Raw genomic sequence first — 72,089 nt, 5'->3', positions numbered from 1 at the left:
GACCTGAAAACACACCTTTGGGTTGGGCTTTATCTTGGGCCAACCGTTGGCTTAAATTATTAACGGTTGTAGAAGCTGTTAGTTAGATTGAGCCATGGTTTGGAAAAAGTTTTGGCTCACTTGTATGAAGGTGTCAAGGCGATCGGTTATTATGGGTGTGTAGTGGTCACGGGTGGTGTGATTTGGAACTATCTCGTGAATTATTTATGGGCGGATTTTGATAGTTATTATTTACCTAACGATACCTCTATTAGCATTATAATTATTATAACTACCTTGACCTTGTGCTTGACCTTGTCGAGGTTGCACTTGGTTGTTATAATTATTATAATTACCCCGACTCTGTCCTTGTCGTGGTGGAGCTTGGATAAAAATGCGTGGTTGGCCAAACATATTGATTATTGTACCACGGAGGTGTGGCGTGTTGGTTATTTCTCCAACCGAAGTTGGGATTTTGTCTCCAGGGCATTAGGTTCACTATTAATGGAACAAGCCTGTTCATAGGCTATAGGACGATGGAAGTCGGGATGCTCGGGGCTCCAAATGAAACTACATGAATTTGAATTTACATTCATGACGGGGATAGGCTTTTGTTGAGCGAAATGGCCTCTACCTTTTTAGTGAGTGATTTGATTAGAGTTTTAAGCTCGGGATCGTGTTTAATTTCAAACATACTGGCAGCCTTAACTGTATTAGAAGAACTAGCGGAGTGGTGGATATCGTCACTACCCCCCATTGTTATTTAAACTTAGTTTGATCCTCTAAAAATGTATAAGCCTCCGAGGCTCCTTTGCTTAAGAAACTACCCCCATTCATTATGTCAAGGACTTCTTTATGATGGTGTAGAAGTCCTTTGAAAAAGGCACAAACTAACGTGTCTTTCGCTAGGTTATGATGTGGACACTCTATAAGGAGATCGGTGAAACGATTCCAAGCCTCTGAAAATGATTCTTGAGGATTTTGTCGAAAGAAATGAATCTTGGAAAGCATCTCATCCGTCTTTAGGGGTGGGTAAAATGTTCCATAAACAGCTGAACAAGTTTAGCCCACGAGTCCACACAAATTAAGGCGCTTGGGTAGTTAACCAAGGCGCGCCTTATCGGCTAAGGTGAAAGGGAATACCCTCCGGTTTAATTTGTTCGCACCAACCGTAGGATGATGGAATGTTGTAAGGACTTATTCAATCCTACGCGTATGCGATAAGGTTTTTCATGGTCTAAACCATGAAAAAAGCGGGTAACAAATTAAAATATTTAGGGGATTCGAAATCCCAATCGGATCTGCTAGAACGATGCAAGATTTGGGGCTATCGCTCAAAGCTTTATAAAAGTCCGAGAGAGGAGTCTCTCCTTCGTCGGGCATTGTGTCAGGTAGAGTATATGGAATAGTAGCTAGAGGTGCAATGAGTGGTATACTAGATAGGCGTGCTTGTTGATGTTGCTGTGTAATTATGCTCGGTGTTTTTGTTCGACCAGACCTTAATCTCATACAAGGCTAAGACCAAACTTAGCTAATTACGTTAACACTCCAAACAATCCTAATATACTAGTATAAATCTCTAACAAGAGATGCGAGGTGTGGAAGAAAGGAATACCTGATTGCGTCCTTGCTTCGCTTATGAATAGCGTCTTGTTTACGCGTGTTCAGTGTATATAACAAGTTAGAACACTGAAAAACTTGAAAAATCAACGTTCGAATCAAACCTGTGGAAATCCGGCAAAATTCAGCTCAGGGCGCGGGTGCGCTCACTTTGGGCACGGGTCGAGCTCAACTTAAACTTCGAGAGTTACGATGTTTGAGCCGAGTTCTTTCGGTTTGAAGTTTGGTGGTCGTCGGCTCGGCTCCAATACTTTAAGCGCAGGTCGCGCTCCTTTTGCGCGTTCCATGCATATTTTATTTTTTTTTTTTTTTTTTTTTCGAGGAAGTTTAATGCTGAAAAAGACAACCACAGTTAGAATCGAACAAGGGTGGGTGGGTGAAATGGGACTTTAAGAAGAGTACTTATACTAAGAAAACAATGCGAAAGTGAAACTAAGATGGCGTGGTATTTTGATAAACGTAAAAATGATAGTTTACCTACGAAATGAACGATGAAACTCAAAACGTAAGTAAACTAAAACTTTTTACGTGCCTAATTTATCAAAGATTTCTACTCTCTATCTATTTAACAGATATAGTGGAGTAGGAAGTTCGTTCCACTCCTAGTCCTTCCGCATGCTGTGTTTTCTACGTATAAATAATCTACTCTAAAGTCTAATGAGAGCTTTACGAAATGATAACTAGACTACGATGCAACTACCCACAAGATGCAACTAGTCGACTATTTGAACAACTATGAGAATACTATGTCGATTCTATGATAAGGAGTTAGAGGGGGATTGATTCCACCTTAGCTCAACTCAATCCACTAACGACGAATCATCGTAATCCGAATTGAACTGCTTCGCAGAACAATCTGCTACTCCTAATCCCTAATTACACATGGCATTTCTACCAATTCATAACTAGCATGTGAACGATTACACCTATTCTCATGGTGAACTAATCATTTCTAGAGTGGAAAGGAAATTACGACGACTCTACGATAATCGGAATCAAGCTTTCATCAAGGCTTCTCAACCCCCTCTAATGGAGGTTTAGCCGAGAATCATCACGCTATCATTCCTAATGGAATTCGAACAAGACATGATATAAAGATTTGAACCTTACTTGTTTAAACTCAATTCAAAACTACTCATGCAATAATTGAATTAAACTAATAATGATAATTAAGTAAATCTAAGGATTTAAGCCAATAAATAAATGAAAATGAAACTAGATTATGGAGAACTAATTAACTTTATTTATCTAATGAATAGCAAGAACAATAGTTTAATACTGAATTTAAGGCAAGAATACAAACTAATTAATTAATCTAAAACTAGATCTAGAACTAAGGTTTAATGGCTAATTTTCTTATCCTAACCTAATTTATTTTCTAACCTAACTATCTACCATTAACAAAGAGTCAAGCTCTTGTTTTTATACTTTCATATCCAAAAATCGTGCATGGGCTTGGAGCCATATTTTGGGCTAGAGAATCAGGCCCAAAACCCAATTCCTTCAGTCCAAAAAGGCCTCTTCAGCTGCAGTTGGCTTCAATAAACTTTTTGTCCACTTCTGCTCCTCTGATTGGGTCAAAGCTTATACCATTGGAAAGCTCTTTCTGATCCGGTCGTTTTGACATAAGGTAGGCCCAATTCCGAGGTCTGAGTCCAAAGATACGGCCTTCGAAAGTTCTGCTGACTTGTGTGCTGTTTCTGCCCGCGTCGACTTTCAACTTTTGACCAGGCTTTAGGAAGGCTTTATCTTCTTGAATCTTGGCCTTTAATCACAGAACTCCTTAACAACCGACCTTTGCTCTTTTATCTCGCTAAAGTGGCACATTTCTGCACATAATGGACTTTGAAGCCTGAAATGCATAAAAACACGTAATCAGTATTAATTCTTAATTATTACTCACATAATTGGTCTAAAGTATGATGGTTAAGGGGTTAAAACTACAGTTTTGGGCTCTTATCAACTCCCATGTGATCCTTAATGCTCCGAATTGCTCCGTTTTACCCTTTTTTCTCTAATATTCTACAAAACTCTCTTTTTCACCTGTAGAATCTTAAACATAACTTACAAACACTATTAGTCCACTAAGATGGCTAAACAAGAGGCATAATCGAGGGTTAAATAGCACTTTTTGAGCACTTATCGCGTGCATCTCACTAGGGATCTATACTCGACGCCATCTTGGGTTTGTCTATGAACTCAAGATGGATTAGAGCTATAGTAATGTGGTATTATAACTGTTGAAACTGATCTTGCATGAGTACGGTTAACCTTTCCCTATTTATTTACGTAGAAATCAATCGTTATTATTTTACGTTACTTGCATTGTCGTTAATTTCTCTAAACCTAAGAAATAACCTAAAATCCTACTCACTAGAAGTTGTAAATCAAGTTGTGAACATTGCCGAGCCCTAAGGTATAGACGATCCCTTACTCGACCTATCCTACCAACTAACGTGAGTAAGGTAACTTGACTAAACGGACGTTTACGGACTTTGGACTTTGGACTTTGGACTGCGGACTTCGGACTTAAAGAACAAACCATAAATTACCGTTTATCAAATGGCGTCGCTGCACGCCTAAGGACTCTAGACATTTAACGTAACAACTGGAATACATCATTGAAAAAAAAAAAAACCCCCCACTCCTACCCCTCATCTTTTTTATTTTCATTTGTTTTGCGATACTAACGTATTACGTACCTGTTTGCCCCAATTTTTCTTTTTCTACTAACAAATATCTATGAATCAGATCTTGTTTATCATTATTAGCACAGTCTAAGTATTCCGTAGGAAGTTGAAGTACTGAATTGATATTACAGTCTCGAATGAGACTATAATAGTAGCGCGCGAGATTAACCTGGAGTATCAACACTCCATTTTTCATGTATAAGCCACTTTCCTTCTTTGTACTATTTTGGACTCTCTAGACCTGTTTATCCACCATCCAGTAAATTCACGAGCTCAGGAGTTATTTCGATCGTTATACGAGGAATCGTGGGACGCCATGTTTCGAATTCTTAAACTCCTCAAACTTTGTTGAGGATATTATTTGGTTGATTGCTATAACCTGTTTTACATCGCAAATTCGTATGTTGGCATGAGATCTTGTTACATATATAGAATTTTTTCTGAGTTTGTGTAGTTCGTCATTGCATATTAATATGGTTAATATGATTCGAATATATTTAGATGATTGCGTAATTTCATACCACCTGCTTAGATTATTTTTGTATATGTATATTACATCCATTCACGTACACGGTATTACTTTGCATGAGTTCGTTCTCGACATTCCCCTAGCTCGCATCTAGTTGCACGTATTTTTAGCTATATATTATTGCATGCGTAGGTAATGTTTCTATTCACGTATAGTTAATATAGAGTTGCCATGTGTAGACTTCTTGTGTACAACTATCATGTGTTAATTGTAAGATTAGTCATCTATTTTGGCATCTCCTGTCTTTAATTGCATGTTTCGTAATCATGTCTCCATAATACAATAATTACGTAAACTAAACAAAAAAATTAAAAAATTAAAAAATTAAAAATAAATAAATAAATCCTAATAATAAAAATTTCAACAGTCATATTAATAATAATTGCATAATACACAATAATAAATCATCATCCTATTCCATCAGTATCTAGCAAATGTGAAAGATTGAGGTTACCTAATTAAAGAACGTACTAGCATGGACAACCTCCCTCAATTCTCTCATGTGACCTGGCTGTTGGAATATTCACACATTATCCTAGCTTACCTGCTCATGTTAGAAACAGCTCAGGAAGATGTGGTTCACCTCCCTCCTTCCATAATTATTAATCCTCCTGTCATAATTCGTTCTTTATGAGCCTTGAATTAAAATTTGTGTTTGTATGAGACTACGGTTTGGTCAACATAAGGAATTATAACTTACATATCGTCGTCGGAAATACGATAAACAACTGCATAAGTTATCCCCTAGACATAGTTCTTCATCCAAAAACCAACCTCGTCAAGTATCTCCGTTGCCATTATCTCCTATAGTTATGGCCCAGGAAAATCCCACAGTCGAGAAACCCCTTTCGGACTTATATACTGCCTTACAAGAAGGACATACTTCCTGCATTAAACTCGATGAGATTGCAAGTGATTTTCGCATTCCGCCAAACATTTTTGGTTTGTTACCTGTTTACCATGGTGATAAGAGCCCAAAACTGTAGTTTTAACCCCTTAACCATCATACTTTTAGACTAATTATGTGAGTAAAAGTTGATACTGATTACGTGTTTTTATGCATTTCAGGCTTCAAACTCCATTATGTGCAGAAATGCGCCACTTTAGCGAGATAAAGGAGCAAAGGTCAGTTGCTAAGGAGTTCTGTGAATAAAGGCCAAGATTCAAGGAGACAAAGCCTTTGTAAAGCCCGGTCAAAAAAGTCAAAAAGTCAACACGGAAAACAACAAGTCAAGTCGAGAACTTCCAAAGGCTGTATCTTTGGACTCGGACCCTGGAATTGGGCCTACCTTACGTCAAAACGACCGCTCGGAAAGAGCTTTTCAATGGTCTAAGCCTTGACCCAATCAGAGGAGCAGAAGTGGACGAAATGTTTGTCGAAGCCCACTACAACCCAAGAGCCCATTTTGGACTAAAGAAATTGGGTTTTGGGGTCCGATTTTCCGCCCAAAACATGGCTCCAAGCCCATGCACGATTTTTGGATCTGAAAGTATAAAAACAAAAGCTTGACTCTTTGTTAATGGCAGTTAGGTTAGGAAGCTAATGTTAATGGAGTTTAGGGTTAGAAAAAGATAGTTAGATCTAGATTAGTTAATTACTTAGTTTTCATTCCATTAATTAGTTTCATTCTTTGTTTTAGATTAGTTATTTAAATCATTGAATATCATTCATTAGATAAATAAAATAGTTGTTATTCATTCAATCATATCTTGTTCTTATTGTTCTATTAGATAAATAAAGTTAATTAGTTATCCATAATCTAGTTTCATTTTCATTTATTTATTAGCTTAAATCCTTAGATTTACTTATTTGTCATTATTAGTTTAATTTAATTATTGCATGAGTAGTTTCGAATTGAGTTTAAACAAATAAAGTTCAAATCTTTATATTATGTCTTGTTTAGATTCAATTGTTGGGAATGGTAGAATAGAAATTTCACATCAAATCATTACTCTCACCATTGTTCCTTTTGGGTTTGAGTAGTTGAATTCTATTTAGTCTTGATAGATTGAGAGTGGAACGAATCCTTACTCTATATATTGCATGATTATGTTTTGAGAGTAAGAGATTTTGATTTAAACGTAAGAACGGTAGGATTACGTATTAGTGTTGTTAACATTGATATTTAGGATTCTATTCAATTTTATGTTTTATCAAATGGCGCCGCTGCCGGGGATGAATCCTGACTCTCTAATATTACTTCACTATTGAGAGTAGGAATATTGATATAAACACGTATTTACGTAATTTGATTATTTGTGTTTACGCATAGATAGTTCAAATACGTAAAATTACTTTTATCAAATGGCGCCGCTGCCATCTTAATCTCGTTCAAGACAAGAATTCAATTGCTTGAATCCAAGGGGCAATCCCCCATTCTCTACCCACCCACCCTTTTAATTTTTCATTCTTGTTTCTTGAATTTTCGAACTGCTTCACCGCTTCAGCATAGGGTCATGGATTCACTGAGAAAACACTGAGGTGAAGGTATTTCTAAATTTTCGAAAATTCTGAAAATTTTCATACATATTATATAATGTGTTTTTGATTTACTGGAATATTTTCAGATTTTTCAAAGTTGGTTTACCTTGTGAAAAAAATACGATCTTTACAGTGCTGCATTTCAGTTTTCACACCGTATGTTCTTGAAAAACAGACGAGTAAGGTTACTTAAATAGTTCTAAAAATTCTATAATTTTTACAGGAGTATCTATCCTAAGTCAGGAGTCTCCAGTAAAAATTTGGAAATTTTTGGATTTGTTTTGATGGGTTAACCATTCGGTTGTTTGTATTGTATCCGAAAACTGATCCGCAAACTTTGCAGGGCAGTAGAGGGACTTTCATAGGTCCGATTGATCTGAAATTTTACAGGCTACTTGATAGACGTCTTAGAAAATTACTGTAAAATTTTCAAATTTTTTGGAGTACGATAAAAGGCCTTACACTTGAAAACCCTGGAGCGCGACCCGCGCCAAACCGAAGCGCGCGACGCCCAAAACACCGACATTCGAAAACCTTGAGCCAAACCGAAGGCGACCCACGCCAAACACTGGACATTCATTAAAACCTTGAGCCCGATCATTTCAAAGAGAGCTTGCCCTAATTTGCCGGATTTTCACAGCTTTGATTCAAATTTTCAATTTTCAAGTTTTTCGTTGTTCTAACTTGTTAAATACACTAACACGCCATTACAAGACGCTATTCAAACGCCAGTAGTAAAGGAGGCATTCAGGTACTCCTTCTTCCACTCCTTTCTGTCGAGGGAGTTTTAATTCTAGTATAATCAGGCTTGTTTTTCATAGAAATAAATACAACACGCCTATCTAGAATTTCACACACTACACTTGCATCAATGGCTAAAGAACAAGAGACTCCTCTCTCTGATTTTTATAAAGCCCTAAACGATGGCCCTAAGTCGTGCATCATTCTTGCAGACCTAGTGGGGGATTTTCGAATCCCCCCTAATATATTTAACTTGTTACCGGTTTTTCATGATTTGGACCACGAAGCCTTTTACCAAAGACACGCGTAGGATAGACCAAGTTCTCACTACATTCCATCATCCTAGCATAAGTCCAGATCAAGTTAAAGTTAGGTGTTTCCTTTCACTCTAGCCGACAAGGCGGCGTCTTGGTTAACTGCCCAAACACCAAACTCTGTGGACTCATGGGCTCAACTTGTTCAATTGTTCATGGAACAATTTTACCCACCACTAAAGACAGATGAAATGCTTCACAAGATTCATTTCTTCAGCCGTAATCCTCATGAATCCTTTTCGAGGCCTGAATCGCTTCACTCGATCTTCTCATTGAATGCCCGCGATCATAATCTTGCGAAAAGACACGCTTTGTTCGCGGCTTCTTCAAGGGGCTTTTACATCGCCATAAAGAGGTTCTAGATATCATGATCGGGGTAGTTTTCTTAGTAAAGGAGCCTCGAGGCTTATAAATTCTTAGAAGATCAATCTAAGATGAACAACAATTGGGGAGGTAATGATTCCTCCCGCCCTCTCCTTCTTCTTTGAGGTTAAACATGATCCCGAAGCTTAAAACTCTTATCGATGCCCTCACTAAAAAGGTAGATGCCATCTCGCTCAACAACAACCCACTCCACCATGAAACATTAACTCTACTCGTTGTAATGTCTGTTGTAGTCTTGAGCATTCCGACTTCTATTGTCCCCTTGTCTATGCACAACCACCACCACAACCACCACACTTCAACCAGTTAACTCAACATCAAGGACAAGGGAACTTAGGTGACCAGAATAGAGGTTTAGTACCCATAACCCGAACTATCAACATCAAGACATGAACGCCAACAAGCTTTAATTCCAATACAACCATCTACGACAAAGTAGTAGTGACCTTGTTGGAGAAACAAAATCAAATTATGCAACAAAACTCCAACTTGATGAAAGATCGGCATGATCAAAACTCTAATATGATGAAACAAACGATGCAAATGATGCGTCTTTGTGCCAAAAGGTTATTGACATGTCTTCTAACCAAAATAATAACCAAACCGGGCGTGTTTCCAGGTCAAGCAAAGGCCTAATCCTAAGTCAACAAACAAACAAAATAAAAAGTATTCAAAATTCATATAAACCAGTGGGGACTCTTACTACCCTTCGCTCAGGGAGAGTAGTTGATAACCAAGTGACTATGCCTAAAGATTACCCGCAAACTAAAAATGATACCATACCAAATACTATAATAGAAACCGAAGACCCTACAACTATAGAAGTACCAGCTTAAACCACAACCAAAAGGGAAAATATTACAAGACCCAATAATAGAAAGTGAAGACTTACACTGTAGGGTTCCAATATGGAAACCTAGTTCGAAGTGATAAAAGATAAAGCAACGGTTAACAAATATGTTCCCCTCATATTAGGCATAAAGATAAACCACCGTGATCCCGAGAGACTAATTGTGTCTAAAAAAACGAAATTTTGATGAGATTAGAGAAGTGTTTAAAAATCTAACTATCAACCTACCTTTTCTAGATGCTATAAAAAGTCTACCCGACACGCTAAGTTTCTAAAAGAGTTGTGCACCAAGAAGAGGAAAACCAACATACCCCACGAAGCATTCTTAATCAACAATATCCCTCTTTATCCTAACATAACGGAATTGTTAAGTACAAGGACCTCGGTCGCCCCATTTGATAATGCACCTTAGGTGATACCTTTATAACAACCGCTTTATTAGACCGGGGCAGTGTTAACTTACTCCCTTTTTATTTATATAAACAACTAGGTCTAACAAAACTTCAACCAACCAAAATGACTTTGCAGTTAGCCGATCGTTCTATTAAGTATCCCAAGGGTGTAATTGAAAATATTCTCGTTAAAGTTCAGGATTTTTACTATCCAGCCGACTTTGTTATTCTTGACACAGAAGTTGCTCATGATTCCATTCCCATCATCTTAGGGCGCCCTTTCTTGGCAACCGCCAATGCCCAAATCAATTGTCGGATGGCTCAATGACTCTTTCTTTTGGAAATCTTTCGTAGAAGTTAACATGTTTAGACAAAAACAGGGACAACTAGGTTTGCCTAGTAGATGGAAGTGAAGTCCATTGAGAGTTTTGTACCTCACATTAGTGCGGCCGACACTTTAGTCCCCACACTAGTAGATACCCCTCTTATGGAAGAAGACAAGGATCACAATTTCTACTCCCTAGACGTAGATAACATCAAGGAGGATTTCCTTCACTCTTTTGCAACCCTTTTTGTCAAAAACGAAGTTCTCTCCTATCGACATCCATTCATCTCTTGAAAATGACGTAAGAATTTTTCACCCTATATCCCAAAGATTCTTCTTACCCACCTATTGAGGAATGTCTTGCATATCTCAAAGCCTCTGATGATATAGAACTAAGAACACTAGTTGAACACCATTCACCCACCTCACATCCTCATGTCACTCATTCACCTTCCATCACGAATGTTCCTCGCCCTCTACCTTTTCAAAGAACCATTGAGTTTGTACTTGACCTTGGCGTTTCTCCTATGCTTCATAACTATCTAAAACCAACTGGTGAAGAAGTAACACCCAGGGACAAGCCACCTGACACTTTTTCATTTTTTTCATTTTTTCCTTCTAAAAATTATCCACATCCCACGTATCTTCCACAACCATTAATTTTCTCACGTTCATTTACTTGGCATCCCCATCGTAGGAGGACAAAGAAGAAACGGTATACTCGATTAGGGTTTCGATCTATAAGGCTTTGCTCTCATTCCACTAAGCTACGTCATAGGAAATCTTGGTGCTTAATTCTGTTTGATGGTACATTCCATGTTAATTATTTATGGAAAGATCCACAATTGTTTAGATTATTGATATATGGGAAACTGCATGTTAATACATATATATAACTTTAAGTCTAGGGAATCTGACTTTAAAAGACCCAAGTTTTCGTACAATACCAACTTTTTGGAGTATAGGCCAAACAAAAATGTTCAAACTTAAAAAGAGTTTTCCAATTTTATTTGGGGGTGGCGTATTTTGGTATTCATTTCAAATCTTGTTGCCACCCTAAGCCTGTCATGTTTACTCCAATAGAGTTTGTGTTAGTTAGTACGTACCAGTTTCATTGTGCTTCATATTATCATATCATCTTTACAATATTTCTCATTGTGCATGCGCCAATTTTTGCCACGCTTCTATGGTAAATTCTTTCCTTATCTCTTTACACTTTGAGGACAAAGCGCTCGATTGTTTGGGGGTGGGATAGAAACATTTGCAAAAATTAGACACTTTTAGGATGTAAATTACGACTTTTATTTATAAAATGTTAAAAATTATAAAAATTAGTTAGTTACATAATTTAATTGTGCTATTGAATTGTTTCATGAACCCCTTCTCCCAAATTGTTTGGGGTGGTATAGAAACACGATGTAAATGTTAAGCACATATTAGGTTATATATTACGATTATTTGTCTTAAAAATAATAAAAATAAAAAATAAAAATAAAAATAAAAAGTTTATGCTATACACTTAGGAATATTGGTATTGTTTATTTCTCTATGCTCTTAATAATCTAGAAGTCTCACGAAATTAGAATAGTTTTTAGAAACTTAGATTAATATGTAGGTAATAATCTTTGCATCTATCTATAAATATATTACATGAGTATCTATGATTGTTTGGCAAGAAGTTTCAAATCTAGGCTAGAGTACTTATTCTACAAATCCTGTGAGAATATAGCCTAAAGCCTTATATGAGTGAAACATTTGAGAAATGACACAAGGGAGAAGTATATTCGAATAGAGAAATCACACGCCCACTTGCTTGACCACTATACCATGTCCTAAGAGAGAATTTAGGCCCTTTTTGGATCGATATAGCTAGAAATTCTGACCTAAGTATATTTTCCGCTAGTCAGCCTAATCGAGCCTTTCATTAGCCCTTTCATAAACCACAAATCCTTTACCCTGTTACAAAACAAAACAAAATAAAAAAAAAAATAAACCTACCCAATTTAGATAAGTCCGAGAATAGAATGAGGAAGAAAGAAGAAGAGAAAACCGTGTAAAAAAAAAGTTAGTTAATTGCTTAAAAATAAAGAAAAGAAGTTTCCATCCAAAGAAAAGAAAAATAAAAATAGAAATAAAATAAAACTCCAAAAAATAGAATAAAAAGAGTCAAAAGCCAAAGAAAAAAAAAAAAAAATATATATGGCTAAGGATGGAAACAAAGTGTAGAAGCAAAAGTAAATAACAAGGTTTTCTAGTTACATAATATGAAGACTCTATTATCTCAGACTTGTCCTTTTGAATATCCATTTCCTTCCTTCTTAAACCATCTCCTAATCCCCAACACCTAATAAAGACCTCTAGCTCAATTAGGAATAGGTTAGTGGGATAGTAAGTGGCGAGATATGTTTGATCGACTCGCTTTTTGTTTGTCATTGAGATTGTAAGGTAAAGTGTGCCCACCGCACACCGGAGTAGCTTAAACCCGAGCGAAAAATCGAGTGGTTTTGTCTTGACATTCATGTGAGGACCTACTTAAGGACGCTTATTCCGAAGTTTTCAAAACTAACCTCGCTAGGCATTTCATAGTATTACTCATAGTATATATATTTGTATCATAGATGATTGATTATTATGCATATATTAGCTTAGGTTTTGACATGATTATTCTGTATTCATTACTAGTGAGATATATAGATAATTGAGACATAAATAAGGAAACAATAGTTTTATTTCTTAGTCGCCAGTAGTATAGATGAAGTTTGTGAGTACCTTCATTGGAAAACTCTCACGAGGTTATAACTCGGCCCACTAGGGAATTCCTAGTGGTTTAAGGCCTTGTTGATATGGTCAATGCAATCGCACTCAAATAAATGAGAGTAGATAGAACTCTATTTTTGGTCACTTATTCTAATTTCTCATCTTTGCTTGAGGACAAGCAAAATGCTGTTTGGGGTGGTTTGATAAGAGCCCAAAAACTGTAGTTTTAACCCCTTAACCATCATACTTTTTAGACTAATTATGTGAGTAATAGTTAAGAGTTAATACCGACACGTGTTTTATGCATTTCAGGCTTCAAACTCCATTATGTGCATAAATGCGCCACTTTAGCGAGATAAAGGAGCAAAGGTCAGTTGCTAAGGAGTTCTGTGAATAAAGGCCAAGATTCAAGGAGACAAAGCCTTTGTAAAGCCCGGTCAAAAAGCTGAAAAGTCAACACGGGCGTAAACAAATTGCACAAGTCGCAGAACTTCCAAAGGTCAGATCTTTGACTCGGACCTCCGAATTGGGCCTACCTTATGTCAAAACGACCGCTCGAAAGAGCTTTTCAATGGTCTAAGCCTTGACCCAATCAGAGGAGCAGAAGTGGACGAAATGTTTGTCGAAGCCCACTGCAGCTGAAGAGCCCATTTTGGACTAAAGAAATTGGGTTTTGGACCCGATTTTCCGGCCCAAAACATGGCTCCAAGCCCATGCACGATTTTGGATCTGAAAGTATAAAACAAAAGCTTGACTCTTTGTTAATGGCAGTTAGTTAGAAGCTAATGTTAATGGAGTTTAGGGTTAGAAAAAGATAGTTAGATCTAGATTAGTTAATTACTTAGTTTTCATTCCATTAATTAGTTTCATTCTTTGTTTTAGATTAGTTATTTAAATCATTGAATATCATTCATTAGATAAATAAAATAGTTGTTATTCATTCAATCATATCTTGTTCTTATTGTTCTATTAGATAAATAAAGTTAATTAGTTATCCATAATCTAGTTTCATTTTCATTTATTTATTAGCTTAAATCCTTAGATTTACTTATTTGTCATTATTAGTTTAATTTAATTATTGCATGAGTAGTTTCGAATTGAGTTTAAACAAATAAAGTTCAAATCTTTATATTATGTCTTGTTTAGATTCAATTGTTGGGAATGGTAGAATAGAAATTTCACATCAAATCATTACTCTCACCATTGTTCCTTTTGGGTTTGAGTAGTTGAATTCTATTTAGTCTTGATAGATTGAGAGTGGAACGAATCCTTACTCTATATATTGCATGATTATGTTTTGAGAGTAAGAGATTTTGATTTAAACGTAAGAATGGTAGGATTACGTATTAGTGTTGTTAACATTGATATTTAAGATTCTATTCAATTTTATGTTTTATCACATGGTTTAGACCATTAAAAACTATACAATCATCTTCGTCGGATGCAGCAAGTAGCCACCACGTTCCATCATCCGACCATTACCAATGAACAAGTCTTGCTTAGGTTGTTTCCCTTCACCTTAGCTGATAAAGCTTCAGTTTGGCTCGCGGGCGAAGCGCCGCAATCCCTTGACACATGGGCCAAACTTGTACAAGCATTCGTGATAAAGTTCTATACTCAGAAGAAAACTACAGAGATGCTTCAGAAGATTCAATTCTTTCGCCAGCATCCCTAAGAATCCTCTACGGAAGCATGGAGCAGATTTACTGATCTACTTCTCGAATGTCCCCATCATTAACTCGACACCGCTGTCTTAGTCTGTTCATTCTTTAATGGTCTCTCTGACCATCAAAAGGAAACATTAGATATCATGAACGGCGGTTGTTTCATATACAAAGGTGCTACTGAAGCCTACACTTTTCTTGAGAAACAGGCTTCATGAAACACTCATTAGAGAAACACTGATTCTTCCAGATCTTCTAAAGACACTCCTACCAAAGCTACGTCTATGTTCGAGGTCAAACCCGATCCGGAATTAAAAACTCTAATCGAGTCCCTAACAAAAAAGGTCGATGCTCTTGCAGTTCAAGTAAATGATCAAAAACCCAAACAAGTCATGGCTGCCAACGCTTCCCTATGTCTTCTTTGCTTAAGTCCTGAGCACTTCGATTTTTATTGTCTTTTGGCATACGAGTGCCCTCCCCAACCATCTGAAGAGGCTTGTGCTTTTAACATCCCTAATGCACTTTGGCAACAACATCCGAATTTGGCTTAGCGTCCCCCTGCCCAACAACCAACTCCTCCGGGTTTCAACAACGTTCTTATACGACCACCCACGAACTACAATTCCTACTATCAATGAAATCCTCCACAATTCCAGTAAGGGCAAAGTCAATCTCCCAACACTACCAATATAGGGTACCAAAACAACCGCAGCCATGTTCCCGCTAATTAAGGATATGGCTACCAAAATCAACCTGTAAACAATAACCGTGAACTTGTTCCTGCTGCTTCACTGGGACAACCCATTGCCGATAAAACACCTGAAACTTTTCTAACTTACATGAATTAACAATCTCAAATCCTAACATCTATCCAACAGTCTCTTTAGCTATTAACACAGGATAAAAGTCAAAAGAGAGTGTTTCCTGGCCAAGCAGTTCCAAACCCTAAGCCAACAAACACTGCCTTTGAACTTAACAATACACCAAGATCTAGTAATCCCAGCCAGAGTGAGGTAAATGCCATCACCACTCTTCATTTTGGCCGAACCATCGACAATCACATACGTATGCAAGACGTCAAATTAACGAAAGTCGCAGCTGACATCCTTCCAACTCCTACCTCACAACCTATAGCAAACGAAGTTGTTCCTTCCGAATCTACATCCACGTCCCTAGGGAAAGACGCCACTGAACCATATGCGAAATTCCGCCCAAAAGCTCCGTTCCCTGCCCGTTTGGCAAAGAACAAACCTGACGAACATTTCGATGAGATCCAAGAAACCTTCAAAAATTTGACCATAAACCTACCTTTTCTAGATGCACTTAAGCATTTGCCCAAGCATGCCAAGTTTTTGAAAGACATGTGCACCAACAAACGATGAACGAATATTCCTCAACAAGTTTTCCTCACTGAGCAGTTTCCCTCCATTACTACTACCAATGGTGTGGTTAAATACAAAGACCCAGGTAGCTAGACCAACTATACCATGCACGTTGGGCGACAAGTATACCGCTACCGCACTTTAAGACCTAGGCGCCAATGTTAACCTACTTCCCTACTACTTATTTAAGAAGTTAGGTCTCCATGAATTAAAACCTACAAACATGACCCTATAACTCGCGGATCGCTCCATCAAGTACCCAAAGGGCATCGTAGAAAACGTCTTAGTCAAGGTTCAAGATTTTTACTACCCCGTCGATTTTGTAATTCTAGATACCAAAGTTGCATGTGACTCCATTCCTATCATTTTTGGACGTCCATTTCTTGCAATTGCTAACACTCTAATAAATTGTTGGGATGGTTCAATGACAATGTCTTTCAGGAACCTTTCTGTAGAAGTCAATGTATTCAACTTAATGAAACAACTTCCCAATCCTAATATTAAGGGTGAGATTAGCCTGGTTGATAGTCTGGCACAGGAATATTTTAGAAACTCTTTTCCCCCAAACGAGGTACACCAATTTTTTTCTTTTGATAATCATGAGTTTGATGATGACTCGTACATTAAGGATATCCATGCATTATTAAAGTCAGTACCACTATTTGATCCTACTACTGCATTGCCAACTGATTTAGAAGACCCGGACTCACTCTTTTCCATTGAAGAGACGGCCCCTCACGAATCCTTGATCCCCACTCCTCCAACTCCGGATTTAAAACCTTTACCCTCTGATTTGAAGTACGTGCATCTCGATCCCGATGGTAGTCACCCTATAATAATTTCTTCTCACTTGACTATCGACAAAGAAGCATGTTTGATTCGTGTCATTCGTGAACATAGCTCCGCTATTAGATGGTCCTTAGATGATATCAAAGGAATATACCCTAGTGTATGCAAGCATCACATACATCTAGATGACCGCACTAAGACATCGCGAAAACCGTAGCGGCGCCTTAACCCCGCCATGAAAAAGGTGGTGAGGGAGGAAGTTTTACGTTTACTTGGTGCCGATATCATATACCCTATCTCTGATAGTGACTGGGTTAGTCCTGTCCACGTTGTTCCCAAAAAGAGTAGAGTGTGGAATAATTAATTTTTGGAGAGGTAGAGAACGGGATGAGTGACGTAATAGGAGGAGGGTCGATATTTATAGGGGGAGATAGGACCGTTTTTGAAAGCGTGCGGAATAGTAGAGATCATGTGGGCTAAAAATCTCAAGAACGTGACGTGGATCGGGTCGAAATTTTTTTTTGGTCCAAGCCTGGAAAGCATGCAGAACATAGTAGCAATCGCGTGGGCTAAAAAAAACTCAAGTACGGGACTGGATCTCGTCTTTTTATTTTTATTATTATTATTATTATTATTATTAGGAAATATATACAAATATACAAGGGGAGATTAACGTGTTTGCAACACTGGACAACCAGAAGACTCTCCACATAAAATCTTAGGCAACTGTCATGTCGGCTCTAAAGCGAACCCAATCCAACCAGACTGTGGCTTAACCTTTATGTTTTGGGGGCCTAGGGTGCAGGACGGTACCATCCTTGACCATGCTAGGGTCGCAACGGTCTAATAATCTTACCCTTATTACATATGGTATAGCCTCAAACCGCCCCGAAACGAAATCAAATAGCAAACAGCTAGGGGTTGGCCTGGTGGAATCTATTGCCCGTGTCCTAAGTAGGCAACATTCGAGGTTGAACACGAATCTCTTTGTGCACACTAGTAGTGCAAAGGGAAAATGTAAAAGACACGAGTATATACATGTTGAGTCTTTTGACGTTAGATCCTCAAGATGATTGTCAATTGACATGAACACGTCCCCGGCAGTGGCAACCATGAACACGGTTTATTCCTAAATGGGTTCATAATCACAGTTGGAGACACACAACATATTTTCTCTGAGCCAATGATTGCCCTAACTTTGGATCTGCCCTATCACCAGCCAGCCCCGGCAGCGGCGCCAATTGACAGTTGCACTTTTTGCACATTTTAAGATTCAATTCTCAATACACACTCGAGTACATTTATTCAAATATCTCGCTCACATGCACATTCCAATATACTTGGAGTGAGGGTTTCGTTCCGAACCTAAAGGCTAGAACTCAAATTGACAACCAAACAGAAATTTCTCTAGGAGGAACTTATGTGAGCAGGATTTTACAAATATTTTTTTAAACCTATTTTTCTAAGTGACTTAATTTGCAAGTTACTAAAATATGAACCTAATCAATAAATCTATTGGTTGTAAATGGAAATAGAAAAAAGACAATAACTTCTAATTTAGATATAAAGACAATATTGGAACATATAATAAGACATAAAAAAGCTTTGTTCACAACTACACATTAACCAAATTACAAAACTTAAACCTTATATAGAAACTTTTAAACTCCAACTAAAACCTACACTATGGAGCAAAAGTTATTCCTTGCTTATGAAGCCTTCTTTTTATAGGAAATGAGAGTGCTCATTTTCTTTCATCCTACGTAAATTTTCCAACTCTCAACTACATCATTTAATGTCCATTTGATTTTTCTTTCATGCCACCACATCATTTGTCAACTAATTAGGACTTTATTGCCAAAGTTGAATCATTTTCCACCTAATCAAGCCTAAAGCTTAATTTGCATCCACCGAATCAAGCCACCTAATCTAGACTTTGTCTCCAAAATCAACTTTCAAACCACCTCATCAAATTTGATGACTTTTGTGCCAAGTTATGCACAAAAGTCTTTGATTTATTTCAATGCAACTTTACTTGTGCGGAAGCTTAACTTGTAAGCTTGGTCACCAATTTCTATGGGTCTGCGTAGTGGGTCCCTCATACTTCGACCAGTAGCAAGTCCAAAAGTTGATTTTTACAAATTTCCACCTATATGTAGAGCTCATTGCACTGATCATTCTGATGGTTCAATTGTTGCTATTGGAGTATAGGTTTAGCAGATACAGGCTTTGAAAATTTGATGTTTTTTAGGTACTTTGATCCTGTTCTGATTGGGAACTGTCTTATTTGATTCCTTGGCTAATAAGCACAATAAAGTCTTATCCTTCTGCCATGAACAATCATGCGGGGGTTATTTTAGTGGAAAGAAAACTGCCGCCAAAGTTCTTCAATGCGGTTTTTATTGGCCGACCCTCTTTCAAGATGCTCATGCACACTGCAAAACGTGTATTATATGTCAATAATTTGGGCGTATTACTCAACGTAATATGATGCCCCTAAATCCCATTCTTATAGTGGAAATTTTTTATGTCTGGGGTAATGATTTCATGGGTTCGTTTCCCATCTCGCATGGTTTCATTTATATTTTTGTAGCTGTAGACTATGTTTCTAAATGGATTGAAGCCATGGCTTGTCGTAGTAATGACCATAAAATTGTAGTATTATTTATGAAGGAGTATATCTTCTCACGATCGATATCCTAAGCGAGAATTTAGGCCCTTTTTTTATCGATATAGCTAAAAATTCATACCTATAAGTAATTATCCGCTAGTCACCCCACTGAGCCTTTTTCATTAGCATTTTCACAACCACAAATCATTTACCCATGATCTTTTAAACCAATAAAAATAAAAATAAGCCTAACTATCTTGAATGAGTTTGAGAAATAGGATGAGTCAAGAAAATAACGAGAAAGATCCTGGAAAACCAAAATTATTTAGTTGCTTCAGAAAAGAAAAAGAAATAAAATAGAAATAAAACAAAAACTCCAAAAAAAAAATAGAATAAAAGGAGTCAAAAAGCCAAAATAAAAAGGATAAGGATGGAAATTAAGTGTAGAAGCAAAGTAAGAACAAGGTTTTCTCTAGTTACATGTAATTGAAGACCCTATTATCTCATACTTGTTTATTTGAATATCCATTATGTTTTTTCTTAAATCATCACCCCAGCCCCGTATCACCTAATAAAGACATATAGCTCAATTAGGATTAATTTGGTGTGATAGTAAGTGGTAGATGTGATTGATCAACCTCGGCTCCTTTAGACGTCATTGAGATTGTGAGGAAATGTGTGCCCACTGCACACTGGAGTGAGCTAACTTGAGTGGAAAAATCATAGTATTTTTGTCTTGACAAATTGTGAGGACCTACTTAAGAACGATATTCCAAAAGTTTCATAAACGGACCTGCCATTGCATTTCATAACATAGTTCATAACATGCATGTGTATCTTTAGATGATTTGATTATTATTGTGTATTAGCTTAGGTTATTTCAAAATCATTGTTTTTATTATATTGTTATAGAGATGTATAGATATCTAAGATTAATTAGGAAATTTTATTTTTATCTCTTAGTCATTGTAGTATAAATGAAGTTTGTGAGTACCTTCTCTGGAAAACTCTCATGAGCCTATAACTCGTCCACTAGGGAATTTCTAGTGGTTTAAGGCCTTATTGCATATGGTCAATGCAATCGCACTCCGCGAAACGAGATTAGTTGGGACCACATTTTTGCCCACTTATTTGTCTTTATTTCTCATCTTTGCTTGAAGACAAGCAAAATGCTATTTGGGGGTGGTGTGATAAGTACCCAAAAGTGTAGTTTAAACCCCTTAATAGTATTCTACTTATGCCAATTATGTTTATAATAAATAAGAGTTAGTATTGTTTACGTGTTTTTGTGCATTTAAGGACTTGAAGTTGATTAGGTGATTAAAAGCACCACTTTTGCATGAAAAACGAGTCAAGATGATTGCTGAGGAAGTTCTACCTTTAAAGCCCAATAATCATGGAGAAAAGCCTTTTTCAAGCCTAGTCAAAGCTGGGAAGTCAAAGTCAATCCGGGTAGAAAAAGAATATAAAAGTCAATAAAACTTAAATAGGTCGTATCTTTGGACTCGAGCCTCGGAATTGGGCCTACTTTATGTCAAAACGACCAAATCAGAATTATTTTTCCAATGGACCAAACCTTGCCCCAATCAGAGCTATAAAAGTAGATGAAAATGGTATGGAAGTAATTTCCAACAACTATAGCATCTTTAGACTTAACCTAATGGACTTTGAGCTCACATTAGAGGCCCAAAGTCCCCCTTTTTAGCACATGCACGAAAATATAACGGTAACCCTCTCCTATATAAAGAGGGTTAAGATTAAACTTAATACTCCTCTTCTAGCAAACCCTCAGTAGTTTTAGTTTTAATAATAAATTTTCTCAACCTCATAGTTATAATTAGTTTTAGTTTAGTTTAGGGTTAGAATAATTTAGCATTGTAGCCTCCATTAAATCTTAGCAATAAAGCTTCTCAATTCAAGTCAAAGCCTCTTTTCATTATGTCTTGTTATTATTGTTTAGTTAGCATGATTCCTATGACACAAGGGTAAGCCTCCATTAGATGAGGTTTATGAAGCCATGTGAGAATGATTAAGCATTAGTTTAGTATTGTTTTGCCTTAAGAACTTCAAGTTCTTCGTTGTGAGTGTCTAGAGATAGAGCTCATAACGTAGAACTAGAGTTTAGAGCCACCACCAAAGAGATTTGATCCGAGAGGACTTGGTATTCACTAGGGATTAAAACAAACGATTCGATACTAACTAATAGTCAATCGAATTGCGTGGCAGATTAAACCCCTTCTAATATCTTCTCTCATACATTAATTCACTGTTTATCTACTATTTATCTACCATTTTCACATCATATTACTCTCACTAGTAAAAGCATTTAACTAATTTAGATTTGCATTCAAGTAGTGTACGAACTAAAGTGGAACGAACACAGCTACTCTCCTCTTTATCATATGATTTAGAGAGTTTTTATCTTGATAAGTACTGTTTTTCCCCCATATTATCTATTGTTTTCCATCTCTAATCTAATGTCCTTCAATTATATGTAAATTCTTTCTTATCAAACCACAAAATCTTCTTCCCAAATTACCAACAGTCTTTGAGATTACTAAAGGAGATGGCTTTCCACAAAAGCATGAACGATTCGAATTGATAGAGGAGGAGGACATTTTGTAAGTGGTTTTGAGAGTTAGGGTTTTGAAATAGAGGAGAAGAGAGGAAGAAGGTTATACCATTCACTGTAGACCATTTTGACCATTTTAAATTCACAATTTCAAGTTTTCGCATTTTCTAACCTTCAACACAAATCACGTGTGTTCCACATGCACAAATTGTAACGCCCGTATTTAAAATACGTATTTATTTATTTATTTATTTATTAATTTAATTATTTATTTAATATTTGATTAGATTGGATTTGGGATACGCGGGCCTGATTTCTGGGCTCGAGTCTGTATTGGGTTTGGGTTTCAAACCCAAGTATATAATCACATTGTTCTAGAGAATAGGGTTTTTAGAGAATAAAATATAATAAAAATGGAGGCAGAGATAGAAGCGGGATTGCTAGAGCGTTGGAGCGCGACGATTCGGACGACTAGGGTTTCGTCGAGTTGAGTTTTAATACAGGTGAGTAGTTAGTTTTCTACCTCACCGTATCTGTAAACAATTCTGGTCCGATGTTTTCATTCAATTTTACTGTCCATTATTCTTCGCCATGTATCGTTATTATTAAACCGCTAAATATTAGTATATTGTTTTGGTTATCTTTGAAACCGTCCAAACCATTGGAACTTCGAAAAGAAGTCGCCATCGGTCTTGAGACGAGAGAAGTTGTCTCGGTTTGCTGTTTGAACTTTTATTATGTTTTGTATGTGGTGTGTTGGTTGGACGTCGGGATTGAAAATTGAGGGTGGACTGTTGAAGCTCTGAACAGGGGTTAATGGAGGCGCGAGCTCATATTGTTTTCTTTAATTTATCTTTGTTGTTGTTTTGTTGGGTTTGGTGTTGATTAAATTGTGATTAGGGAAGGGGTTGTAATGCCGTCGAGATTAATTGGTGTGGAGATCAGTTGGAGAGGAGTGGGGCAGTTCATGCTTTGCTGAAGCTCTGTAAAAAGTGCTAATGGCGGTTAGAGGAAATCGCACAGTAGATTAGAGTAGGTGAAGTGTTATTGTTTTGGTTGTTGTTGGGAAGTGTCGGGTATGTGTTTTGACGTCGGGAGGAGGGCTGTCGAAGCTTGTAGAAGCTATTAATGGCGGCAAGAAATTTCTAGATCTAGGTTTGATGAAAATGAAGGATTAAGGAGGTGAGGTTTTTGGCTTTGTTAAAGTTGTAGGGGTTGTTATAGGGATTGAAACCGTTAGGTTGAAATGGGCGGAGGAGTAGAGGTTGGGGTGGCCAATTTTGGCAACTGGTGGTGGCTGTGAAGGAGATGACAGAGGGAGAGATCCAGTGCTCCCCATTTCACTAGTACAAGTCTATTTCGGTTGGGCTTTGGGCCTAAACCTTTTGTTTTGGTTGGGCCGGTTCTGATTTCCGTTTTGGGCCTAAACACTAATTAGTGGTTGGGCCGGATTAATTTTGAGTTTTGGACCAGTTTAGTTTAAGTTTGGGCCGGAACTAACTAGTGTTTTCTTTAGGCGGTTTCTAATTTTATGTGGGTTGGTCCTTATGTCCCCAATTGGGTCAGGTTGAATAATAAGTTGGTTTAGACTTTTGGGGTCGGGTTCTAAGGTATGGGTTTGGGCTTGGCTAGTTGGGTCCGAACCATTACCTTAGTCATGAGCCCACGAGCCATGCACCTTTGACCTTAGCCATGAACCATGGCTATGACCCTGAACCTGTTGAACATGGAAATGATGTGTTGACTTTGACTTTGGCCGTTGACCATTGACAGTTGACCGTTGACTGTGGAATGTTGACTTTTTCCAGTTTTTCATATAATTAAGAATATGGACAAATGTAGTAATAAAATATTGTCGAACATTGTATAATCTTGTTTGTCATTATCTAATTAAGATTTGACGTAAGTAGTGTGTAAAGCATATAAATATTGGCACGTAACAAGAGGGGAATTCTGATAATAACACTTAGATATATATGTTTTTATGAGTATTAAACTACATACGGACTTAGATTCATGGACTTTAGATTTTTGGGATTTGATTGTGGACTCTGGACTGTTTAATTGTGCTACGTTTTATGTTGTAAATTGTGTGGACAAATCTAATGCTAAAATGATGTGGAAGCTTGTATAAATTTGGTTGTCATTATCTAAGAAAGATTTGACGTTGATATTGTGTATATTTTGACACGTGATGAGATAGAAACTTTAGGAGATATAATAATTCCTAAAACGCTATAAAAATGTTATGCGATACACTTGAAGTAATTGTGACATTATATAATATGTTGGGATATATATATATAACCGCAATAGTTTTGGAGAAATAAATGTATAAACGCTCCATTATTTTATATGTGAGATGCTACTAGGAGGTAGTAGAGTATTTGTGGATATTTTCCACGGGAGTGTGGCGTAGTGCAATAATATATTGGCACGTGAAAGAATGAAAGTGGTTATGAGATATAATTGAGATATTTCTAAATATTGTGGCTTAGTGCAATAAGGTATTTGACCTGCACGTGATATAGTGGAATTATTATGAGTCATAAATGTATGACACTTGAATAAATTTCGTAATGAAAATCCTAGAACCTAGCTACCACAACTCATGTGATATGATTGGCCCTTCTGGTGTTTTAGTGAATCTGAATGGCCCTTTAGGCGAAAGTAATTTGATTGGCCCTTCTGGCGTTTCAGTAAATCTGAATGGCCCCTCTGGCGTAGCCGAATGGTGGCTTGATTATTCCGTTCACAAAATTAGAACGAGACGCGCGATATTTTATGCCGAATAATGGAAGTACTCACATAATGGCTTTCGTGTGAGGGTTACCTAGTGTTCGGCATCTCGCTCAGGGTAGTTACGCACGGAGTGGTTCATTATGTGAGGGGAGGCATGTGGATGTACATGTTCGGCGTTGGGAAGCGATTGTGGTAGTCAGGGAAACTAGGTAAGACATAGTTACGACGTGATTTTAGGGACACGCAAAGAAAGCCTTAATTAATATAATTATGGTAATATGTTGGTTAATGATGTATCTTTAGATAGATGATTGTATATGGTTTTGCAGAAGTGTGGGTCAAACTAATTACTTGGGCAGAGACAACCCACTCTGTAATTGAGCATGAAATGCTGTAAGTATAGAATATGCTTGGCTGGTTATTAGTTTAGTTAGAACCTAAGGCGCCTCGTGGAAGAACTAAATGCCTTTTTTTTATGCGTATGGTTTGGTTTGTAGTGTGGTTAGTGGGAAGTTAAGGCGCCTCAGTGGAGGAACTACTTGCCTTACTTATTGTACTTAAGGATGTCGTATTAGTTGTTGAAAGTTAAGGCGCCTCGGTGGAGGAACTAACTGCCTTATGGATTGTGTATATATATGTATAAGTATATGTTTTATTTTAGGGCTACTCACACCAGTATTTTTATAATGCTGACCCGATTTGCATGTTTGCTTATCAGGTGTGTTCATTAAATGAACACAGTTGATAAGTCTTGACAGGTTTCATGTTGAAGAAGGTTGGTTGCTGCTTGTGGTTTGCATTAGCGTCGCATTCAGGATATGTTTTGTTTTTCCTTAAGGTGTAATAGATTTTTAGTTGAGACAAATGTTGTTTTATATTTTCAGTTGTATTTAAATAAAGAGTTATTGAAAAGAGATTTGTAACCTAATCTTATTTGTAATTTTTGTAAATGAAGAGGACTTTTGTTTAAGTTAAAATTTTTATTGGTTTTTAATTATCCGCATATTTAAACTGTTTATGGGTTTTTGGGAGTTGAGAGTGTGTCACACCTTGAAGATCGAAGAGTCGGGAACAAATATTGTTTTTTCCGAATTCTGTCGAAATTCGGGGTGTGACACAAATAATGCCACATGTCTAAATGGGCAGACACGTGGTATAGGATGGCGACCACATCAGCACAAAATGACCTGAAATAGTTCCAAGTATCAAAGTGCAAATTTTTTTGATAGTACAATGTAGTTATGTGACTAGGAAATTGTATAGTATCCAAAGTGCAAAACAAGGCATAGTACATTATATACTATGCCAATTAAGTGAACATGTGTATTATAAATGTTAATAATAATGTCAATATCCACACGATACTATGAATTAGCTAATACACTATATATATTAACTAATACACGTGTATGTGCTTGATATATTACACATGTATATATAGGATAATAAATATGTGCAATGCTAACTAACAATATGATTGTGGTAAATGTATTTATTCTATATATGACGTAATACGTATACTATATATAATGTACATGATCAGCTCCCAAATGTGCATTTTATTACCCTTATATTATTGCATTACAGTCTTTCTTATGTTTAATGAAAAGACAACTCTTAGCTTTTATTGTCTTTTTCATGTTACAGAGAATTTCAGACCACTTTTCATAAAAGTTGCGTCTTAGCACCAAAATGAGCCTTAATCATTCTTATTATGAAGACCAGAAGCTGCTATGAAAAAGTCAAAGTTAACGGCCAAAGTCAAATGTCACAGTCAAAGGTCAAAGTCATCAACTCAGAAGACCAGAGATGGATCGGAGGCCCTTATCTAAAAATATGGCATTCTTCAAAACCTATCTTGGTCAAGAAGAAAGCAAAAAACAAAAGCATAAAGTGAAGTGTGATGTGTGATGTGTGATGTGTGATGTGTGATGTGTGATGTGTCTCAAATGTAATGGAGAAGGGCAAATTAGTAAAAGGCATAAAGTAGGGGTATATAATCTAAAAGTTAGGGAGAGAGAAGGTATCCATTGCATTTAGGGTCCAAACCAATTGGTTTGTAGGATTTAATTTCTAGTCTTTACTTTTTTGTTCTTCATTTCTTTCATTTCAATCTTGTTATTTTTGCATATTTCAATCAATCAATCAATCTTATTTTGTTGTTCTTTGTTTCAATATTCATTTCAATACTTTCTTTCAATGTTTTTATGTCATTTCCATCTTACAACTTAAGTTTTCATATTCTTCATTAGCTAAAAAAAACTAAACAAGTTCTAAACTAAGAGTCTACATTCCTTCTTCTTCAACTCCCACATTCAAACTCTAAACAATCGAGGATTAACCACTTTCAAATCAACTTTGAAGATACTTTTATGTACACAACTTCAAATGGCACCGCTGTCGGGGATTGAAGGAGCAAGAGTGCTTGGTTAAGCATCTAAGGAGGAAGCACCATTCTTACATTTTGTTTCGACCCATTTCTCCACTTTATTTTAATTGAAAAGCCCAATTTTTTGTTTAACTTTTGTCTAAGGCTGAACCTTAGCCACATTTCCATTAATGTACGTTAATTTATGTCCGATTCATTTCTTATCAAAGAGATAATTATCGGTTGAAAATTATAGTCTATCACAATTGCTCAAGCTACAAGATTACTTGAGCTACAAGGATTCTCTACTCTACCTATATAAATATCAAACTATTTTTCATTCAAACCACGTTCTTGAGACTTGATCCCACCGATAATTTGGGTAATAAAACCGCCGCAAGGTACTTTTCCCCGATCACCATCATTTTTCTAATTACTTTTCTCACGGATCAACACTTGGTGTTTTGATCATATTTGGTCGAAACACATTTCCATTTCTATTTTTTTTTTAATTTTTTGTTGTTTTATTTCGTTGTTTTTCATTAATAACTTACTTTTTTGCGAATCAGGGTTCAGGATCAACAAGTTGGAGAGGAGTTGAGGCTGGAGAAGAAAACCGACAAACTTTCACCGAACCGGACGGGCGACCGCGAGTCCACGTCAGCACACCAACACCTGATTTTTTCCAGTTCCAGTTGTTTTGAAGTGTTTACCTAAACTACGAACCTGGATTTTGTAATAGAGTAGTGTAAATTAGTGGGACTTGTTTGTAATAGTTAGAGATAAAAAGAAAAATGAAAAAAAAAATAGGAAACATAGTTTTTGATTGATTTTTGTGGATGAACACGAGTTGAACTTGGTTAAAGTTATATGCTTACCAAGGGATTAAAGTTTTCATTGCCTTGGGAAGTTTGAGTGTGTGAGGCAAGTCGTGAATCATCGCTTGTACACTTTGAATCAACTTGGTAATCAACACTCTAAGTCCATTTGACTCTAGTTAATCTAGATAATCAATTTAAAATAGTTAATCTATTATATTAATATAGTATTAGTTTAGTTTTAAATTTTTGATCAAGTGCCAACCGAGGTCGCCTTCTCCTCAAGGCAGCATGTAAGCACGACTTGAGAGGTAAATTCTAAACCTCCTCGAAGCCCAAGTAAAAGGATACCGTGTGTTCAAGCATGCTTACATGATTCAACACTGGCAAGCATCCTTACGTGATTTTGTTTTGTTCTGAAAGATTCGATGCTCCCGGGTGCTAACACGTGTAGAATCAAACTCACTTCACTCGCTAGCCATTTGTTTGAGGTAAGGTATCGAACTTAGTATTACAAAGCTTTACATATTTGATTATTTGTTGGCTTTTTATAATTTTAGGGTTTAGGTTTTATTTTTTTATTTTTGCTTTTAATGGTTTAAGTTACTTGTAATATAGTTTGGTTTATGTTTCAAAATAGATAAATTGGTGATCCCCCAATAACTGAATATATTGATGTTATTGGAGTTATCCCTCACATGAGGAGAGGAGAGAAATTAGTTCAGCTTGTGTGGAAAAGTAAGAGCGCGCCCCGCACCCTCCACAAGCCATTCTGAAGCGCATCCCATGCTAAAGTGTCTGGACATTGTCCAAGGCAAGAGCGCACCCGCGCCCTCCACAAGCCAATTTGAAGCGCGCCACGCGCTCAAGCACCTGGACATCGTCCAAGGCAAGAGCACGCCCCATGCCCATTTCATCACAAGTCCAAGCACGCCCTGCACCCATGCCTAATTTGGCAGGATTCTATTTTTGCGGAACCGCGAGTTTGGCACTATATGTTTGGGTTTTGGCAAAACCAAGCACACGGGAGGCAACACAAAAGTCAGAGAAAATCCAATCTTGAAAGCTATCAAGATTGAGAGATAACCTTTATAGAGATACAACCCTGTAAAGAGAGAGGAGTGATCTAGTAAGGTGAGAGACTGCAATGAGTGATTGTAATCTTCCTTCCCACTTTATAAAAAGACTAGCTTTTGTGGAAGTAGGCACCATTGGCCGAACCACGGTATATCTTTGTGTTGTGGTTTGCTTTTACTGCTTTACATTATTATCTGTTGTTAATAGTTGTTTAGCGAGTTGGGCATGTTAGTTTGGTTGTAGAGAATATTTAGATTGTTGTCTGGAGTTGAATTGAGTTCAAATACGAGTTATCTGTGTAGTGGGGAATTGATTGGTATTGGTATTAACCCCAACAACTGTTGGAGAGTGAGTGTATGATTTATAGAAGGAAAACATTGAGTGATTTTAAAGTGGCCCACCCCGTTTGTTAAACAATTGGCATTCAAACAAGCACAACCTTCAAATATAGATTATAAATCTTGTGTTTCTTGCTTCATTTCCTGGACTGACTATGCGCATTTAATGCCTTCCCTAGACTTTTTTCATTCATTACTAGACCTTGACACACTTTCTCTTTCAGAAGAATGGCATCAGCTACTACTTCAAGTTCTAGCAGTGGATTGACATTCAAGCTTCATCCCACTGGTCATATTGAATATCTCTGATCACTACACTATAATGAAATCATAGTCACAATTTGGACTTGTTGGCAGCACCAATGGTGCATCAGGCTCAGCTCAGCCTCCAACACCAAGGGTTTTTGGGTGTGTCATTGGCATCCAGAAGGGACATACTGTTGAGATCTTTAACAGCTTTGAGCTCCTCTATGACGAGCCCACAAATTCACTTGACCGTCCTTTTCTGGAAAAGATGCAAGAGCTCTATAAGAAGGTTTTCCCAAACTTCTATATTCTTGGTTGGTATTCAACTGGAAGTGATGCACAGGAGTCAAATATGGAAATTCACAAAGCATTAATGGATATCAATGAAAGCCCATTTTATGTTCTTCTCAATCCTGCAATCAATCATGCACACAAAGATCTTCCTCTAACCATTTATGAAAGTAAATTGCATGTCATAAATGGAATCCCACAGCTAAACTTTGTTCGTTCAAGTTACACTATTGAGACTGTAGAGGTAGAACGGATCTCAGGTGATCATGTGGCACATCTTAAACCATCTGATGGAGGCTCAGCTGCAACTCAACTGGTTGCACATCTTACAGGAATACATAGCGCCATCAAGATGCTTAATAGCATAATCGAGTGCTTCACCATTATTTCTTTCGCTATGCAAAAAGGTGATATTCCTTATGAGAACTCATTGGTCAGGCACGTTTCTAGTCTTTAAAGGAGATTGCCAGCTATCGAGTCTGAGAAGTTTCAAGATGATTTCCTAATGGAATACAATGACACACTACTGGTAACTTACCTTGCTATGATCATTAAAGGCAGATATTCTCAAGCCAGTATTGGTTTCGCGTTGAAAATGGTGAATAAATTGGATACAAAGAGATATGGAGGCAGCATCGCGATCAAAGTCGATATTACCCAGGCTTATAATACCATGAGCTGGAATTTCTTATTTGAGGTGTTGAAGAGGTTTGGGTTCTCATATCACTGGAACAAGCTTGTTCATGCACTCCTAAGCTCAGCTAGACTCTTGATTTTGTTCAATGGAGGCCCTATAGGCTATATTACACCAGAGAGAGGCTTGAGGCAGGGTGATCCTTTATCACCGCTCCTTTTTGCCATGGCTGAAGATACTCTCAGTAGATGGTTTAATACTTTGAGGGTAATAGGGTTAACTAAACCTTTAACTGTTGTCAAAGGCATGGCCAGTCCCACCCATCTTCTATATGCTGATGATGTGATCATTTTTAACAAAGGGGATGCAAGGAGTGTGGGAAACATTGCGGACTTATTAGAGAGATACCAAGCATCTTCTGGGTAGTCAATGAACAAGAACAAGAGCAGAATGTTTGTCAGAGGCATGAGTATGGATAGAAGGCAGAACTTACAGCAAATCCTAGGCAATCAAGTGGGTGTTTTTCCTGAAAAATATCTAAGGGTGCCTTTGATTAAGGGTAGGGTAACTATAGCATTCTTTACTCTATTACTTGATAGGATTAAGAAGAGAATTACATGTTGGAGGGGGAAGTTACTTTCTTTTCAAGGAAGAAGAGTTCTCATTAATTCTGTTCTCTCGAGCATCCCAGTTTACAATATGGGCGTTTATAAATGACCAAATAGCATAATTAAAGAGGCAGAATGCATTATGAGAAATTTCTTGTGGACTGGCAACCCTGCCACAAAGAAGCTTGTTACAGTGTCATAGGACAAAGTTTGTAAGCCACAAGAAGAAGGAGGTCTCGGAATTAGAAGACTTAAAGAACTAAACATGGCTCTTTTAATGAAGCTGGCATGGCACATACTTTACAAAGAGGATGACTATGCTAAATTCATGAAGCTAAAGTTTTTTACTAGAGATGGAGAGCTCATTGATTATTATACTAAATCCACAATTTGGTCTGGTGTTAAATGGGTGTTGCCTTAAGTGACTAGTAATTCTAGGTGGCTTCTTGGTACGGGGACAGGTTGATTTATGGAGAGATGTGTGGATTGGAGAGCAGTCAATCAAACAAAAGCTCCAGCTGTTGCCACAACATTGAAAGGGGTGTAGGTCCAAAGTATGTCACATTATCATTAATGGTGAATGGGCAATCCCCTTTAATTTGCGGCAATTAATGTTATATGTAGGGTAGAATATGAATCAACTACCTACCATTGCAGGAGAGGACCATGGTATTTGGAAGCCAGATATGAAAGGGATTTTCTCCATCAAGTTTGCTTTTGAGGCCATTAGAAGGAAAAATGCAACTACATGGTGGAGCAAGAAAGTGTGGTGCAAATGGATTCATCCAAAGATAGCGGGTACTGGCTGGAAACTGGTGAGAAATTGTGCAGCTATTGATGAAAGGCTGCAAAAGAGAGGGTTTATAATTGCTTCAAGGTGTTATAGGGGTTGTGAGGTATCCGAGACCTTATAACATATATTGTGGGAATGCAAGGACTCTAAACTCTTGTGGGAATGGACGGCAAGTCAGTTTGGTATTAATACATCTTTCAACAACATGCCAGATGCTCTTAGAGTGAATAGAAGGAATAGTCCTCTTATAAAGCAATTGTGGGAGGCAGCAGTATTAGTTGGTATGGTGATTAATTGGAATCAGAGAAATAAATGGCTTTTTGAGGGCAAAAAGATCACTCTAACCCAATGCAAATGTCAAATGAGAAGTCATATTCAGAATTCTTTTTGGATGACTACTGGTTACATGAATAGAGGAGCTCATGATTCTCAGATTCTTAAGAAATGGGGGTTACCAGATTGTTGGGGATTATACCAATACCAATCGATTCCCCTACTACACAGATAACTTGTATGAACACAATTCAACTCCAGACTTATTCTAAATATCAACTACAACCTATACTAACATGCCCAACTCGCTAAACAACTATTAACAACAGATAATAATGTAAAGCAATAAAAGCAAACAACAACACAAAGATTTACCTTGGTTCGGCCAATGGTGCCTACTTCCACAAGAGCTAGTTCTTTATAAAATGGGAAGGAAGATTATAATCTCTCCTTTCAGTCTCTCACCTTACTAGATCACTCTTATCTCTTTAATGGGTTGTCTCTCTGTAAAGGTTATCTCTCAATCTTGATAGCTTTCAAGATTAGGTTTTCTCTGACTTTTGTGCTGCCTCTCTTGTGTTTTCTTGGTGTTAGGTTTTGCAAAAACTCTAACTCTTATTGCAAACTCACGGTCCCAAATTTCTTCTGAAAATAGACTTGGGTGCGGGTTGCGCCTCGGGCAAGAACAAACTGAACTTGGGTCGCGCTGAAAGTACTAGAAGTCTTCTACGGCATGGGTGCGGGTCACGCCTTGGTCAAGGCCAATCTGAGCACGAGTCGCGCTCTGACATCTCCACGCAGAATGAACTTCTTTTCTCTCCTCATATGAGGGATAACGCCAACAATCTCCCCTTCCCGAATAGTGAGGGGGGATACCTCCATGCAATTTCCAAATTAACAGGAGGAGTGTGTTGCCATTCCGCAATAGCACAACAAACATCAAACTTACCTTTCGGTAAGACTTTGGTCATCATATCCAACCCTTTCTTGTTAGTATGGATCTTCTCAATACACAAATGCTTGTCTTCAAGTACTTCTCTAATCCAATGATAACGCACGTGTATGCGCTGGGATCTAGAATGAAAACTCGGATTCTTGCTCAAATGGATGGCGCTCTAACTGTCACATAGAACCACAAACTGTTTCTGCTTTAGCCCTAGTTCGTCGAAGAACATCTTCATCCATAGCAACTCTTTGCAACACTCAGTGGCTGCAATATACTCGGCTTCTGTAGTGGAGAGGGCAACACACTTTTGCAACTTTGATTACCAAGAAACTGCTCCCCCTGCAAAAGTAACCATATAACCGGAGGTGGACTTCATCGAGTCAACATCACCTGCCATGTCTGCATCAGTGTATCCTTCAAGTAAGGGCTTACTTCCACCAAAGCACAAACATGATTTGGAAGTGCCCTTGAGATATCTCAATATCCACTCAACACCTTTCCAATGTTCCTTCCATGAATTTGACAGAAAGCGGCTTACAACCCCAACGGGGAAAGTAATATCTGGTCTTATACACACCATTACGTACATCAAGCTGCCCACTACAAATGCATAAGGAATCTTTTCCATCTAACTCTACTCATGCTCACCCTTTGGACACATCTCTTTGGTCATGTAGAACTGGCTACCAAGCAGACAACTGACTGGCTTCACTTAATCCATGTTGAATCTCTTCAACACCTTCTCAATGTAGCTTTCTTGAGAAAACCACAACTTTCCACTCTTTCTGTCACGAGTGATCCGCATCCCAAGTATTTGCTTTGCTTGACCCAAATCTTTCATCTCAAAGGACTTACTCAAGTCTTTCTTCAGTTTGGATATCTTGTTGATGTTTGGGCCAACTATCAACATATCATCCACATACAGCAATAGCACTATGAAATCCCCATCTGGAAATCTCTGGACAAACACACAATGATCGAAAGCAGACTTCTTGTCTCCTTGCTTCGCCATAAAGGAATCAAACTTTATGTACCAATATCTCAGTGCTTGCTTCAACCCATACAAGATCTTTATCAGCTTGCATACTAGGTGCTCCTTGCCTTTGACCTCAAACCCTTCTGGCTGGTCCATGTAGACATCTTCTTCAAGGTCTCCATGAAGAAAAGTTGTATTGACATCTAGCTGTTCAACCTCTAGGTTCATACTTGCGGTCATACCCAATACCACCCGGATAGAAGTCATCTTCACTACAGGAGAAAAAATCTCATCAAAGTTAATCCCTTTCCTTTGACCAAATCCCTTCACAACAAGGCGAGCTTTATGCCTTGGGTGAGGATTGTTCTCCTCATGCTTGACTTTGTATATCCACTTATTCTTGAAAAATTTTCGTCCTTACGGTTTCTCAACTAACTCATAAGTGTGATTCTTATGCAAAGAATCCATCTCGTCATGCATGGCCTTCAACCACTTTTCTTTGTCTGTACCTTCAAGTGCCTCTTGATAGTACATAGGTTCTCCACCATCCGATAGTAGCATGTACGTATGTGGTGGATACCTGGTTGAAGCTAGTCTTTCTCTATCTGACCTCCTTGGCCCATCTGCTGGTGCCTCAGGAGGATGCACTTCTGCTTGCTATGGTGGTGGTTCATGCATCTCATATGCATCTTCTATACCAATAGGTTATATCCCATCATGAGCAATAGGATTCTCATCATGAGCTTCAAACTTATGGTTCTCTGCATTCTCAATGCCTTCTGCACGTTCCACAGTAGGAACAACTTCTGGTTCTGAATCAACAAGATTATTAGTGAAAGCCTGTAGCTTCTCACCCTCCTCAAAGTCTGCTATGGTTTGGTCTTCCAGGAACACAACATCTCGACTTTGGATTACCTTCTTGTTAATCGGATCATAGAGTTTGTTACCAAACTTTTCATCCCCATAACCCAGAAAAATGCACTGCTTAGCTTTGTCATCAAGCTTGGATCTCTCATCCTTCGGAATATGTACAAATGCCCTGCACCCAAATATCCTCAAGTATCCATAATCAACATCTCTGCCTGACCATACTCTCTCTGGATAGTTACTATCCAGAGGCTTTGACGGCGATAGGTTGATCACATGCACGGCTGTACGCATTGCTTCTACCCAGTAGCTTCTAGGTAGCTTAGAGTGAGATAACATGCATCACATCCTTTCTACAATGGTACGGTTTATTCTCTTTGTTATTCCATTCTATTGCGGTGTCTTGGGAACGGTCTGCTCATGATGAATCCCATGACTCTGGCAATACTCTTCAAATGGCCCTATGTACTCACCCCCATTATCTAAGCGAATACACTTCAACAACTTCCCAGTCTCTCTTTCCACCATGCTATGAAATTTCTCAAACACGCCAAGTACTTCATCCTTGATCTTCAGACTATAGGCCCATATCTTTCTTGACGTATCATCAATGAATGTCAAGAAGTATAAAGCTCCCTGGTGGGACTTTACTCTCATAGGACCACATAAATCAGTGTGCACTAGTTCAAGGACATTGTCCTTTCTGTGAGACGGGAATCTTTGGAAAGACACCCTGTGTTGCTTTCCTACCAAACGGTGAGTACATGTATTTAAATGTGTACCTTTAATGTCTGGCATGGCGTTTTGCTTAGCAAGAACTTCCATCCCTTTTATGCCCATATAACACAGTCTCTTGTGCCACAGTTCGGAGGAAGCTTCTTCTTCTACCGCATTCACTTCTGCTTTACACAAACTAGCCTATGTTTTGTAAAGAGAGCAAGTTTTCTTCCCTCTGGCTTCTACAATGGAACCTCTGCTCAGTTTCCATACCCCATTACCAAACAAGTTTACAAAGCCATTGTCATCTAATTTCCCAGCTGAAATTAGACTTAACCGTATGTCAGGGACATGTCTTAGATCCTTGAGTGTCAAGGTGTAGCCGACATTGGTTTCTACATAAACGTCTCCAATGCCTATAATCTTCGAGACGCCACTATTATCCATCCTCACTTCACCATATTCACCATAGTTGTAGGTAGTGAAAAATCCCTTGTGCGGTGTGACGTGATAGGATGCTCCTATATCTATCACCCACTCGATATCCTGACATGAGGTACTAAGACAGCACACACCACAATCTGATACAATTCCCACTAGATCGTTGACTAGTGCAGTAATATCTCTGCCTGTGTTTCCGTTCCTCTGCACCATGTCTTCATGTACACAGTTATTCTTCTCATCCCTCTTCAATGTTCTGCACTCATATCTGAAGTGGCCCTTGGTGGCACAATAGTAACATTGCCTCTCTACCTTAGGAGTTCTAGCTTCACCCCTAGATTTACTTCTGTCACCACCTCTAGAACGAGATGGTTTTCTGTATCTATCTCTCCCCCATTTCTCTATGACAAGGATCTCTGAGTGAGAGGAGCTACCTTTTGAACTCCTTTTAGTCTCCTCATTCAACAAAGACGCGGTAGCCATCTCCATGGTAACTATTCCATCTTTGGCTACTCCGTGTAGAGAGACTGCTAATGTCTCCCAACTTTCGGGTAGAGAGCCTAATAGAAACAAAGCATCTACTTCATCTCCCAAATTAATCTTCATCAAATGCATCTAATTGATGATATTCTGTACTTTGTTAAGATGCTCAAACATTAAAAAACCTTCTTGGTACTTCGTGTCGGCAAACTTCTTAACGACCAGCACTTTGTTTCTCGCCCGACTTCCTCTCGTAGAGGTCTTTGAGTTTCTTCCACAAACTGAAGACTGTAGTCTCTTGGGACACATGGTGAAAGACACTGTCATCAATCCACTGTCGAATGTATCCTATTATTTTTCTGTCAAGCTTTTTCCACTCAGCCTCATCAGTCTTTTCTGGTTTTACTCCTTCATTCTCAATGGGAAGTACCAAGTCCTTGCAGTATAGCAAGTCTTCCATCTTGTCTTTCCAGATGGTGTAGTTCTTCCTATTTAGACTCGTCATGCGAGTGTTCATGGAATAGTCCATTTCTACAAGTTATTTAAACTCAAATCTTCTCTCAGGAGTTTTGTCAAACACCTTCTAACCAAGATTTGGATAACACCCTAGGCTAATCTAACCAAGGCTCTAATACCACTTGTTAGGGATTATACCAATACCAATCGATTCCCCTACTACACAGATAACTTGTATGAACACAATTCAACTCCATACTTATTCTAAATATCAACTACAACCTATACTAACATGCCCAACTCGCTAAATAACTATTCACAATAGATAATAATGTAAAGCAGTAAAAGCAAACCACAACACAAAGATTTACCGTGGTTCGGCCAATGGTGCCTACTTCCATAAGAGCTAGTTATTTATAAAGTGGGAAAGAAGATTACAATCTCTCCTTTCAGTCTCTCACCTTACTAGATCACTCTTATCTCTTTACAGGGTTGTCTCTCTATAAAGGTTATCTCTCAATCTTGATAGCTTTCAAGATTGGGTTTTCTCTGACTTTTGTGCTGCCTCTCTTGTGTTTTCTTGGTGTTAGGTTTTGCCAAAAACTCTAACTCTTATTGCAAACTCGTGATCCCAAATTTCTTCTGAAAATAAACTTGGCGCAAGTCGCGCCTCGGGCAAGAACAAACTGAGCTGCGGGTCGTGCTGAAAGTACTGGAAGTCTTCTACGGCATGGGCGCGGGTCACGCCTTAGTCAAGGCCAATCTGAGAGCGGGTCGCGCTCTGACATCTCCACACAGAATGAACTTCTTTTCTCTCCTCATGTGAGGGATAACGCCAACACGGATAAGCTTGGAAGGGCACCAATATTCAAGGACTGTAAATGGCTTCCCCCGGATGGGGATGTTATTAAAATGAATGTGGATGGTGCTTCTCAAGAAAACCCAGGCCCCTCAAGCTATGGAGTTGTGTTTAGGGATAGTAGGTTTCGCTTTGTTGCTGTGGTATGCAGACACATAGACTTTGCCACAAATTATATAGCTGAATGCTTGGCTATACTTGAAGGTGTAGAATATGCAGTTCAAAGGAATTGGAAGAAGTTATCGGTTGAATCGGATTCGGCGGTTGCAGTCCATGCTTTTGAGAGCTCACAACTTCCATGGGGGATGAAGCAAAGATGGGATAAATGTAAGGAGAAGCTAGAGTACTGCAAGATAACGCCTACATGGAGGGAATGCAACTTCTATAAATAAAGTGGCCAAATATGAGCAGACTTACAGACATAGGAACAACTAGTTTTTTTATGTAAAACCACCATGGATTACCACATGGGAGGTTCCACAACAAGTTTACTTTAGATTTGATTAAAAATCCTAGTAGTGTTACTGTTACAGTGGACTATAGGATACACATGTACCTTCTCCTCTCTTCTGTTTTTACTCTCATCAATACAATATTTGCTTACTTAGAAAAAAAAAAACAATGAATGAACTGGTGGACAAATTCAACACTGCATATGACAGGCATGGCCGGAGGGGAGGGCACTTTGCATTTATTTAAAAGCTTGTTAGAAGGTTTGGGGAGTTCCTGCAGGTGTGTGATATGCTCTAACTGATGCAGCTTCCCCGTTTTCTTTTTTGTTCAGTCTATGCTACTTATGAGGTTTTGTTCAGTCAGTCTTAGATGCTTTTGAGATATATTAGCAAGTGGATCACTGCAATGATTCAACACAACTTTCAAGATTGTTGTAACCAGAGTTTAAGTATTTTAAAGGGAATTGTGATACTTTGATACATTACTTTAGCCTTACAGAATGAATTATCAAACACATTGGTTTTTGGGCAAAGACATCACCAGTCTCGATTGGTTTATTAATATTAGTTTTGCCATCATATGTTTGTGTTCTTAGAAGTATTGCCATGGGGCATAGTAATTTGTTGTTAATAATCTAAGATACTGGAAGCATTTCTTCCCACCCCGGCCTTTCACTTATAACAGATGAAAATATACCTTTCCATGAACTTATTAATTGATGTTTGCAGTTTGGTGTCATGGACGCCACCATGCTATCATGTTTCTCTGATAATTGTATGTATTCACCACCTATGAACACTTGTGGGTAAAATTCCTTGTAGATAGCGCTTGTTGGTAACAATTGAAATCATGCGCTAAAGTTTAGCGCTTGGAAAAATCATGTGCTTGAAGTAGTTTTTGAAACAGAGTTCTCGTGACAGAAAGAGGACAATACCCTCCTCTAGAAAGTGTAGGAAACTTATTCCAAAAATATACTTATTGTTAAGTAAACAAGAAATCAAATTGATATCAACAAACATTTAATATCTACAAACAAATAAACTTTTTAGTTCAACGAATGAACCTAATTTACCAATGATTAAATCCGAGCCTAGTGATGATCACTATGTCCTTAAGACAAATTTTCCCCCTCACGGTGCTTGAAGGTTGATAGGAAACTGTCTCTCAAGATAGAACGGATTTCCTTCTATAGAAAGCTAGCACTTCAATTCTATAAACTCAGCGAACACAACATAGTATTTTACTAAGAACAGAGGGAGAAAAGAAAGATCAGAACTCTGTGTGATCTGGTGTGTCTTTCTCTCCAAATTCATCCACTATTTATAGGTGAGTGGTGCCTCTTCGAAACAACACAATGACTCTTGGGAAAAAGAAAGCAACTCTTTGAAAAGTCACATGTTTCGAAAAGACACACCATTTCGGCATAAAGCACTGTTTCAAACCAGTGCCTATTTCGAAAGGTCACACCTTTTTGGCATGATGCACTATTTTGAACCAGTGCACATTTCGAAAGGTCGCACATTTTCAGCATAATGCACTGTTTCGAACAAATGCATCCTTTTGAAAAGGTTTTTCTCATTTTACGTACTGTTTCAAGAAAAACCCATTTCATCTTAAGTGGGGTAACTTGGGAAACAAACTACTCATTCATATTTTAATGGATTTGTGCAAATTCATTTTTCTAACAATCCCCCACGTGAATGAAAATTTGGCTTCTTTTATCATAAACATCGGATTTCTGTTCTTTTACAAATGAAAAGATACCACATCAGGTCAAGTAGCATGGGAGGCCTTGAACTTGCCTTAGTGAAAGACGATCGGATTTAATTAGACCATCAGTAGACTTCAATTATTGTCCTTGAACTGTCAGCCATTTGTATAAACCTAGACAATCATCTTCACGCAGTACCTTCTCAAATACTGTTGGTTCTCACATTTGTGTTCATTTTGGCCTTGAACACTTCTTGGTTTTAGATAGTGCTTTTGAGACATTTTCCTTTAAAATTCTCATAGAAGCGGCCCTACTTCGCACTAACATAGGTGATTTCTATAAAGAGTATCATGCACTACTCTACTTGGATAACATAACTTTCCAAGATATAGTAAATCATTAAAAGCTTGACTTATCCTGGGTCTCGCGGCAGATATACACTGTCTTATATAGGAATGGGTTAGAGTATAATATTACTCTCTAGTGATAACTGAGTCACAAACATAATTCAGTTGGCCCTTTGAACCTAGATATTGGGATCTCCAGTCAACTAGGATGGTTTTTCCATTATGATGACTCTTGGTTGATTATCTCAAAGGCTTTAAGCTCATTCCCCTTGATAATCTTTCAACTTGCTCTCTTGTTAAACCTTTTGTAAGCGGATCCGTAATGTTATTTTTTGACCTTACATAGTCGATTGAGATAACTCCATTTGAGAGCAATTATCTAACGGTGTTATGTCTACGATGTATGTGTCGAGACTTCCCGTTATACATGCTACTATGTGCTCTACCAATAGCAGATTGGCTGTCACAGTGTATACGCACTACTAGCACAGGTTTAGCCCAGTTTGGAATATCCTCTAAGAAATTTCGAAGTCACTAAGCTTATTCTACAGCCTCATCCAACGCTATGAATTCTGATTCCATAATGGACCTTGCTATGCACGTTTGCTTTTGAGGATTTCCTTGAAATTTATGCATCTCTCATAGAGTAAAACACCACATTTGATGTCTTTTGAGTAATGCTTCTACAAATTTCCAATTTTGAGTTGATTAATTCAAGAAGATACATAATCCCTCACATTTTCCAAATTCTCATGACAAAGTCAATAAATTGGAAAACCATTTAGATATATGTTTTCAAGTGAGGCGTCTTGTTAAAGAATGTCACATATCATTCATATAGTGTCGAAAACTACTTCTAAGACCTCAATTTTTCTTATAAGTATGCTTACAAAATAATATCTTAAGCAATTTTCTTTATTGACACTCTTTGGTGCAATAGTAAAACACATACATCTTACAAATAAAATAATTTTAGAACCCTTTTAGCACTCACCATTCCTAACATCTGGAATGAAGCAAGGATTCTCTGAATCTTGAATCATAATCCCCCCCAAGTGTGGCATTACTACCACCTTGTTTGCTTTCAAGAAGTCCATTCCAAGAATGACTTGAAAATGGTCTAAGTAGGCACTGAACAATAAGTATATACACATACCTTACATACAGGCCGGACGGACATATATAACTCACATAAGCTTGCATCTGTACATGTTGGCTAAGTGTCTGCAAATGTTAGTGAAATGGTGGTTTCACGTCTCTTGTTACCAATGAACAATTGCAACTGTATGCACCTGACCCATACGTTCCTTTCTTTTTTTAAAAATATTGACCCTTTCGGATGGATATCTAAAACCAAGACATTTGTCATGTACAACTATCCAAGCAATAAAATTATTTAGCAAAGTCATGTCCAACGTCTCTTCTGCGTGGTCTTCTTAAAGAATTGTACTAGTATTTACCTGTAGACACTTTCATATTGTTTCACACCAATAAATATTGTTAGTGCATTTGAACTAAACAATAAGTATATCCAAAATTAATTCGACCAAATTAATTCAAGGCAAGGAAATCTATCTTAAAGATTTGTAGGAAACTTATTCCAAAAATATATTTATTGTTAAGTAAACAAGAAATCAAATTGATATCAACAAACTTTTAATATCAACAAACAAATAAACTTTTTAGTTCAACGAATGAACCTAATTTACCAATGATTAAATCCGAGCCTAGTGATGATCACTATGTTCTTAAGACAGATTTTCCCCTCACGGTGCTTGAAGGTTGATGGAAAACTGTCTCCCAAGATAGAACGGAATTTCTTCTATAGAAAGCTAGTACTTCAATTCTATAGACTCAGCGAACACAACATAGTATTTGACTAAGAACAAAGCGAGAAGAGAAAGATCAGAACTCTGTGTGATTTGGTGTATTTTTCTCTCCAAATTCATCCACTATTTATAGGTGAGTGGTGCCTCTTCGAAACAACACAGTGACTCTTGAGAAAAAGTAAGTAACTCTTTGAAAAGTCACATGTTTCGAAAAGACATATCATTTCGGCATAAAGTACTATTTCGAATTAGTGCCTATTTCGAAAGGTCACACCTTTTTGGCATGATGTAATCCTTTTGAAAAGATTTTTCTCACTTTACGTACTGTTTCAAGAAAAACTCATTTCATCTCAAGTGGGATAACTTGAGAGACAAACTACTCATTCATATTTTAATGGATTTGTGCAAATTCATTTTTCTAACAGAAAAGAAGACAAATCAATACATTTGAGCTTGCACCTTGCGGGCTTGGGTAGGCATGGCCTAAGTACTCAACTTTGGCTGAATAGTTGCAGCACGCACGCCTTGCTGATGCCAATTGAATACGCACACTTGTTCAGTGTTCTTATGTGTACTAGAACAGTAGAACTAGAGCCTATTTGGCTATTTGCTACATCTCTGCCCATCTCACCACATAAACAGAAAAACCACAACGACAAAGTTTATGATCAAATTTATATTCATTCTAAAACTCAAGAATACAAGATCATAAATTCATAACATGATCTGGTCTGCCAATTTAGAATACTTGCTGCAGGACCACTTACATAAAATCCCTAAGAAACTAAATATTAAAAAGAATAAATAATTCTGTCACTAAGAAGCTAATAGCTATTCAATTGCCATCTGTGGCGAGACAAAGCGGGCATGTATTATTTTTGGCAACCGTGTATAAAGACATCTTCTATGGAACGTGTGTTCGCAAGGCATTTGTGTGATGTCTAGTTTCCCTGACAACTCCTTGAAACATATCCGACAATCAGCTTCCTCCAACTCCTTTTTTTCAAATCTTAACTCACCAGAAGAAACTTTTGAACTATCAATTCCACCATAGAGATCTTTCTCAATTTGTTGGATGAATTCCTCTTCATCACCACAAGTTACATGGGATTCTGTTCGAACCTCTAACCCCAAAATCAACGTGATTTTATCAGGCTTGGGATTATTTACCAGTGGTGCTTCTGCTATCTCATGGGTGAAAACGGATAGTTTTTTGTGAAAGATGTTCCAGAAGTTTTGAGGGATTCCGTTGTTAGATACAAAATCATCTAGTACATCATTGCAGCAACCATCTATACTCAACAACTCATTAAGGTTGAAGGGAATCTTAACCATGTCTATATCTTCATGTGTAGTAAGTAGCACCCTAGAACCGTCTTCTTGAGGGGTGGTGAACCATTCTGTGATCTGTGTAGCTTCAACCTCCATGTCGAATGCTATTTCCTTGCTTTTCTTTGTATTATGAGCATAGATAATGTTAAGGTTCTTGAGAGAAGGGAGACCATTATCATAGTGTTGTGCTTCATTGATATCATAGAGAGGAAGAGAGAGCTTGGCAATGTGTTCACTTTGTGAAAGTAAATCCATTCTTTCGAAGAGCAAACAAAAAGTATTTACTTGCTTACGGTCTTGCACATATATTTATAGGTGCGGTCTATGCCTATTTTGGTTTCCTCGTTATAATTCTTTTTTGTATTTGGGTTATCACAGTTTTCTTCTATAATAGAAACTTGGCACACGATTTAGTAAAGGACTACAAGTTTCTATTTTAAACTTGTTCTGCATGGAATGATGTAATTTATGCTCATGTACCGGAGGACTAGAGGTCTTTAACAACTTTAGTGGAGCTTTTTTCAATAATTCAGGATTTTCTTTTTTGAACTGTTGTCCACTGGTGAACATTTTGTGTAACTAAGAAGGTTTGAAATCCAAATCTAAGTATCTGGTAAAAAAGCACTCAGAATAAATATTGATGTAGCCACTTTCCGTTTCACCTCTGATTTAGAAAAAAAATGAAATACACTAAATGCTTATTAGCATTACAAATTGGTACTTTGAACTCGTGCCTGGCGATAGACTTGACAATTTACCATGGAATTTCTTGACCATCCCAAGCAAAGAATTTCCCGTTGTCCATGCTCTTCACACTATCAATGATACCTAACAGTTTTTGCACAGAGAATTCCTTGGTGAAGAGCTTGTCTTGTGGAACATTTCTCTGAAATGGCTTTGAGAGATCTGTGTCTACTGTGCCTGGGTGGAGGAGTATGCAAAGAATGGGATCCTTCCTTCGTGCAAATTCCACAGAAATGGTCTTTGTTACTTCTTGCATAAAAATGGAAATAGGATTAAGTTCAATAAAATAACAAAGGAAATGTTGCAGACCTTAACGAATAACTAGCAAGGTGTCTTGGGAATCAGATTAAAGAGAGAAAGGAACAAGTTCGAATCCTACTTTTTCAATTCTTTAGTCATCTTTAACATCTTTAGTAAAACAAAATAAGGCATGTACGAAAAGAGATGATTACAGAGTAAATAAACGGATGTACATTGATTAAGTGCCGTTTTTGAAGATCGATATGAATGCCAACCCCCCAAGCGGTTGTCTCCAATGGAACTAACTCTAGCACTTATATTTGCCACAACGGCTGAATTTCTTTCAGTTCCAGAGCCTCCCCCCATCTTTAAAAGTGGCCACATATGCTGATCAACATTCACAAAATCAGTAGTTGTGTCAAAAAGTGGACAGTCCTCCAAAATGGAAAAGCATAGAGTACAGATGATGATTCCCAACATTAAAATGAAGCATATATAAAATATAATAGTTCACTCAAGTAAAAGCTCAAGTACAATATAATGTGTAAGATAAGCATGCTTTATGGACATCAGTTATTACCAAATCAAATGTGTATCATGAAATAGAAATACTGTATGGTTCTTAAAATGTCACTTCAGCATCAGCATACGAGTGAACAAATAAAAAGAAATTTCAAAAAACAAATAAATGTTCTAAGGGCAAACATACCTTGATAACCATAATAGGGCCCACAGTGTTAACCTCATAAGTAAGCAGCAAAGATGACTTCTGTAATTTACTCAATGTAGTTTCTGCACTGAAGATGGATGAACTGAGTCTCTCAACCAAAAGAACGGAAAATGGAAAATTTAGATGTAGCGGCTTGTTCATATGCTACAAAGTTATGAATTTGAACATAAAAGTAGTTAATCTCTGGATTTTAAGGATCAAGGTTTAGTATTCAAACCTGGTTGTAGTACATTGGGTATTGAAAGAATGCCTGCTGCATTGATTAGAAGGTTTAAGGAACCATATCTTTCTTTTATAGAGAGTGCCGAAGCCTGCATATAAGACATTATCCAAGGGATGTTACATTTTGAGCTCTGAGGTGTACAATAGAACATCTCAAGACTGAACGATAACAAAACAATTCCAACAAGGAATACTTGAAAAACTATCACTTGAAAAAGTCTACTTTGAGGATAAAATAGCAAGCATGAACAGTGCATAAAACATCATTCCCAATTGATGAGAAGTATAGCACAAAATTGGTGATATCACTATTCTGTTCAGCCACGAATGCTATCTCAGTCATGCTACACTACCTCAAAAAGTATTTTATGTGTAACATACAGTATTGACAAGTCATATGGGAATACAAGTCTTCTTTTCTGTGTTATATGATATGCCAAGTCTCAAAAAATCACTGCTGCAAGAGAAAATCTTGATAAGCTGGATAGTGGTTTCTCATGAACATTGCTTGAACTCAGTATTCATAAACACTATGAACCAAAAAGGAAACTGCAACTACAAGAGACTGTAATAAACAATGATGTTGTTACTACTCAATGGTGGGCATTATTTCACTTGCATTATAATATGATTAAAATTTACCTCAATGGTACTTTCATCTGTTACATCCAACTGTAATATATCGAGATGTTCTGGAAATTTTTCCTTCAACTCAATAAGCCCTGTCGCTCCATCAGGATTTCGACAAGTCGCAATTACATGCCCTTTCTCCTTTCTCTCCAATAATTGCCTAACCTATTTGTCCAAAATCAAATTACCCATTGTCAAAAATCAAATTCAACATCCAAAACATAAAATGAAAATTAGCAAAATGACTTACAAATTCGAGACCAATACCCCTGGAAGCACCTTGAACCATAGAAACTCCACCCTGACCACCTTTCAAATTCGAAGTAGTAGAACTACAGAAACAAACCCCACCATTCCTTCTTGACGTCATAAGTGTAGTAGTAGTAGTAGGCATGATGGGTGTGTTTAAGATAAGATGGTTCATGATATCTTTGCTTTTCAGGATTTGGGTAGTAAGTAAATGGAGTTTTTTAGCTTTGAATATGAACATTTGAGCTGTTGCAATTCAAGAAAGAATGGTTTGATGGAAATCTAGATGGAACAATTAAACCAGTTAACTAACTATGAGTGTGGCGTATAACGCGCGTAATGAAACAGCATGTCCTTTTAAAGTAGTCTTCAAAGGTAAGGCCCAATTTAATTTAAGGGGACCACTTATTTTCTAATATATATATCGCTGACATAATCTAAATTGTTGGACTGATATTTTCTGAGAAAATTAATGGACAATAAGCATTAGTTTCTACTTACCATACTAGACATAATAATTCACTGTAGGAGTAAATAATTCAAATTTATTCGTTACAAAATCATTACATGTTCTGCAGATATTACTTGAAGCAGGACCACGTATCAAAATCACTATAAGAAACTAAAAGTTAACAAGATCAATGAAACAATAAAATACATTGGCGACAATACGGACATGTATTAGTATATTCAGGCTTTGACAACCATGTATAGAGACATCTTCTATGGAATATGTGCTTGCAAAGCATTCGCGTGATGTCTATCTCCGTCCATAACTCCTTCAAACATATTGGGCATTCTTCCATCAACACCTCTTTTTCCAAACAACCATCATATCCACAAGTTGTGTCTACTTCAACTGATGGACACAGGAGTTCTTCATCCTCACAAGTTACAACCGTCTCTGTACGAACCTCTAACTCCAAACCCAATCTTATTTTATCAGGTCTAGGACTCTTTACCAATGCTGCTTGTGCAATCTTGTGCGTGAAAACAGATAGCATTTTCTGAAATGTATTCCAGAACTTTATAGGAATACCATTCTCACATACAGACTCATTGAGTTCATTATTTTTACAACCACCATCCGCAGTTAACAAATCATTAAAGTTGAATGAGAACTCTTTGAACTAATTTGTAGTTACATGTCGTGTTTCTTGAGTTGTTAACCCTTCTTTGTCATGACTAACTGCAACCACCATCGTGTTTCTTGAGTTGTTAACCCTTCTTTGTCATGACTAACTGCAACCACCATGCTGAATGCTATTTCATTGCTCTTCTCTGTATAATGATCATATATAATATTCAAGTGCTTGACATAAGTGGATTGGCTGTAATATTCTTCGAGAGATCGGGAATGCTTTTACTTTGCGAAAGTAGATCCATACTTTTGATGAGCAAACAAGTATTAAGTCTTGCCATATATATATAGGGCAACCTGCAACCATGCTACTATTTTGGTATGTTACTAATTATCTTTGGATTCGGATTACCAAAAGTGAAACGAACTCTGTCTTTGTAAATAGAAAGTGAGAAGAGTTTCCAATTCCATATCATTGATTACGGAGAACATTATTATGCCGCATATAGCACACGGTTGTATAGTTGTACTTACCCACATCTCATAGTTTTATTAGGGCTAGAAGTTTCTATTTTAAACTTGTTGTGTAAGGATTCAAGGAATGGCCCCTGACCCTCTAAGCTAAAGCTAATTCTATTTTGGTTGTGTAATTATGTAATTAGTTTCAATCAGGATTCAGGAGTCAGGACTCCGTTTCTTGTAGAAGTTTTAGTAGATGATAATGTGAATATGTGATTATCAAATAACTCCGACGTAAAACTGATAGAAAGAGAGAAAAAACTATCATATGTAGTAATGTAGGGACTGTAGTGGCAGGATGTAGCACCGGGATATCAATGGTGAGATGGGCGGGTCCGGCCTGATAGAGGCCCATAAGTCCGCGATCCAATCGGATCAAAAGGGCGATGATGGCAAAAAAAAAATTGTTATTTATTTTTGATGGAGGAAACCCTAATCACATGGAGCTAAGAGGACCGCCTGGCTTAGATGGAGGGGGGCCGACAAGGTTTAGCTGAGGGCCATGATGGATGAAAAGAAAGGTATAAAAGAAAGTAATAGTGGGAGAGAGAAAAAGGGGATCCATTAACCTAAGAAAGGAGGAGACCTAAGAGAGAAAAAAAGAGTGAGAGGGCAATCCAGAAATAACTCTATCCCGAATAGTGCTTAAGGGCTAGGGAATAGTGCTCGTTAGAGAATTAAAAATTGTAACATTTGGCTCATAAACTTGAAACCCGGGAAGGAACGGCGCAGAAATGGCACCAAAGAATCAAAGGGCGGCGGTAGGCCCCAGAAGATAAGGGTCCCAAAACAGATGCCTAAGCGGTGGTAGAAGAAGGGGAAGAAGCGAGGAGGAGGGAAGGCGGAGGAAGAAGCGCGACTTATGAAGGAGGAAAATGAGGAGCTTTCATATTAGATCCATTGAGAGACGAGAGAAGGAGAGGGTGGAGGAGGAGACCGAGGAAAAGAAACAGGGAGGAAGCAGAAATGAAAAGGCGGAGGAAAACGAAGAGGAACAAGGACCGACCCTAGTGGATAATCCGGTGATCGGGTTAACGGTTGAACAAGTACAACAAATGATTAACGGTGGCCGAAAGGGCGAATCTTCAACAAACAAGGGTCCAAACGGGCGGCGATCAAGTGGTGGCGGGTTGAACCGCGAACCCGCTTGCAGATCGCGATATGGACTTGGAGGTACCAAAAGCGCTTTAATCAAACCATTATCCGAGATTTGAGAGATATGATGGAACGGGTGACCCGGCAGATCACATCCATCATTTTAGATAAAATAGTTTGAATTTCATGCCTCTTTGGCAAAAGGCGAGGTATGATGGTTCACGGTGCATGATGTTCCCGGCCAGTCTTAAGGGTGGGGCTTCCGACTGGTACTATCGGTTGCCTTCGAAGAGCATAACCAATTTCCAAGAGTTAAAGCAGGCATTTGTTGACCACTTTATACATCAGAAGAGGAGGGTTGTGGACATCGCGGCCCTATTTAAAGTTAGACAAAGATCCGCGGAATCAGTCAAAGAGTACCTATGTCGCTTCAAGGCAGAGACCTTAAAAGTAGAGAATTTGGATGAGAGGACAGCGGTAATAGCATTCGAAAGAGGGGGCTTTTTTTCGACACAACGGCAGTTCATCAGTCCGTGGCGAAGAACGAGATAGCAACATTGCACGAGTTATATCCGCGGGTAGAGAAGTATATAAGATATGAAGACACCATGCAGAAGGACTCGAAGAAAGGAGCCAAGACAGTATCGACGGTAGAGAAAGGGGGTGAACGCAGAAAAACCGAGGGAAGTGGCCGAGGCGCGGATAGGTACCGATGATAAACCGATTACTCAAAGAAAAGAGGAAGGGGAGATAGCGGAGAGATCAAAGGGGAGCGGAAGCCATACCGCGAGGGTGGAACATGTCCCGTTAAGGCAAAACCGTTAAGTAAGATACTACCGATTAAAAATGTGCAAAAGGGATATGAAGGGCCGCTTTACCTTTCCGGCCGAAATGCCCAACAAGCCATATTGTGAGTATCACCAAGTCGCATAATCACGAAACTAATGATTGTTATGCCTTGAAATGGTTAGTCCGAGAGATTAATAGAGAAGGGGATCTTTGGGAATTCGTTGGGAAACTCTAGACGGAGCCCTGGGCCCGCCAAGCGGGGCGAATATTGGGAACCATAAATGTTATCTTCAGCGAGAAGTGTTGAGTCACAATGCCCACCGGATAAGGTCGAGGAGGAATGAAGTATTCAACAGTCAATGAGTCCCACAGGGCGAGATACTGAGCAGATTTAATGAGCGGGAGGAGAAAATTACGTTCTCAAAGGCGGACCTCCCGAGGCGTGGATATGCCACCGCGAGGATCGTTGGTTATTACGATGGCGATGGGCAATTATGTGGTCAAAAGGGTCCTGATAGACTGTGGTAGTGTCTGGATTTGCTATTCAGAGGAGCTCTTGAGGAGATGGGGATCAACCCGGGGCAACTGAGACCTCTGCGGACAAATTTGTATAGATTCAATGGAAGTGTGACAGAGCCTATGGGGGAACTTCTGCCCGATAACAAGGGCCGTGGATGTTCTCAAGGTTCATGGTGGTCGACTCCAATTCACAATACAACGCGATCCTGGGGAGGAGATGGATACATGAGATGAGGGCGGTGCCATCGACTTACTATCAAGTTATCCGATTCCCTACCCCAACGGGAACATATGAGGTCCGCGGAGATCAGGTGGCATCCAAGAACAGTCACCAGAATATAATCAAAAGGATGTCCCGCAGACCAGAAGAGGAGTCGGCGAGCTCTAGGAAGAGGCTGGCATAGCAATTACAGTGCGGGGCCGTGGAGGAGGGAGAGGAGGTCGCGGAGGATCCCAAGACTTTAGACGAGGTAGAGCTAATAAACTTGGGAGAGGGCGAAGAGGAGAAGTTCACATCGATAGGGTCGAGTCTTACAGAAGAATGGAAGGATAGGTTGGTCCAATGCTTGGTGAAGAACAGAGACGTCTTTTTGCGTGGGGATAGAGGATGTCACCGGGTTAGATCCGGGAGTTTGCGTGTCATCACCGCACATGAGGGAGGGCGCTGCGGTGAGACAGAAGATGAGAAGCATGAGACCCAAATATGCAGAAGGGATCCGAGAAGAGGTTGCAAGGCTAAAGGGTGCGGGAATAATAAGAGAGGTGGAGTTCACAGACTGGTTGTCCAACGTGGTCGCGGTCCCGAAGAAAAATGGAAAGGTCCGGATGTGTGTGGACTTCATGGACGTAAATTTAGAGTGTCCGAAGGACAGTTATCCGATGCCGCGAGTGGATGAGTTGGTAGACAGGACGGCGGGGTTCAGCTTCTTCTCATTCATGGATGCGTCTATGGGGTACAATCAGGTGGCAATGTATGGACCTGATCAGGAAAAAACTACCTTCGTAGTGGAAGGGGGCACATACTGCTATACTAGAATGCCATTTGGATTAAAAAATGCAGGAGCCACCTTCCAGCGCTTGGGAGAGAAGATGTTCGAGGGCAAGATCCGAAAAGGCATTGAGATATACATCGATGATATGGTGGAAAGGAGTATGTCAGAACAGGTGATAAACGTAAAATTAAATAGTTTACCTACGAAATGAACGATGAAACTCAAAACGTAAGTAAACTAAAACTATTTACGTGTCTATATTTATCAAAGTTTCTACTCTCAATTCTATCGAAATAGAGTGGTGTAACAAATTTGTTCCACTCCTAGTGCTTTAGCATGGAATGTTTTCTAGTATAATTGATCAATCTTAAAGTCAATGAGAGCTTTACGAAGGTGTGTTAAACTACGATGCAATGTGAAAAACAATATGTTGAATTTAACTACGAATGCTATGGCAATATGATTGTTTTGAATCTAGATAAAAGATTAGAGGGGAATTGAATCCACCTCGAATCAAACTTAATAACCTAGCATAGATTCTTGTATCTCGATTCTTACGTTCTTACGGCAAGAAATTCGAAGTTCTAATCCCTAGTGTTCATGGCATTTCTACCAAGTACTAACTAGCATATGAGGTCGCCCACCCATTCTCATGGCTTAATCCACGACCTTCTAGATTTGAATAGACTCTACAATGCTTCTACACTATACCACTAAGTTTTCATCAAGGCTTCATCAACCCCTCTAATGGAGGTTTTAGCCTTGAATCATTCCAAAATCATTCCCATATGAATCTAAACTAAACATATTATCAAGATTCGAAATTTACTAATCTAATTAAACAATGATTAAATTCTAATTAACAACTAATAAATGGTAACCAACAATAATTAAAACTAGATCTAATAGATTGAAATAACACAATTCAAAATTGATAAAATAACTATTTTATTTATCTAATCAATCAAGAACAATGATTCAAAGACTTAATCTAAAACAAGAATTGAAAATGGAACTAAACTTAATTTTATTAATTAAACTAGATCTAGAATTATCTATATTGTTTTAGGTCTAACTAGCTACCATTAACAAAGAGCTAAGCTTTTGTTTTTATACTTTCAGATCCAAAAATGATGCATGGGCTTGGAGCCATGTTTTGGGCCGGAAAATCGAGCCCAAAACCCAATTCTTTCAGTCCAAAAAGGCCTCTTCAGCTGCAGTTGGCTTCAACAGACTTTTCATCTACTTTTGCTCCTTTGATTGGGTCAAGGCTTGAACCATTGGAAAGCTCTTTCCGAGCCGGTCGTTTTGACATAAGGTAGGCCCCATTCCGAGGTCTGAGTCTAAAGATATGGCCTTCTAAGTTCTCACGACTTGTGTTGTTGTTTTTACGCCCGCGTCGACTTTTCAGCTTTTGACCGGGCTTTAGAAAGGCTTTATCTTCTTGAATCTTGGCCTTTAATCACGGAACTCCTTAGTAACCGACCTTTGCTCCTTTATCTCGCTAAAGTGGCACATTTCTAGACATAATGGACTTTGAAACCTGAAATGCATAAAAACACGTAATCAATGTTAACTCTTAATTATTACTCACATAATTGGTCTAATAGTATGACTGCTACAGGGTTAAAACTACAGTTTTGGGCTCTTATCAAACCACCCCCAAACAGCATTTTGCTTGTCCTCAAGCAAAGATGAGAAATTAGAATAAGTGACCAAAAATGGAGTTCTAACTACTCGTTTATTGAGTCTGCGATTGCATTGACCATATGCAACAAGGCCTTTAACCACTAGGAATTCCCTAGTAGACGAGTTATAGCCTCGTGAGAGTTTTCCAGTGAAGGTACTCACAAACTTCATCTATACTACAACGACTAAGAAATACAACTATTGTTTCCTTATTTATGTCTCAATTATCTATACATCTCACTAGCAATGAATACAGAATAATCATGTCGAAACCTAAGCTAATATATGCATAATAATCAATCATCTAAAATAAACATATATACAATGAGTAATACTATGAAATGTCTAGCGGGTTAAGTTTAAAACTTCGAATAAGCGTCCTTAAGTAGGTTCTCACATAAAAGTCAAGACAAAAAAATCACTCGATTTTTCCACTCAAGTTTTGCTACTCCAAATGCGGTGGGCATACTTTACCTTACAATCTCAATGACACACAAGGAAGCGAAGTTGATCAAACACATTTGCCACTTACTATCCCACTAACCTATTCCTAATTAAGCTAGAGGTCTTTATTAGGTGTTACTTGGGATTAGGAGATGGTTTAAAAGGAAGGAAATGGATATTCAAAAGGGACAAGTCCGAGATAATAGAGTCTTCATATTATGTAACTAGAGAAAACCTTGTTATTTACTTTTGCTTCTACACTTTGTTTCCATCCTTAGCCATTTTTTTTTTTTTCTTTGGCTTTTGACTCCTTTTATTCTATTTTTTGGAGTTTTTATTTTATTTCTATTTTTATTTTTTTTTTCTTTGGATGGAAACTTCTTTTCTTTATTTTTTTTTTTGAAGCAATTAACTAACTTTTTGTTTACACGGTTTTTTTCTTCTTCTTTCTTCCTTATTCTATTCTCGGACTTATCTAAATTGGGTAGTTTGAATTTTTTTTTTTTTTTTTGTTTGTTCTATTTTTGTAACAGGGTAAAGGATTTGTGGTTTATGAAAGGGCTAATGAAAGGCTCGATTAGGCTACTAGCGGAAAATATACTTAGGTCGAATTTCTAGCTATATCGATCCAAAAATGGCCTAAATTCTCTCTTAGGACATGGTATAGTGGTCAAGCAAGTGGACGTGTGATTTCTCTATTCGGAATATACTTCTCCCTTGTGTCATTTCTCAAATGTTTCACTCATATAAGGTTTTAGGCTATATTCTCATAGGATTTGTAGAATAAGTACTCTAGCCTAGATTTCAGAAACTTACTGCTAAACAATCATAGATACTCATGTAATATATTTATAGATAGATGCAAAGATTATTACCTACATATTAACCTAAGTTTCTAAAAACTATTCTAATGCAAAAGCTATGTGAGACTTCTAGATTATTAAAAGCATAGAGAAAGAAACAATACCAATATTCCTAAGTGTATAGCATAAACTTTTTATTTTTATTTTTATTATTTTTAAGACAAATAATACGTAATATACAACCTAATATGTGCTTAACATTTACATCGTGTTTGGGAGAAGGGGGTTCATGAAACAATTCAATAGCACAATTAAATTATGTAACTAACTAATTTTTATAATTTTTAACATTTTATAAATAAAAGTGCGTAATTTACATCCTAAAAGTGTCTAATTTTTGCAAATGTTTCTATCCCACCTCCAAACAATCGAACGCTTTGTCCTCAAAGTGTAAAGAGATAAGGAAAGAATTTACCATAGAAACGTGGCAAAAATTGGCAGTACCTGTAACAGAAATATTGTAAAGATGATACGATAATATGAAGCACAATTAAACTGGTACGTACTAACTAACACAAACTCTACTGGAGTAAACATTACAGGCTTAGGGTGGCAACATGATTTGAAATGAATACCAAAATCATACCCCCAAAACAAAATTGGAAAACTCTTTTTAAGTTTGAAAATTTTGTTTTTGGCCTAGACTCGAACGTTGGTATTGTACCGAAAACTTGGGTCTTTTAAAGTCGATTCCTAGACTTATCTAAACATATGTATGAATATGCAGTTTATCATATATCAACAACCCGAAATAGTTGTGGATCATTCCATAAATAAATATCGCAGAAAATATATCCAAACACAATCAAGCACCAAGATTTCCTACGACCACGCCTAGTGGAATGAAAGCCGAAGTCGGATAGACCTATAACATAACCAAGCATGCACCTTATGTTTCATCTTTGAACGAGAGGGTGTCCTAGTGAATAAGTGTGGAAAAGTGAATGGTTGTGGAAAATATGGTGGATTGGGATAAGTTTTAGAGGAAAGCATGGAAAAAATGAGGATGTGGGTTTAGCACAAAACTCATTCATGGTGTAGTTAGGGACCTGCCTCAAGTCTGAAAATGAAGGTGTCAAGTGGTTTATCCTTGGGAAGTATTTGTTTACTAGGTGGATTTAAAAAATCATGAAGCACGTGAGAAACTAAAGGATCGAAAGCAAACTCGAGGTTCCTTTGAAAAGGTGGAGGGTGGGGAATATTGGTGATGGAAGGTGAATGATTCTCATTAGAGCTCTCAAGTCCATATCATCGAAATCTTGATATATGCAAGACATTCCTCAATAGGTGGGTCAAAAGGATCAATGGGATAGAGATTGAAAAATTCATCTTCCGTCATATAGCATCAAGGGATGAATGGTTGTTGGCAAAAGGGGACTCGCATGAGCTGGTAAAGAAGCGGTGCAAAAGAGTTGCAGGAATTCTTCTTCGATTTAGCCTACTACCGAGGGAGTCATTATTAAAGTCAAATTTCGAAGGAAAGGAATTTGTTAATCTGTTTCTCCCAAACATGTTTTTGAAGTAATCTTGAGCTAAGCTCTCGATCATGCTAACCTCTCCATTTGTAGATGAATCGGATATCTTGTGTCCTTGTTTTGAAAACATTTACCTCAACGTAAAGATGGCCAAAGGACAAGGACATCGAACCATCGCGGCAATTTATGAGCCGTTGGCGATAGCCAAGAAGGGACGCCCTAAAATGATAGGTACAGAGTCGTTAGTGACTTCGTGGTCGAGGATAACGGTCGGCCGGGTAGTAAAAATTTTGGACTTTAACCAAAGACGTTTTCAACCACACCCTTAGGATACTTAATAGACCGATCGACTAATTGCAATGTCATTTTAGTAGGTTGCATCTCCTCTAGACCATTTGTTTATACAAATAAAACGGGAGTAAGTTAACATTAGCCCCCGTGTACTAGTAAATACATCGTCGTGTGAGAATCTCCTAAGATGCATTGTACAATGGGGATCTAACCGGGGTCCTTGTACTTAACAATTCCATTATTTTCGGATAAAGTTGGGAACCGCTCGGTTAGAAAGGCGCCTTTAGGTATGTTGGTCTTACGCCTAGTAGTGCACAACTCCTTAAGAAACTTAAGCGTGGTTAGGTAGCTTTTTATAGCTTCGAGAAAAGGAAGGTTTATCGTTAGATTTTTAAAACGTTCCTAATCTCCTCAAAGTTAGTATCCCCAGTTAGCATGGCTAATTTCTCGAGGGAACGGTGGTTTCGGCTCTATATTTAGCGTATGGCTCGACTTGATGTGTAACCTTGGCTTTCTGTTTTTAGGTTGTGGTTTAACCGGTACCTCTACGGTGGTAGGTTCTTCGTTTCTATTTCGCATTTAGTTCGATATCCGGTGTAGGAGTATCTTGATGGGGTAACTATAGGCATAGTTACTTTGTTATCAACCACTCTTCCGAACGGAGAGTGGTGATGGCATTTAGCTCATCTACGGTTGTAGTTTCCGTCTACTATTACCGCTTTACCTCAAAGGCTGTGTTTGCTTTGTTCTAGGGTTGGATATCGCTTGGCCTGAAAACGCCTTTTGGTTGGGCTTTCTCTTGGGATAACTGTTGGTTTAAATTATTAACGGATTGTAGAATGTGTTGGTTAGATTGAGCCATGGTTTGGAAAAGTTGTTGGCTCACTTGTATGAAGGTGTCAAGACGATCCGGTTGTGTGGGTGTAGTAGTCACGGGGTGTGTGGAACTATCTCGCGTTGATTATTTATGGGTGGATTGTGATAGTTATTATTTACCTAACGATACCTCTATTAGCATTATAATTATTATAACTACATTGACCTTGTGCTTGACTTTGTCGAGGTTGCTTTGGTTGTTATAATTATTATAATTACCCCGATCCCGTCCTTGTTGTGGTGGAGCTTGGTTATAACGTGCGTTGACCTAACATATTGATTATTGTACCACGTAGGTGTGACTTGTTGGTTATTTCTCCAACCGAAGTTGGGATTTTGTCTCCAAGGGGCGTTAGGTTCACTATTAATGGAACAAGAATGTTCATAGGCTATAGGACAGTGGGAGTCGGGATGCTCAAGACTCCAACAGAAACTACATGGATTTGAATTTACATTCATGACGGGGATAGGCTTTTGTTGTACAGAAATAGCATCTACCTTTTTTGTGAGCGATTCAATTAGAGTTTTAAGCTCAGGATCTGATTTAACCTCAAACATACTGGTAGCCTTAACTGTTGAAGAAGAACTAGCGGAGCGGGAGTAATCGTCATTACCCCCAATTATTATTACGCTTAGTCTGATCTTCCAAAAATTTATATGCCTCTGAGGCTCCTTTACTTAGGAAACTACCCCCATTCATTATGTCTAGGACTTCTTTATGGTGGTGTAGAAGTCCTTTGAAAAAGGCACGAACTAACGTGTCTTTTGCTAGGTGATGGTGTGGACACTCTATAAGGAGATCGGTGAAACGATTCCAAGCCTCTGAAAATGATTCATGAGGATTCTGTCGAAAGAAGTGAATCTTGGAAAGCATTTCATCCGTCTTTAGGGGTGGGTAAAAATGTTCCATAAACAGCTGAACAAGTTTGGCCCACGAGTCCACAGAATTAGGCGCTTTAGGCGCTTAACCAAGACGCCTTTATCGCCTAAGGTGAAAGGGAATACCCTTAATTTAATTTGTTCCGCACCAACCGTAGGATGGTGGAATGTTGTAAGGACTTGTTCAATCCTACACATGTAGCCGATAAGGTTTTTCAATCCTAAACCATGAAAAAACGGGTAACAAATTAAATATATTTGGGGGATGCGAAATCCCCAATCGGTCCGCTAGAACGATGCAAGATTTAAGGCTATCGCCAAGGCTTTATAAAAGTCGAGAGAGAATCTCTCTTTCTTTCATCCATAATATCGGTGGTGTATGTGAAATAGTAGCTAGAGGTGTAGTGGGTGGTAAACTAGATAGACTTGTTTGTTGATGTTGCCGTGTAATTACGTTAGTTGTTTTTCTTCGACCAGACCTTAATCTCATGCAAGACTAAGTCAAACTTAACTAAACATGCAACACTCCAAACAATTCTGATATACTAGTAGAAACCTCTAACTGGAGATGCGAGGTATGGAAGAAAGGAATACCTGATAGCGTCCTTGTTTCGCTTATGAATAGCGTCTTGTTTACGCGTGTTCAGTGTAATTAACAAGTTAGAACACTGAAAAACTTTAAAAATCGAAGTTCGAAACAAACCTGTAGAAATCCGGAAAATTTTGCTTAGGGCGCAGGTGCGCTCGCATAGGGCGCGATCGCGCTCCGTGTTCCAGTAAGTTAGCGCGGGTCGCGCTCGGTATGGGTATGGGGCGGTTCCAAGAAACTTAAGCGTGTTCCAAAGAACTTAGCTGGTCGCGCTCCGTGTTCCGAGAATGGTGGCGCTCGGTATGGAATCTTGGTCGCTCCGTGTAATTTTTCGCGGAACTTTTCAATGCTGAAACGAACAACCACAGTATGAATCAAACAAGGGTGGGTGGGTGAAATGGGACTTAAAAATGACTAATTATACTATGAAAACAATGCTAAAGTGAAACTAAGATGGCAGCGGCGCCATTTGATAAACGTAAAATTAAATAGTTTACCTACGAAATGAACGATGAAACTCAAAACGTAAGTAAACTAAAACTATTTACGTGTCTATATTTATCAAAGTTTCTACTCTCAATTCTATCGAAATAGAGTGGAGTAACAAATTCGTTCCACTCCTAGTGCTCTAGCATGGAATGTTTTCTAGTCTAATTGATCAATCTTAAAGTCAATGAGAGCTTTACGAAGGTGTGTTAAACTACGATGCAATGTGAAAAACAATATGTTGAATTTAACTACGAATGCTATGGCAATATGATTGTTTTGAATCTAGATAAAGGATTAGAGGGGAATTGAATCCACCTCGAATCCAACTTAATAGCCTAGCATAGATTCTTGTATCTCGATTCTTACGTTCTTACGGCAAGAAATTCGAGTTCTAATCCCTAGTGTTCATGGCATTTCTACCGAGTACTAACTAGCATATGAGGTCGTCCACCCATTCTCATGGGGAATCACGACCTTCTAGATTTGAATAGACTCTACAATGCTTCTACACTATACCACTAAGTTTTCATCAAGGCTTCATCAACCCCTCTAATGGAGGTTTTAGCCTTGAATCATTCCTGAATCATTCCCATATGAATCTAAACTAAACATATTATCAAGATTCAAATTTACTAATCTAATTAAACAATGATTAAATTCTAATTAACAACTAATAAATGGTAACCAACAATAATTAAAACTAGATCTAATAGATTGAAATAACACACCAAATTGATAAAATAACTATTTTATTTATCTAATCAATCAAGAACAATGATTCAAAGACTTAATCTAAAACAAGAATTGAAAATGGAACTAAACTTAATTTTATTAATTAAACTAGATCTAGAATTATCTATATTGTTTTAGGTCTAACTAGCTACCATTAACAAAGAGCTAAGCTTTTGTTTTTATACTTTCAGATCCAAAAATCGTGCATGGGCTTGGAGCCATGTTTTGGGCCGGAAAATCGGGCCCAAAACCCAATTCTTTCAGTCTAAAAAGGCCTCTTCAGCTGTAGTTGGCTTTAACAGACTTTTTGTCCACTTCTGCTCCTCTGATTGGGTCAAGGCTTGAACCATTGGAAAGCTCTTTCCGAGCTGGTCGTTTTGACATAAGGTAGGCCCCATTCCGAGGTCTGAGTCTAAAGATACGGCCTTCGGAAATTCTGCTGACTTGTGTGTTGTTTCTGCCCGCGTCGACTTTTCAGCTTTTGACCGGGCTTTAGAAAGGCTTTATCTTCTTGAATCTTGGCCTTTATTCATGGAACTCCTTAGTAACCGACCTTTGCTCCTTTATCTCGCTAAAGTGGCATATTTCTGCACATAATGGACTTTGAAACCTGAAATGCATAAAAACACGTAATCAGTGTTAACTCTTAATTATTACTCACATAATTGGTCTAATAGTATGACTGTTACAGGGTTAAAACTACAGTTTTGGGCTCTTATCAACAGGAGCACTTGGAAGGGTTGGAGGAGACATTTCAGATACTGCGAACACGCAATTTGAAACTCAATCCCGAGAAGTGCACATTTGGAGTCACCACAGGGAAATTTCTGGGGTATATTGTGACGCAGCGAGGAATAGAGTCCAACCTAAAGCAGATAAGATCGTTGGTGGAGATGTCATCACCAAAGACAGTGAAGGAGGTGCAGCGGTTGGCTGGAAGAGTCGCGGCTCTCAACAGGTTCATCTCGAAATCATCCGACAAATGTAGGCCGCTATACATACTATTGAGAAACACCACAGATTTCACATGGACGGCAGAATGTGAACAGGCATTCCAGGGGCTTAAAAGGTATTTAGAGGGTACGCCGCTGTTGTCGCGACCCGAAGAGGGAGAAAAATTGTATTTGTACCTGGGGGTCACAGATTATGCAATCAGCTCGGTCCTCGTTCGAGTAGTGGATAAGATAGAAAGGCCAGTATACTTTCAGAGTAAGACGTTGTTGGATGCAGAAACCAGATACAGTCGAGTGGAGAAGTACGCCCTCGCCTTGATATTTTCGGCTCTGAAGCTGAAGCCCTATTTTGAAGCCCACGCAGTGATCGTGGTCACGAACTTGCCTCTTAAGCAGGCTTTGAGAGCAGAGAAGTCGGGAAGAATGTTGAAATGGGCCGTGATGCTAAGTTCGTATGACATTCAATATCAGGTTAGGACAAATGGAAGGCTTCGTAGTGGCGGAGTTCTTGGCAGAGTTCCCCGCAGAGGATCCTACATGGGGGGAGGAGATGGTTTTGGAACCGGAGAGGGAAGAGGAACTGGATAGCTTAAACCCTATGGGACGAACGAAACGGTTGGAGAGTGTTTGCTGATGGGTCAGCAACGGATGCTGGCAGCAGAATTGGTGTAGTATTGGTCACACCAGACAACAACAAGCTAGAGCTGACAATGAAATTGGGTTTCGCAGCATCCAACAACGAAGCGGAGTATGAGGTGGTAATCGCCGGCATGAGAATGGCAGAAGGCCTGGGGGTGAAGGAACTCACTGTATACTCCGACTCCAATTTGGTAGTGTGCCAGGCAAATGGAGGGTTCGCGGCGAGATGCCCCAGGATGGCAAGATATTTGGGAGTCCTGCGAAGCTGGGCGTCGAAGTTCGCACAAATCCGCTTTGTACATTTGAACCGAGGGGAGAATCGCCACGCAGATGCTCTGGCTTATGTAGCCGCGGCCATGCCAGGGTCCGAGGAAAGGACCCTCGAAGTGAGGAAGTTAGACAAGCCAAGTATCAAGGAAGCATTGGGAGTTATGAATACCGCGGAGGGTGACGAAGGATGGGTGATGCCAATCAAGCAGTTTTTGACAAGGGGTGAGGGGATTTGTTCCAGAGAAAGACGAAGGTTAGAACAGACATCATGAAGATACACGATGGTGGGAGGGGAATTATATCGGAGGAATTTCAATGGACCGTTGTTAAGGTGCTTGGGGCCGAAACTGGCTCAAGAGGTGCTCAGTGAGTTACACAAAGGGGATTGTGGGAGCCACTCGGCGGGCAGAACAACAGTACACAGGTTGCTAACACAAGGCTACTTCTGGCCTCACATGAAAAGAGACGCCGTGGAATTCGCCAAAAAATGTGAGAAGTCGTCGAGGTTTTCTCGGTTGATATTGGCCCCAAAGCCAGAGCCGGGCCGCGACAAGCAGTCTAGCCCGTGGCCATTCGCGATGTGGGCCCTTGACATAGTGGGACCGCTGCCCATGGCTCGCGGTAAAAGGAGATTCTTATTGGCTGCGACGGACTATTTTACAAAGTGGATCGAAGCCGTACTATTGCAGCGGTGAAAGAGGTGCAAGTGATCAAGTTCTTGTGGGAAAACATCATATGCCATTTCGGGTGCCCTATTCTATCATTGCGGATAATGGAACCCGTTCACGGGATCAAGGGTTAAGAATTTTCTGCAAGTATCACATCAAAATCGAGGATTCTCGCCCCTACAACCCCGAGGGAAACGGACAAGCGAGTCCTCTAACAAAACCATACTTAACACTCAAGAGAAAAACCGGAGGGCAAGAAGGGGACCCGGCGGCGAACTAAATCGGTGCTTTGGGCCTATCGAACAACCCCACGAACCTCGACCAAGGAGACCCCTTTTGCATTGGCGTATGGAGTAGAGGCCGTGATACCGACAGAGATGGTGGCGGCAACCACTAGGACCGCGGCTGTCAAGGATGGGTCAAACTGGGGCATTCTGGCCAGAGACATGAATCTAGCAGAAGAAAGGAGAGACACAGCGCGCATCAAACTAGAAGAATATCACCGCCACCTGCAAAGGTAGTACAACAAGAAACTGAGAGTGAGGAAATTTAAGGTGGGAGACAAGGTGCTTCGACGAGTGACCCCCAGCACCAAGAAAGCCAGCGAGGGGAAGTTGGGTCCGACGTGGGAAGGGCCTTACGTGGTGGTCGAGGTGGGGGGAACAGGCACCTACAGGTTACAAACTGTGGAGGGCACAGCGGTGGATAGGGCGTGGAATGTAAGGTTGCTGAAAAAATTTCACAAGTAAATGTAAGGAGAGAAACTGAAAATGGCATGAGCTATTTGTACATATATAAAACCGTAGCACTTTTGAGTTAAGTATTATTGCATGAGTTTTCATTGCCCCTCAGAGTGAAGGGAAGGGAGGGGGTGAGCCCTCCAAGGACGAGAGGTCCAAACTTTAGTGGGGCAAAAAGAGTTGCCACACGAAGATGAGGTCCCACAGTGCCGGGGTGAGAGGAGTTGCCCCGGACCTATGTGAGATAGGGGCAAACGGAAGCGAAGAGGCTTCCGCGCGCCGCAGGTAGAGTGCCTGCCAGAGGTAGAGAGAGTGGCGGAGGCCTGGTCTGGGCGTGGGGCAAGCAAATCAAATATTCCCAACCAATGGGGCTAAATACACTAATAGGGGCCGGTTATTGCTGGATCCATATACGAGTAAGAGTATCAACAGAAACAATCCAAACAAACAAGCAAAATATAATATGACCATCCCAACTGGAGGGGGTGAAAATACAACAAAATGTAGCATAAAGAGTATGACAAAGTAGCATCAAAAGAAGCCTAGCCAGGGCATAAACAAGCTATTTTTAAGCTGCAGTATTTTCGCGGATCATGGACTCGGCGGCTTCTGCTATGATTTCATCCGCAGCCTCATCTATTGCCCCGGCTACCAACACAGCGGCCTTTTGCCCTTCAGAAGTGGAGTCCGAAATTGGCACAGCGACCTCGGTTAGTGGAGCAGCGACAGGGGCTTCAGGAAGGAGACGGCCTTCTTTGGTGAGCCGGTCAAACTCCTCCTTGACCTTCTTGGCCACCCTCTTCTCGGCTTAGGCCCGAAGTCGTTCGAGCTTCGTCCATATCGGCCTCGTGTTGGTTAAGGAGAGCCGATACCTCCTCCTGATGCTTCTGAGAGAGGGAGTCCAGAGCGGCGGCGTGCTTTTCTTGGAGGGTCTCACGCTGATTACTCAAGCGGTCATTAACCTTGTCCATGTAAGCAAGGTGGGCAGCCTCTGCAGCTTTTAAGCTCGCCCCGGCCCCGAGCTTTGTCCAGTCCACGGCCGCGTTCTTCTTCTTCTAAATGGGCGACTTCCTTGTCCAACTCATCGATCCGTGCCCTGGCACCAAAGAGGTCGCGGATCATGAAGGAGATGTCCGAACTCATCCGAAAAGGGAATAGGAGTTAGAATACTTAAAGAGGGAAGAAAGATACTTGAATGAAAAGAAAATGTTACCTTCTCCCAGCCGGTGTAGAAACGAAGTCCGTGAGACTCAAAGGAGCCCCTCAACAGACGCCATATCTTTGGGGAGATGAGACCAAAGAACGAGGGAGGAAGCCACCCGGATTTTCTAAGGCGAGTCGCCGACAGATTAGAATCGCGGTTCTGCGAAGTTTGAAAGCGGGGCAAAACGGAGGAACGGGTCCAGCGGCCCCCTTATCAGTCCGGGGTGCTACCTCCTTCCCGGGCCGCTGTTCCGCATGGGGAGGCGCGGTAGGTGGAGATGTGTTCTTAGCTGGGGGACCCTCTTCAGGAGCGGAGGGCCGTGGACGTTTGGAGGCTGGGGGAGGAAAGGAATGAGCAACGGCGAGGGGGGCATCAATGGGGGCAGCAATGGGGACGACATCCTCATCCGAGTCACTGTCGAAGAGTTTGCATTTGTTAACACCCATGTCTAATGCTTGAGAAGTGGTGGAAGGGGAATGAGAGGATGAGTATTGATCTTCCCAAGTGGTCAGGGATCGGTAGGGAGGGGGGCTGGAGGAGAAGTGGTCTTCGCGACGTGGCTTGGGACGGAGTGGGGGTTTCGTGGTATGGCGCTTTCCGCCCCAGGAGGTGGGGTGTCACGCGGCTTTCTTTCTTTGGGGAGGAGGACGGAAAAATGGGGAGCAGTATTTTCCTATAGATTTCAATTCAGGGTCGGACAGTAGGGGAGTAGCGGTTGCAGGGTCAATCCCAAGTATCACGGCTTGAGCGGGTCCCAGGTCACGAATCATTTGGAAAGTGGTGGAGGAAATGTGTTCGTAAAGTCGCGACTTTGAGTCGGGGCGCCAACCTGAAAAAGAGAGCCGTCAAGTCAGATGAGAAACCAAAAGATATACATCAATGGGTGTAGATATAGAGAGAGACTCACCACTAGGAAGAAAAGCCAAGTGGTTAAGATTCAGTTCGGATGGAAGATCCGCGGAGAGGAAATTGCCTGAGATATAAAGAGGGTAGTGATGCCACAATTTGTCTGAGGAAGTGACACGAAGAATAAAATGCCGCTTTCTAGGGCGGACACAAAAGGAGTGATAGCCGACGCTGACATCCTTGGTGCTTTTTTTGATGAAGAAGTGAGCGGTCATGTCGCGAACCGTTATCTTGGGTACTTCGGAACGGTTGTAGTGGTTCGCGGCATACATGACCCTCCAGAAATTGCCAATGCCTTGGCAAGGGGGGATGTTAAAGTGATTACACACTTCGACATCAAGACGGGTGAGGGGCAAACGCAGGCCGGCAACAATTTGTCCTACCGTGGCCCGCGCAGGCACCCCCGCCTGTAGGGAACTAGACGCGGAAATGAGTTAGGGTCGCACATGCTCTAAGATGACGCCACTGGTATATACCGTAAGCCGCTTTAACAGCCTCAAGGTTAGGTCTACGGCTGCGTGGTGGTGGCGGCGGGAGGGCAAAAGCTTGCCCAGAGATTGAAGGGGCCTCGGTCTGGTCGGGGAGAGGTGGGGAAGCACGGCTACGGGACTGGGAAGAGGAAGAAGTGGCGGATCTCGGAGCCGACATCGTGGTCGGAGTGGAAGACACACAGTCACAACAAGGCGGAGAAGGAAGGGGAGATGAACAGATTCTAATACCAAGGACAAAGGAGAAATGCGCAATATAGCAATTAAACGGAGCTAGAGAGAAGAGGAGACCAACCTGAGGTAAAAGGAAAGCAGCCGGAGCAAGAATTTCCGCAGAAGAAACCGGAGAAGATGACCGTGAAAGCGACCGGTGCTGGGAAACAAGAAGAAAGGTAGGGGAAGAGGTTGAGAGGAACTGAAATGCAAAAGAAAAGCTAGGTGAGAGAGAAAAAATCGAGCGGGTTTTTTATAAGAGGAGGGGGTAAAAAAGTAATTTGAGGGGAGCTGAAATCGAGGGGACACCAAAAGGAACCAGCCAGTGAAGGACGCGTGGATGCACAAGAAACGAGGGGGCGGCAGTTGTACTCACGTGGAAACTCGTGAATCCAGCAGTGAAAGGAAGACGGAAGGCTACGGTTGGAAGGTTTAATGTGGAGAACTCTCGACTCCCCGATCGAGATACTATCGCGGACTCGAGAGGGGCATCCAGAAGGGCGGGGATGTAACACCGGGATATCAATGGTGAGATGGGCCGGGTCAGCATAGCACATAAGTCCGCGATCCACCGGATCGGGGTGACAGCGTGTGGTCGCGGTACGGAAACCCTACACATGGAGCTAAGAGGACCGCGAGATGGAGGGACAGGTGGAGGGCCATGATGGATGAAAAGAAAGGTATAAAGAGTAATAGTGGGAGAGAGAAAAAGAGGGATCCATTAACCTAAGAAAGGAGGAGACCTAGGAGAGAAAAAGGAGAGTGAGAGGGCTGAGAAGGAGAATAGTGCTTAAGGGCTAGGGAATAGTGCTCGTAAGAGAATTAAGGTTGTAACAGGGACTTTGAGACTTCCTATTTCAAGGGATGTTCCTTGGTGCTCGTCCTCGTTTGCAATCATATTTTCTAGAGCGTGTTGGATCTTAGTAGAGAGCAACATGTTTGCATTAAGGTTCAAATTATACATTTTTATTTCTTCAAATAGCTGTACAAGCAACTTCGTATTCAACTGATCATATGCCTAAACCAAGAATAAATTTTGGACAATAGTACAGAGGGTCAACTTGCTCTTTAACTCTCTCCATCTTTGTTTCAATCCCTTATGGTAGTCAAAAAGTTATCAAGTTGTAAAGCCCCAAACTACCTCTGAAGTATGTAAGAAACACGCAAGCCATACGAGCTACTATATGTAACTTAACAAACAAGCACAATACTGCAAATGAAATTTGACCAGATACGAAACCAATATAGTTTATGCCCTGATCTCTTCTTCCTCTTCCTCTACTCAGAAGGGACATTCTCATTCTTCAGCTACAGCAAGGTCTTAAAGAGATCAATATAGAGGACTGCTTACTTTCTGATATATATCCCTGACCTATCTAAATGTTGGACCGACATATTTGGTTTAAAGCAGATGTAGAAAAAAGGAGAAAACCAAATGGAAGTATATATTGCAGATATAAATATCAGTTACCTCACTTTTGAATTTGTATATTCATGATATTTGGCTATGCATTGGAGCACTTAAAAGATCCACAGTACGCCAAATTACCAATACAAAGTCCCTTAACTTTGGTTCGGCCTAAAGTTCACAACTCTGGTTCAATACCAGTTGCAGCACCCACGCCTTGCTGCTGCCAACTACTTAAATGGTACAATCTGGTCTTCTACCCCAAATACACACTGCTTCTTATGTGTATCAGAACCATAACCTATTTGCTACACGCCTATATCTCTGCAAGGGATCTCAGTCATCTCACCGAACAGAATAACGTACATGACGCCAAAGTAAGTTTAAAATCAAATTCATACATCAGTAAATTTATTCATACAAAATCATGACATGTTCTGGTCTGCCAATTTACAAATTACATGAAGCAGGACCACTTGCACAAAATTACAAAGAAACAAAAAACTTTAAAAGAACAAACAATAAATTATTATCCTACAGGCATTTTTGCTCGACAAAACGGGCATGTATTAGTCCTTGGCAACCATGTGTCGAGACATCTTCTATGAAACATATGTTTGCAAGGCATTCGTGTGATGCCTAGCTCTCTCTGCAACTCATTCAAACATATTGGACAATCAGCTTCCACCAATTCATCTTTTTCAAAGCTTAAATCATCAACAGAAGAAAGTTGCAAACCATCAACTCCACTAGTTACTTCTTCGACTGATGAACACGGGTGTTTCTCAATATGTCGCATAAATTCCTCTTCATCATCATGAGCTGCCTCAAACTCTGTTTGAACCTCCAAGTCCAAAATCAAAGTTATTTTATCGGGCCTGGGATTATTTTTCAGTGCGGCTTATGTGTGAAAACTGATAGTATATGTTATGGCCTTACTTAGGCCTATGAAGCCCATAGGTCCAAAGTATGAGGACTGGGGTATTGGGCCTCTAAGGTGATCCGGGCTCTTGATTGATGAGTGTAAAATGAGCCCAGGAATGAGGATGGTTCGAAAACTACTGTGGAAAGAGGGCCACGTGGAGGAAATCTAAGGGGGGATGGACAAGGGGCAGCAGTATAAATAGAAGAGGATGTGTGAATAGAGGAATGAGGGGAACCCTAGAAAAAGAACATGAGAAAAGAGGTCATAACAATTGGCACCGTCCGCAAAAGAACCCACAACCGTACTTGGTTATAAGGGTATGTATGTGAATAGCTATCGTTGGATTTGTTATGCTGCTCGAGTTGGATTCTACCATTATTAGGCGGCTACTCAAGCTGGAGCTGTTGGTCTATTATTAGAAAAGATTTTAGTGTTCAAAGATGAACTAATGGTTATATAAGAGGTGTAAATCAGATCTATGATATTGGGACTGACAAGGTGTTTCAGTTGCTGGTTTTGTTACTCCCCGTTACTACCTTGGACTTCTCTTGGAACCATATATTCTATTGGACTACAATGAAGATAGGTCAAGTTGCTACTGTAAGTTAATGCCTCTTAGTTCCCTTTCTCCATAACTATTTCTTTAATTGCTTTATTTAGTTGATTTGTAATGGCGAAATCAAGGGTTTCTTAAACCCATTATTTTCCGGTGATTCGATAGTAGCGGTATTTATTTTGTTGTCGGTTTGGTTGTTAGTAGTTATGGGTTTAGATCTACAAGGTAATTTTGAAGTTTTATTTACTGATTAAGGGTTTTGTGATCACCCCACACTATCTCATTTCTAATACTGTGTTACAGTGTTAACTTTCATTTGGGGAAGATGATGAGTGGACTCAGTGAGTTCATTCAATAATTGAGTTGCTCCAATTTCTGTTTTTACTTTTTAGAATCTAATACACCCATGGACCTGAATCATAACCGGATTACAAAAACAACCCATAGCTGGATTATAGGTTGTGCACTATGATTTAGAGGGATTAAGATTGCACTGTTAATAATTTTGTTGTTTGGGAAGGACGTGTAACCACTTCATTACAAAGAAAGGTTCCCTACTAAAATGAGTTTCATTTACAAGCAACAGTTAAACCATACATTCAAAGTGATGATAATAAGCTAGCTATAAATATAATTTGAATTGGTTTGGAAACAACTACAGGTATATGAATGTGGATAAGTTATGGAATGTTAGACTACTAAATAAATTTTATATGTAATTAAGTATGGCCTCGATCTTTTTTTCTTGTTAAAAGGTTATAGCTTTCTTTGCTTATTATAAATTTGGTTAATGAAATTTTATTGTGCGCATATCAAAATATCATTGATGGGAATATGAAACATGAAAAGATACAAATTGTTGGGCAGTAATAATATGATACAATTTATTCTAAGATGATTGGCATTGGCTTTATGTCCCTCTTTCATGTTGGTTGTGGTTATCGTTGGGACTCCCCTTTTACTTATGCTAGTTCATTTTATGCTAGCTAGTTCATTTTTTAGACACTCACCCATTATACTTTTGTTGAATCTTTATGGAATGCGTAGTCTTCATAACGTCTGTGGTTTGCAACTATGGCTATCCTCTTTGTTAAAATATTTTCTCGTGAAACTCAGCAAACTACGTTGAATAGGTCCATTTCTTTGTTAAAATATCTTCGTTTTTGTTAAAATATTTTCGTTGACGTTTATTTGAATTGTAGAATTGCATACCTGCTTTATTCTTGATGTCGGAAATTTAATTTTTACCTGAATCTATACAATATGACCTTCATAACATGTTAATAGATGACTTCTTATGTTTGGTGTGATAGGATCTGCGGACCCTCATGTTCAAACAACCCGTGGTGTATCCGCGGTAACTAGTTGAAATGAACCAAGTATTGTCTCTTGACTTACGCAATTATGTGTTCCATTATGAGTTTTAAATCACCTGAGCTAATGTTAATTTGGCAAGATACCTCCAATTCTTATTGTATTCTTTTGCGCTACACTAAGTGTTACTTGTGATTGCCATATATATATGAACTCATCCAATTGTTAGCATTAAACAAATATTGTGCATATCTATATATCTTTGATGGGAATAGAAAAATGAAAAAAGGTCGTAAGTCCTGGATGCGGCATTTGGGCCAGTCCAAAACATGAAAAGGGTGCAAGTTCTAGACGCGGCATTTGGGCCAGTCCAAAACATGAAAAGGGTGCAAGTCCTAGACATGGCATTTGGGCCAGTCCGAAACATGAAAAGGGTGCAAGTCCTGGACGCGGCAATTGGGCCCGTCCGAAAAATGAAAGGGGCACAAGTCCTGGACGTGGCATTTGGGTCAGTTCGAAAAATGAGAAGGGCGCAAGTCCAGGAGGTAGCGTTTGGGCCAGTCCTAAAAATGAAAAAAAGGACAAGTCCTCAATGCGGCATTTGGGCCAATCCAAAAAATTTAAAGGGCATGAATGTGTGTCCTAATTAACACTTGGGGGCAACCTAAGCAAGGAAAGAGCTAAGTATCCCTGAGGACTAGCAGTACTTGGGGGCAAGATGATATTCGAATCCAATAGTTACATTTGTTAGTTTATCCCTGGCTTGTTTTACCAAACCAGCCGGCATCAACTTGGGGTCACGCGAATATAACAAATAGTCATATACAGATACTTGAGTACTTGGTCAAAAGAAAAGAGTGGATTATGAGGAAAATGATGACTAGTGTTCATAAAGATGGAGGGTGTTGTCATTTCAAAATATATCCTTTGATAATGAGTAATAATGACTAGTCTACCTACGAAATGAGTGATGAATTCACAAAGTAAGTAAACTAACAACTAAACTTTTACTAACAATTATCAAAGCTTCCACTCTCGATCAATAGTAACGATATAAATGGAGTAGAAGTGATTCGCTCCACTCTTAGTTTTTCCAGTATGCTTGTTTTCTAGTCTCAATACTCTACTTAAAAAGTCAATGAGAGTTTTACGAAGGGAATTAGACTACTGATGCAACTACCCGCGAAATGCAAATGCACTAGTCGGTTATCGGAATACTAAAGGGAATGCTACGCGTTGATTCGATGATAAGGAGTTAGAGGGGATTGATTCCACCTTAACTCAACTTAATCCACTAGCGACGAAGTCGTCAGAATCCGAATTGAACTGCTACACGTAACAATCGGTTCTTCTTAATCCCTAATTACACATGGCATTTCTACCAATTTATAACTAGCATGTGAACAATTAAACCCATTCTCATGGTGAACTAATTATTTCTTGCGTGGAATAGAAATTACGACGACTCTACGTTAAACGGAATCAAGCTTTCATCAAGGCTTCTCAACCCCCTCTAATGGAGGTTTAGCCTTGAATCATTCCGCAATCATTTCCATTTAAATTTAAACTAAACATAATATAAAGCATTGAAATTTACTTAATTAAACAATAATGGAATCTAATTAATAACTAAGAATTGAATGGTAACAAGAATTGAATTTAGATCTAATAAATTGTAAATGACAAAAACGAAATTGATAAAGGACACTACTTTATTGATCTAATCAAATGAAGAACAAGATCCAAAGGTTTAATCTAATAAAGGATTTGAAACTAATAAAATAAAACAATTAAATCTAGATCTAGAAGCTATTTTAATGGCTACTTTCTATTCTAAGCTATCTACCTAACCTAACTGGCCGCTACCATTAACAATGAGTTAAGCTTTTGTTCTTATACATTCAGATCCAAAAATCGTGCATGGGCTTGGAGCCATGTTTTGGGCCGAGAATCGTGCCCAAAACCCAATTCTTTCAAATTCAAAA

At 39.1% G+C, this 72,089-nt stretch overlaps 1 protein-coding gene and 1 pseudogene across 1 annotated transcript; one reads left to right on the top strand and one right to left on the bottom strand.

Annotated features, from left to right (window-relative positions):
* Positions 1 to 29,652: 29,652 nt before the first annotated feature.
* Positions 29,653 to 38,998, top strand: LOC147474498 (COP9 signalosome complex subunit 6a pseudogene; annotated as a pseudogene).
* Positions 38,999 to 44,294: 5,296 nt separating this feature from the next.
* LOC147474497 (putative oxidoreductase C663.09c) lies at positions 44,295 to 46,848 on the bottom strand. Its single transcript, XM_086584249.1, has 6 exons — positions 46,500 to 46,848; positions 46,262 to 46,414; positions 45,615 to 45,708; positions 45,377 to 45,459; positions 44,901 to 45,054; positions 44,295 to 44,673 (listed from the first exon to the last, which is right to left on the bottom strand). The coding sequence occupies exons 1-6, from the start codon at positions 46,737 to 46,739 to the stop codon at positions 44,438 to 44,440; spliced, it is 960 nt and encodes a 319-aa protein (XP_086440375.1). The 5' UTR covers positions 46,740 to 46,848; the 3' UTR covers positions 44,295 to 44,437.
* Positions 46,849 to 72,089: the final 25,241 nt, after the last annotated feature.

The sequence above is a fragment of the Coptis chinensis genome, chromosome 9 (genome assembly GCF_015680905.1).
Source record: "Coptis chinensis isolate HL-2020 chromosome 9, ASM1568090v1, whole genome shotgun sequence".
Classification (NCBI taxonomy): Eukaryota; Viridiplantae; Streptophyta; class Magnoliopsida; order Ranunculales; family Ranunculaceae; genus Coptis; species Coptis chinensis.
Note: the sequence above shows the minus strand (reverse complement) of the source record. Positions and strands in the feature narration are given on the sequence as shown.

Bases quoted from the DNA above. Each gene is read 5' to 3' on its own strand.
- LOC147474497 (XM_086584249.1), bottom strand. From the start codon at position 46,739: ATGTTCATATTCAAAGCTAAAAAACTCCATTTACTTACTACCCAAATC. The intron at 46,415-46,499 runs GTAAGTCATTTT...TTGGACAAATAG, and splicing joins GGGGTATTGGTCTCGAATTT to GTTAGGCAATTATTGGAGAG. The intron at 44,674-44,900 runs GTACATCCGTTT...TTATGCAAGAAG, and splicing joins AAAAACGGCACTTAATCAAT to TAACAAAGACCATTTCTGTG.